The sequence below is a fragment of the Varroa jacobsoni genome, unplaced genomic scaffold, assembly GCF_002532875.2.
Source record: "Varroa jacobsoni isolate VJ856 unplaced genomic scaffold, vjacob_1.0 contig00072, whole genome shotgun sequence".
In the NCBI taxonomy this organism is placed as follows: Eukaryota; Metazoa; Arthropoda; class Arachnida; order Mesostigmata; family Varroidae; genus Varroa; species Varroa jacobsoni.
In genome coordinates, this window is record NW_019214406.1 from 149,719 (window position 1) to 216,250 (window position 66,532).

Below are 66,532 nucleotides of genomic sequence, written 5' to 3' on the forward strand. Positions count from 1 at the left end.
CAGCCATCTTCGGTCAAAAGCGTCTCTAGCGGCACCAAACACAGACAGTCAGTCTAAGCGAAAAATATCATTCAGGTCTTGGATACCTTCTCAAATTTGGTAAACCATTTTTGAGCAGTATTTTTAACTATAGCCTCATTATCGTATACAACCCAAATGTCCTGATCGTTTCGGCAGGGTTCTTCTCTCGATGAAATGCATAGTACAAAAGATATCAGAAGTTCATTGTTTTCATTTTAAATATCTTTCTTTGAGGAGTTCTTTCGAATTGAAATTACCCTCACAACGTGACGCAGAAGCGCCACGCTGATAGAGCAAGAAAAGTGTTTTCGGACGACATATCAGATGTAAAAAACTAGTGAAGGAAAATGATATATCTTTATTTTTTTTTTAGCGCAGAAACTTACCATATATTTTTTTGGCCTTCACAATGGACAAAATAGCGTAGGTTTCGAAAATACGCTCCTTTTAATTCAAAATTTCCATCTTTGGAGCCTAAACCTGACATTAAATTCCGTTCCCTATGCAATAAAATGACCGACTTATAAGGAAGAGAGGGCACTTTCGAGTGGTATATAGAAGTAAAAAGCGGAGACCTAAAAAAACAAATATGGAAAATAAACCTTAAAAACAAGCGCCCGTGACGTATTTTTCAATCTGAAACATGCATCCACCCTCTATCTATTTTCCGAAGCCTTTGGGTTTTAACTTGAAAACTTGAAATGCTCCGGATACGTAACAGCTGTAATGCTTGAAGTCAGCAAACGCGTCGACCGAATTTTTGAGAACTTCCAGTCAAACAGAATGCGATATCCATTATAAAGTATTCGCTAGATATGCACCATACTTCCATGAACGCGTCCCCCGGCTAGAACCCAAGATCTAAGTAAGACTAAGAGCATCTTCTGAGGAAAACTGCTTTTAGATGCCGATGCAAAATAAGCAAAACACCAAGTGCAAAAGTAAAATGGATTTTTTGCTCCGAAGATACAAGCTTTAAATTTAAAGAAAATAATTAATTGCTTTCCAAAATTACAGTCTTGGCTAGTGTCATGAGACGTGAGATGGTTATAACGCAAGCGGTAGCATAACCTATATATCATTATATATAATTTGGTATGGCTATTTTTGCAGTATGCGCTTTTCGAAAGTTGCAAATAATTGAACGACTCCGTCAAACATTATCTGAACGGATGGGATAATTACTCCATAGCACATTTTCAGCAAACATCTGCTAACAACAGCATTAACTCAGAATAAGCAAACTCGCAACTGGTTCCAATGCTTGAAAATATAAGCAATAAGCGATGAAGGTTATAAGACATTACAACTTACCCCCCCCCCCCCTCCCGTTGTAAGGATCACTCACGATATACACTACATGAAGCGATAGAAATAAGAGGGAAGGACCAAGAGCTAATGATGGTTGATATATACACATGAGCTTCCAATTAATCTGCTATAAATTCAAAAATACCTAGACAGTTAGCACCTTTGTAATTCCATAAATAAATGTTATATCTAAACAAGTCAGCGCAGAAGTAATTATTATTGCTGTTTTTGCCAAAAAACTAATAAACTAGAAAGATCGGCCTCCAGTACGACGCTATTATGAGTTAATCTCAGGTCGGAAGTTGTTCAGTATAACGTAAATCTTGTACATAGTTATCTTTTAAGGCAGTTATTTTAATCATTTTAGATAATCTCCTTAGTATGCAAATAAATATACCTAATATAAAAATTTCTATAAGATCAAACAATAAATATTGGCATATGATCTATAATGATCTATACTCTGTCTTCATAACACTAAACTTTGATAGAAAACAAGATTTTGTTTGTACTAATCTACAATAAAATAAAATGAAATACTGTTTCACAATAAATCTGGCTGTTCAATTTAAATTCAGTAGATAAATTTGTATGGTAATTTGTATGGTGTCATCAGCAATTATTCACTAGGCTTAAAAATTGCATGTTAAAAGCATGAAGTGTCCAATTTAATTTTTTAATAACTTTCGCATTGCCTCTTGTTCTTCAGTTCTTTTAATTTCGTGCCGAAATTCATCATTACCGAAGTAAACTTCTTCTCTCAACTTTGCCATTCTTTTTTACTTAATTTAGCCTATGCAAGGTGCAGGCTAGTTGCGGCTTACACGCAGCAAATGCGTTTAGATGCTTGAACAAATTTAGTGCGCAGCACTTGAAAAGTAATAAGAAAAAAAGGTCTTTGAATCCGTTATTTGCGGTTGTCGAGAAGGTAGTAATTGTTTTTACTACACGTTGTTGGCTAAGCATAATTTGATAAAAGATGCAATATCTATTTAGTTGATTTCATCTAGCGACACTATTAGATAGCGGATAGAAGCAGACAGAGGACGACCTTGAGTTCATCCTGATTTAGTCTGGCGTGGAGCATTTTTTACAGTTACGATGAATGTATTTTATGTACTCATTTCTTTAATGCTTCAATGTATCAATTCTTATTCCTTTGCGGCGAACCATTTAGCAGAACAGTTATTCTGCACACATTGTAATTATTTCATAGGGGCAGCTGGCGAACACCCATATAAAACGCATCGTTACTACGATAACTACATATATAAAGGTTGCTCTTTCAAATTCAGTCCTGATGTACATATCACAGTGAGAACCAATATATAGTATCTTTTGAATGACTATTATTGTAACTTCAAAGAAAACCAACTTTGGTCCTCTATTTACTCTACTTGCTTATAGATAAATAGCTAATGGATATATATTTGTATGCACGAAAGGTACGCGCAACTTGGTTTAAATGAGAGATCAATAAAAATTGAAGAAATACCCTAGCGCTTAAAATCGTATGCACCTGTTTTATGATACGTATTGAACTACCTAAAGCAGCGTACACACCGCAGCCTTCCCTCCATAATTATTTTAAAGTATTCCAGCAGGGATTCGACTACGGCTAGAGAGGTCACTGCCGTCATTGTTCTTAAACTACCAACCAATTGGCTTTCCCACTGTGTTATTTGCTTTATTTCGCACGAATGTGTGTACTCTTAAATATTGGCTACTTCTCCTTATATCTCAAGTATTACAAGACATTTTGTTAGGTATTTGTGCCCAAAGTATATAAACAGAATGTTAATACATGATTCTTCTGCAACATTTTCTGAACAAAGTGCATGGTGTTCAAAACAGTGTAAGTAAAATTCTTAAATGCTAAAGGGTATCGGTCGCCGCACTGATTTTATCATACTGACGTTTCTCTCTCGTTCTCTCTCCCTCTCTCTCTCATACAGACATACACACACAGATACACTTCCCCTCTCTCTCTCTCTTTCTGTCATATATAAATATATATATAACGTTTAAAAGAAAATTACTGCGCTTTTTCTACAGAGTACAAAACAGCCCATCTTTTATTCCCTCGAGAAGTTATTGTATTACATATTCCACGTCATTATCCATGATTTTCTCCCATTTTTATGCAGCCTCTAAAGTGGTTCCTATAGTATAATAAATAATAAATAAATCTCCTAAAGTAGCAGGATTTGTCACGAGGAGGAAAGTGGCCCGATGAATGAAAAGGCGAACATCTATCGTTATTAAATCCGAAAAATATGAAGTGTGCAACAAAATCTTTTATTCAAAGTCCAGAAGGGCAGTTTTGACAGCGTTTTCTATGTACGGTTTCGCGTTGTCATACAGAGGATCATTTAACCTCGTTTAGCGGATCCTTTCTGTTGAAAAGTTCGGTTCATTCGATGCAACTGGGTTAGATAAACGCGTCGATCAGCTGTCTAGTTCGTGCGAAGCAATTCTAAGTGGATCAGGCCTTTGCAGTCATACCAAACGCAAAGGTTAGCTTTTTGTTAAATGAAGATCTGAGGTGACCTAAGCCTTTAGCTTTTTTTCCGGATCCATCCTTTCCGACATTTGGTCCATGCCGACGTACAGACATTCCCGGTGACAATTCTGTGCGAAAATCAGTCATTGTTGCCGTGTAACATTCAAAAACGGGCGAGATCCGTCGAGATGCAGCTTTAAGTTGTTATTCTTTGTTGGATTTAGAGATTTCATAAAGTACCCAAGCTCAAGTTCCTGTATAGCCCGAAGGGATTTGAGGCAATTAACGACGTTCGTGTGGCTGCAGCTCATCTTTTTGGACAATTCCCTAGTTGACTGCCAGCCATTTTCCCTCAAACTCAGACGATGTCAAAGTGAACCTATTATAAGTTCCGAATACCGTTTTTAAGTTTGGCAAACTACTCTTGAGCAACCTGCATTTGACATTTGCATTTGAGCCATGACCACACCCACGCCATATATCCTGAGCTGTTTCAGCAGCGTTTTGGCCTCGACGAAATGTATAGCACAGAAAGTATGAAACATGCATTTTTTTCAATCTGAAACACTAATTTCTAAGTTATCTCAAAATAAAATTGCACACACAACACAATAGCGTAATAACTCATTGATAGAGCAGGGAAAACGTTTTCAACAGTCAACAACAGAAAAAAGAAAAGAATAAAAAACGCGGGAGTTTCACACTCTATATATACATATATATCTGAATATCTGTATTCTGAATATGTGTATTCAGACAAAACACCTATATCCGCGTCGAAACGGTTCTCACTATCAAGTTTCTAAAAAACTAAAGTATTTACGCTCAAAATTTTCTCTCTTAAAGACTCGGTGTTTAAATGTTATTCAGTTGGAAGGTCTGCCAGGTATAGCTGCAGCAGCTTAATATTTTTTGAATAACTCATAAGTCGGGCAACATTAGCAGATGAAATTTGGTAAATATTTACAGCAGGTTTTTAGCTATACTTAGAATGTGAACTCACTGGATATCACCAAAAAATAATAATCTGTCAGGCAAATATATGGTTTATTGTTAAAAGTCAACGATTAGCTACTATGTTTGTGTCTCGGGGGTAAGAATGCTGTTGAAATTCATCGCAAATGGGTGATTACACTGGGCAAGGAGGTCTGCAGGTGAAAAGCAGCTAGTTACTGGTACGGTCATGTTAAGAATAAAAAATTAAGTGTTGAAGGCCGAAGAGAAAGTGACTGTACTTAAAAACCTCAAACGAAAGAACAAGTAATTCTGATCACAACTTTTGAGTAAATAGTATGTATAATCCTTTCTCCGTCGTATTAATCTGACATTCCTCGAAACCTATATTAAATTGTGACGAAGGCACTGAATATAAAGAATAAAAACACGGGTTCCTCACGAACTGAGTTTAGTACAGGTCGAAACACCAATGGTGTAGTCCAATGATGATTCGCGCAACTGTTACTAGCAAAAAACTCATCTGAAGCGCACCGTTGCAATAGACGGGAAGGTTCTGTGATCATTTAAACTCGTTATTCATTCGAGGCCCCGTAATACAATCACCTCTTTCGCAGTTCTCAACCTATAAATTTGAACCAGTTCTCACATTATTGTTTTGCTTAAGGGCTTGTTGTCCAGTGTTTTCATTAACCTACGATGGATTGCAACACTGCCTTCGAAAAACGAAATCCACATCTTGCCGTAGACTTGACGTCGATATTTTGGGATACCAAGCAGTGTCTTATAATCTCTTTTAACGAGTGTACAACAGGCTTGTATATTTGTATATATATATATATATATATATAGATGACGTTATTCTAACATTATATGCGTTAGACAGTTAATGGGTCTTCATGTCTTATCTATTAAGGTAGCAAGAGATACACAAATTATTCAAATAGCAAGCGAATGTAATTGTGCGCCACATTTGCTAAACACCGCAGTAACATTTATGTATCGTTATAATTCTAATATAATGGCGTAGCATATATTTAAAATGCGATAGCTACAATAATGTATACTTCAACTATGTAAATGTTCTAGAAAGATGAAAAATTGTATTAGGTGCATACTCATATCCGCATTTCGTTGCTATATATGTACAGTTAATGGTGCTTACGCACTTCAACTTTCCTGGGACTTAAACTTATCTTGTATACATATACATCTCTATATGCATATATATACGAAGACACGATGAAGATATATATCTTCGTTTCAATCTCGATCCACATGATTTTTATTAATTAATTTTGTGTAACGCGGAAAGACTATGCACAGTTTCAACTTAATTGTCTAATGAAGCTTTCCATGATAAATTTATGCGACTATCGCTTTCTTAGTGTACTTAGCATACTGTCTACGCAAACATATCGTTAATCTGTTCGACTTTAGCCACTTAAACATTTTTACCACCCCGCTCCTAAGAAAAACTGTGAATATCAATAAATGATCATAGATATGCATATTTGCACTAGGAGCACGGATGATAACCTTTTTTTTATCAATGTTGCGTTTTCATGCAGTAAATTTAGACTGTATTTACAAACCCGTAAGTTTAACATATTATTATTAACTTTAATACTATAACTTTAACGACCGCAGTGTCGGTTTAGCTGAATTTTTTAAAAGCATTGACAGAAAACGCTTATATATACGCACATATATATATTCATCCACTGCGAATGAACAGCTAGTGCCACAACTGTCTCCGAAATTTCTGATATGCGAATAAATGGGCACACAAATCACCTTTCTATTTTTTTTCCGTGTGTTTATTTCTCACGCCCATTTTAATACAAGCTTGGCATCGAGAGCTTTCAGCGATTATCTCTATTAATATCTTCATGCACATTTTAATATGCATGTTAAGCCTGCCAGTCATATTAGGTGGGAAAGGGAGAACAAAGAAAAAAATGTACATGCAATAGGCAATGCGGAATAAAGTGCTTTTCCTTAGCTTTACAAATTTGTATATTTTCCTCTGCCCTGGATTCGAGCGTAATTAATTTTTGTTATTTATTGATTCTTTTGTTATGCCGGGATAACTATGGTTCATTAGTCACTAGTGATGATACAAGCACCTTAAAGGTTCAGGCACATTGTATTTAACAAGGAACAAACATTCCCTACAGAAAGAGGTGCAACATGCTTCCTCATATCAGCAGGTTTCAAAATCCTAAATTAATTAGATATACATGTCCACCTTTACCTCTGCTTAGCGTGGGATAAAATCGCATTTTGAACATCACAACAATGTCTATCTTAATAATAAGCCTATTTGACTACTGGCATTTATGTCCATGTCACGTTATGTAATAGAACGCCTTCTTCAGTTTCGACGCATCTTAACTCTCAACGATGGCTCTACGTAGCTTACGATCGCTGAGGTGCGGCGGGAGCTGCGGTTTCTACGCGACTCCGCATCGCTCGTCAGAATGACTTGGGCAGGACACAGTAGAACGGAACTGTTATCTGCAGAAATATTACACTCTTTCGAGTGTGAGTTTCCTTTTGTGGGCGAAGCGCTGCGTGTAGAGTGCCAACTTGTTTTCACGGCGACGTTTTCAGGATTATTATCCGCTGGTAACTGACAGCGAGATCGTTTAGCTACAGGGGATTCAACTAAAGCGTACGTAAAAAAACATTACAGCTTGTTACTCCATATTTTTTGTCTTACTAGATTAACTGATTTTTAGCCGTAGTTCAAATTATTTACTGTATTATGACTTGCACAAAATAGGTTATCTTAATAACATATTTATAGCATAGTTTTAAATTTCCGAGAAAGGAGATCCGAATGAATGGCGAATAAATGGAGTTCTTGTTCTACATTGAAGTACACATTAAGGCAACCAAAACCATGGCTGCGAACATAAGTCCGTGGTATATACTAAATAAGATCTTTTTATTTTATTTAGTAAAATTGGGGACTGATTATGGTTTTCACCTTTAAACAGACTGGGAATGCCATGTAAAGCGTACGAGAAAAACCAGCATGACGCGTGTAAAACCCTACTAATGTTATAAACTTCTCAAAAGTTTAAATATGTTCAATTTTGAAATATGGAGTTTTTTTTTTTAACTGCCACTGTGGTAATATTTTCTTTCTAAAAAATCAGGAAAAATCCGAATTGCAATAATGCGAAAGAAGTCTCTTAAATAATTTCTGAAAAACGAAAATAAACCTGACTTTTGAAACGTGCTAAAGTACAGCGTTTGAGGAGGCACTGCTATTAAACCAAGAGATTTCGTTCTTTGAATATCATACCTCCAATAGCACGTATTGTTATATCGAGTGAAATATATTTATATCAGACGTACTCAAGTACCTTTTCTTTTGCGTGATCCGAGGACAAAAGTTGTATTATCAACAACCGTCGACTCGCCGGTTTCCGCTATACAGGTTTGCAAATCCCCTGTGGCTTCATTATTCCCAACTGAAGCGTTGTTTATTTCGCCCATATAATCCTGGCTAGGTTCCTGTTGTTGCTTTCCAGTTTGTATTTTTGTATGATGTCCATCAGCATCATATTGGCGTGACACAACGTACGTTACCCGGGGATTTCGCTCTTAATGATCACAAACACAAGAACAAGAATTATTTTATGATAACCATGAATCTCTTACCTGAGTGACTTCACATATCTGCGTAAATTATAGCATGAGAGCGACAAGAGTTCTGATCTCTTTTATAAACATACAGAGTGCTCACAAGAAGTCACTCAGCCCTGTACTAGAAGAGTTATGCATGCCGACCTAGCACATGCAAAATGTTCAAACCTCGGCCATTCAGTTTCGTTCAAAGAAAACTGGTTTCTTGAAACCTTAATGGCGAATCGTAAAAACCTGCAAGAGTAGTACTGTTACTGTTCTCTTTGAACACTGTTTGGGGGTTTACATGTTTAAAAAACGATTCTATAACTTTGGATTTTTTTTGTTTTATAGTACACAAAGCTTCTGTACGTCATGTTGCATAGTAGTCTTCAAGCCTGGTTTTAGGAATACATAGTACCTGCCAAACGCTGCGCCTCACCAGTTTTTCGTGTGCATTGTGCTCCCACTTTCCGTTTAAGACTGGGGGTTGGTAAAGAAAAGAGTGTTTTATGGTGCTAAATTTCATTTGTTTCATTTCAGTATTGTTACCATCTGTTAAAAATTAAAGGTAAAAGCATGAATAGAGTACGAATGTTTAAATATTTTGAAGTACGATTCCCTTGTATTCGTGTAATTAAGAAAACAGCAGAAGGACGATTCCCGTGTATTCCTGTGATTAGGAAAAAAGCAACGGTACGATTCCCACGTATTCGTGTGGTTAAGAACACAGCCTACACAATGTATCGTGCTCGTCATGTAAGTGCTACAAGTAGGACCCTACAAATACTAAAAATACAAATACAAAAAAATAAACCGATAGAGTGAAATATTTTAATCTTTGCAAGAAGTTTGCTTCAATTTCTGCCCTGTTTATACTTAAACATGTACAGACTTTATATTTTTCATTCAATAAGACATCTCAAATCATTTTCATTAGGTATTCATTAATAACGTTATGTGAAGATGCTTTGTAGCGTTAGATAATGATTCAGCTTACAGGGTTGTTTAGGGATGGGACCTCAGAAAAATTTGTAGAAAAATACCCTGCTCATGTGGTCTCACATACTTAACAAACGTATAATGCTTCAAAGGCAATTGACTCAATTAGTACTAAAAAAAAAGTTGGTAGTCTTATATATACAGAAGACAAAATTATACATACCAATAGTTTTTTCTGCAAAAGTTTTTTTCATCTCTGATATGGTCGTATTCTCTGTTATTTTGGTCTGCGGAGATTTGGCACATGATGGCTGTCTAGATAGGCCAGAAATGGATGATGGGCTAAGTTCGTTACATGCAACGTGCTCCTTTATACGGCGCGAACGGTTAGTGACGTTCTTAGCTTCCTACGAATAAAAAATATGTGTTATAAGTACAAGAAGCGTAAAAGCCCCCAAAAAAAAACTTATAAAAATCAAAGTGCACTAAAATGGGATGGAGTTGAGCTGCTTTGGATAAAAAAAATGAATCTAAATAGTTTTAAAAAGCAGAAGACGCAGTCCTATATTTCGTCAATATTGGGTTTCAAACTATTTAGAATTAAAGGCAAATTAACGCAGTTCAAAAAACATAAATGTTTGCCATCAGCTTATTAATAGGCTATGGGAGTTAGTTCATGTAGGCCCTTTACTCATTTGTTGAGAGCTGGTCCGTTCTTTAAATATATTGAGCTCTCGGTTGAACTCCAACATAAATTTATCGAACCAGCTGGATGATAAAGCCAATTCTTTTGTATATGGCTTTACTTGGTTATCCATCTCCTTTCTACGTACGGTTAAAGTAAAGGGCATTTTATTTTGATAGCTGCGTTGCGAAAAGCAATGCTACACCCGACAGACTTCGAAGGGTCCTTATTTTATTCGTACATTCAGCACCATAACAGGTACCTTGTCAGTCTTCATCGTCCATTAGGTTGGTTTTATTGTATTTCTAAATATAGGTTTTTTTGTGCATTATACATCTGTGTACTTTGCACAGTGTTATGGTGTTATACCATAGACATTTATAAAAACAAACAAGCGGTAATAAACTAAATAGTCATTAATTTCCGATATATCAGTTTTGAACAATGAGAAATGATTGCAAATGTACACAGTGTCAGAATAATATAATAAACTATAGTGCTGACTGTTGCGTTTCAGATATATCCCTCAGACAATCGCTTTTGAGTGCTTAAAGGGCGCTCGGAACAAATAATTTTTTTTTTCACAAATCGGGCCAAATTATCAACATTAACGTTTTGCGTGAAGTACACTCTTCTAGTCTTCATTAGATTTCTCTTTTAACAATCTCGAACGAAAAAATTGCAGTGTGTTAGCTAAATCATATTGCCTAAGGTAATGCCATACAACAGACTCCATCGTTGAGACTGACAAGAAACTAACGTGTTTGGATTCTCCAAACCTACTGCATGCGAACTTAAGGTGCTTAAGCTGCACGTCAAAAACAAATTCGGTCGTGTTAAACCCTTGAAGAATACTGTGGAAGACAATTCTGGAAAATACAGCATGCTTACCATATAGTGTACAATACCGATGTAAATGCACTGTTAACAACACTGTCGGCGTTGGAAAACCGTTTGTGCAATAGTTTGTCAAAAAAGACCGATTGCTGAATTCTGCAACTCTAGTTCATGATAAAACGGCTATCATTGCGGTTTTGTAGCACATTAAAAAATTGATGCAACCTTGTGGGAACCTAATCATCGGAAGTTTTCAATGCTACTTTCTTTAGCTTTTTTACTTTATTTGGCTTATATACTTTATCGTGGGTGCACAAAAAGATCTCACTGGCGTTCATCCCGATCTATATCTTAGCTTGCATGATAAGCTACTGGAAATATGGTTTAAAAAGAAATAAAGAAACACAATGCTAGTTAATTTTCGTTCAAATACAAATTCCATATTATGTACTTCCTCGGACGTTTTACTCGATAAGGAAGAAACATGATCTAAGGCTGCTACTTTTTCTACGGTTTCTACTTTTCTATTGTTTTTAAAAACCCACTCGAATTAGCAGTAATTATAATGATTAATAACTACGTAGTATACAAAAGTTGATAAACTCAGTTATGCGAGCTACATATAACATACTTCGTTAATAGTTCGGTCGTTGCTGTCGGCGTTGTCGAAAATGGCCTTCGCACAGTCTGGTGCAATGCGATGCTTCCGACGACTCTTTGAGGCAGTGGCCCGAGAACCTTTGATTAAGGGCGAGTTTATTAATGCAATGGGAGGGAATTTCTCGTTGCTAAACTCTGAAACGTTCAGGTTTGTAGGTTCTGCTGGAGCCGATGGGGATGAATACACCACAGCTTCCATTTGTCTCTGCGTAGGATTTACTTTATTAATGTTACTGAATCGAACATTTTTAGTTAGGGCATTGGTCTGGCCCCCAAAGTTATTCTGTGCCTCATACGAAGCTCGCAATGCGCTTTTCCATGGGCTTAGGGAGGAAACTGTTGAGGTAACATGCTGATCTTTAGTCCTTGTTGGTGAGCGCTGCTGTACAGTGGCTTTCCGTTTTCTAGGCCTACGATCTACGTTTTGCTGTTGCAAGAAATCCATTTTATTATCGTCTACGCGCTCAAAAGGCGGCCGAAGTTCTATGATCGACAATCTTGGTGATGATGGTTTAACAACACCTCCATTTGACTGCAATTGAATAGCGAACGTGTAATAGAGATTTAAAGATATATTTGTTAAAACTGACAAACATGTACGTGCACCGTTTAGACAATGAATTAGCGGATTATTAAGAGATATATAGTAAATAGGAAATATTTTTTCACTCAATTAGTCTAATCTACTCAGCAATATTTTTTCGTTTAGGTATCATTTTTAAAAAATTAGTATTGTATGATGAATTTGCTAAATTTTGTCATTCTCATGTCATCCGAGTCTTTTATTGCACTGCGAAACATGCAGCATGAAAAGTACTATTTATTTCTGTATTATGTACTAGTTGTAATTTGGCAACTAGAATAATAATTAAAAACTTCCTTATAAGAGTACCTTATTATTGGAGTTTGCTGGTGTACTTGTAGGCAAACGGCCGTTTCGGGGCAGCACTAGTAGAGTAGTGGAGCTTTCAGAACTTCGCGGAATTGCGCTTTCAGCACTATTTACCGGAGAAATCATTGTTTGGGAGTTTGACTTACAAGGATCAGTTGTTAAGATCTTGTTGCCATATTCGGTAAATAAAGGAGGCTTTTTAGAAACGACCATAGTCGTAGCTAAAGGTGCAAGAAATGAACCGTCTTCGATATTTGAGGGCGAGTGCACAGATTGTAAAGCTTCGAGCCACGCAGCACCTACACCTGTGCACGTAGGTGACCTGCACACCAAATATGTTTATAAAGAAAACATTAATCTAAGACTTAAATATCATTAACAACAACAGAATTAGAAAAAAGTTGTTTCAAGTTAATTGTTGTTTTTTTGCTTTCAACTTGATTTGCCATAAACAGTTCTTTCTTACTGAGTTCTTTTCTTACTAAAGAAAAAAATCATTTAATATTTAATTTATTAGTGGCTAGCTTTCCTTTTTTGGTGCGAATCTCAGATTCTAGATCAAAATAATGTATTACAGTTAACCGAGTACTTAATTACAATTTTTTTACTACCGTGGTTACATTTTGTTATTGATAAAATAATCTGAGAAATTGCATCAAACACACATTGCGACATCAATCATAATAATTAACCTTTCTGCAGGTGGCAGACCTGCGCGTGCTTCTGCCCATATTTGAGCGACATTAATTGCTGTGGGTGAACGTTCCGCAGCAATTTCGTCTTGAAAAGCGGCTGTCGGGCCTGGGGATTCTGATAGGAAGCTCGTCGAATCTGCACATTGTGAAAAATCTTCGTCCGATTTTCCAGCAACCTGTTCTCAGAGAACAATTTGTTTTCATTGTATTTTTGGTAAAACAAAATCAGTTAATCCGCAGGGAAAATAAGTCCGTTGGTATAAGCATATGCAGACAACGTCTACAACACCACTAATATATTACTGATACTAGTTCACGAAAAGAATTATTCAATTAATAGAAAACGCGAAAATGTACCTCTATGCAAATCATGGTTTACACTAAAAAGTATTTTTCCTGATCAAGATGTTGGCCCTCCTCACGTACAATTAAAAACATCCATAAACATCCTAAGCACTCTTTCTCAATCCTGAGCCTGTAGATGTATGTCTATTAACAAATATCCAAATCACACATTACTTAATACGGATGAAAATATTATATACAAAGAAACACTTCGAAATTCTTCTTTAAACGTTCTTTTAGTCCTTTTTCTCAATGAATCCGCACATGCGTCCGAGGCACATGCAAACAAAAACTTAAATTATATTTTGTCATCAACATTGATATAAACCAAGTTACCGAACACATAACTCAATGTCATGGTAAAACCATTTGCAAGTAATATCAATTAGAAAATGGAAACTCTTACCGGAATAGTGTTGTTTATTACAGTTGTACTAGGCGGACTTTCACCAAGCAATGTCTTACTCCGCGCGTGTTTTGGGCCAGGAAAGATTTGGGTAGCAATAGATGTGTCTAAAGGAATAGATGTCTTGAAGAGAGGCCCTGAAATGGTTAAAGAATCTGGTCATTACTCTAATAATTACTTATCCGTTAGCGCTCCTGCTATTGGGTGTAGTAGATCATCGATAACCACAAGAGTATATTTGTATCAACAGTTTTCTGTATCAACAGATTTTGTTTAAAAATGTACTTAATTTTACGATGCCAACTATATGGTAAAACATTAAGAGATTCCTCGTCCTTATTGGTTACCATACATTGATTATTAGCATCTGCTTACCAGACTCATCTTCAAACGTTTCTTCTAGTCGAAGCTTTTCTTTGAGTACAATGGAGGACGCGGACTGTTTATGCCGACTTGACGTCTTCGCCGGTTTATCCTTTTCCGCCTAAAAACCCACAGTGTTATATTCGTTCATTAATGAATTCTTTTTAACTACAGTCCGTAAGTACAATAGCTTATACAATTTGGTAAAGCATTTTTAAATTTACGTTCTAGTTGGGAAAAAGCACAATCGAATTATCAATATCACATATATCCTACCCTGGCAAAACTTCTACGCGCACTTCTTCTTGAATTATCTAATAAGGGTGGCTCGGTCAACTGAAATGAATTTCTTCGACTTCCATCATGCGTGGTTGTAACACATCGGTTTGTACCTCTCGTAGTTACTTCTTTCATACTCTGTGTTTGCAAGTTCTTATGATTTGGTTCGCTTTCCATGTTTTGCGCGATGAACTTTGACGTTTCTTTCCCACAATTGATTGAGGCCTGTGGTGGGAGGGAGATCACTGACTCCTCAGCTTCGGTTTCGCTCTCAAAGCCGTTTATTCTAGAGTTCACTTCTTTTGTTGCAATGCTTAGGCTTGCTGTAGAACTATTTTCGTATTCCTCAATAATTGTGTCCATCTCTCCATTTTCATCAAACCGACGATGTTCTCTAGGTGGAGGCTCTTTTATAAGTGGGCTTCTCGTCGGCTCACTGTTAACAGTTCCCTGGAAAGGAATAATCCAAAGTAAAACCAAGTTGTGACCTTCACCATTGTAAAGACAATATATACATGAAAATATTAGAAATTATTTAGCAATTGATTGAAAAAATCTATTGATACCCACGATACCAGGAAATTCATTGACCAGATATATACCTTAGGTAAGCTGTGATAGCTTGCGGCGCAGTAGTGCAGAGATTAACGTAGTGTCAACAAGCGTTAAATTTTTGTTTTAGTCTAAATTGCGTTACGTCTGTTAATCAGATAGGAATTATAATATCTAATTAAAAGTTAAATAAAAATTAAAATATATATATATATGTATATATATATATATATATATTTTTTTTTTAAACTTTTAATTAGATAGAAAAGTTAAGCATTGCTTTACAAAATCTGATTTTTTTTTTATCAGCGGTGATTCGAAACCGAAAGAGTAAAAGCGACAGGTTTTATAGTTTTGTGTTAAGTTGGACTGGTGTGAATAATGCTGCGACAGGTGGCATACTTACTCAGTAACAAACTAGCAGTAAAGAATTTGAGTAGTGGCTCATAATTCGATAAAAATACGACAACCACGGTAAAAATGTTGATGCGGTAAAGTTTAGCTGCACGTCAAACAATTCATAAAAATATCAGTTATCGTACGTACCGTCACGCCAAAGTTAAAACTTTCTTCACCAAGTAAGAACGACCGAAGTCTGTCCGCATTTGAAAAGCAGTTAATCATTTCCTCCAGCTCCTGGAGTGTGTCGTAAGACTCTTCAAGACGTTTCTTCAGTACCTGCACACGAGGAACACCTAAAAAAACTCAATCGAAATACAGCATAAAGATATGTGTACGGATATATGACAAACCAAATATGAACAGGTGGCTACTTCTTTATCGGAATTTTCCATAAGAAGTGTAACAAAAAATTTGCTTCCATGTTCAGTTATATAAATGCTATATTTCCAATAAAATTCCATAAAACTTGGCAAATAACGCATCCAAACTTTCAAAATTATTCGTAAAAATGTATGTGTGATATACGGTAACGACACCTTTTCTCTCAAACGCGCAATTGTGTGACTTATTTCACAGTCGTAAGCTTGTGTAACAAAAGAAAATCTAGCACTCGTTTAAAAAGCACAGCTCCATTAATTTCTCAGGTTAAATAAAAATAATTAAACTCAGATAGTTTTTTTAGTAGAAAAATCGTCGATTGTCTTACGATTTAAGAAGTAACAAATGCGGAAACAAGGCTATTTAAACTCACTATTATTTAAAACGTTCTGTAGGTTCACAGCAACTCACAGTGTTAACTCTCAAAGCCTGATCAGGAAAGCTACGTTAGTTGTAAAGAATATGGTATAACTACAACACCCTGGCATATAAAAATTATACCAAAATCTGAAAGTCGACATGACCTTCATTCTATGCGCCTAAAAAGGTTTCGCTGGAAACGTTTGAAATTATGTAGTCACCTATTTAATAAGGTTGGTTCAGTTTGAGTGTATTTAAACGTTGACAAGCTCAACTGTCCACGGTTTTTGTCTTCAATTGAATAATCTACTTTCAGTGGGTTACTTCTGATCTTTAGAGAATTATAAATTAATAACTAAGATAAAATGCAGAAAAAAGAAAAAGGTGCAAATATACTCATCAAATAAATCGTTATCGTACAAAAGCAGCCAACGGTTTAAAAAGAAGTCACCACTATGACTAGACGAAAAATCCTGGATGTCTCAGGGGTATACGTCGCCATGGCCGACGCCGGCTTGTTTTTGGTCGCTTTTGTGGATGATGTTAGCTCCTATACTGGTGTTTGAACGTATCTGTGGCATTCATATACAGTTTTATGACCAACAGACCCGCTTTATTTAAGAACGAAAAACTGCTTTTGCCAATTTGTACAAGTTTCGGACCACTGAATTCCAGAACAACCTATTTTTTTATGATTAAAGATTTAAGATGATTAAAGAAAGAAAGACGCGGTAAACGATTACAACTTATATATTTGGCGACTCAGCGTACATTACGTTGCTCTTCGCCAACCCCCGCCTGCCACCTTGTAGGATAGTAATTATTACGGGATATAGATTACTGTCCCTACAGCAACTACTTGTAGACTTGTCAGTGATTTAAAGTCTTATTTTGCCTAGTCTATCGAAGTATAATGATATTAAAAAAATATCCCAGGGATTAATTGGGTTTAGGACGCTCGTATCCTCTCCATATAGATAGCCAATCGCTCACAATTGGTCAGTACCACCGAACACATACGCAGGATTTTTTAAAACAATATTTTCTCATATCCTTAATAAGTTGCTACAAATGTGGAGCAAAACGCGAGCATTATAGTTTCTTGGAGCTGAACTAACCAAAAAAACTCTAAAAAATCGTATTGATAACACACGAAATAGAATATTCGTCGTGGTTAGTATTAATAGGAGCTGTATGTACTATTTTTGTTGACTTGAGTAGAAAATTCTGAATTAGAAACACGTGTTCCTTTTACCGCTATACAATTTCAAAAATCTTGAGCAGTGTTATCCTGAACAAACAAATATCACATAACTCCAAGCAAACCCAAATGTCTGTCCAACGGTTATACGGTCAAAATAATAAAGCTAAACGTTTCTCTACAACATGTGTACGATCTTTCTATAAAAATATTGCAGGTAGCAACATCAATTTTATCATCAATCAAGCGCACGTTATATACAATTTTTGAAATATAATTCTTGCGTTAAAAATCTGTTCAATGATTTTTAATACTAAGGAAGAATAAAATAATTTGTAAACGTACTTTGGGCAAATTTTAAAGTGAATCTATCAAACATTATCTGAAACTCTCGATTGCATCGATCAGAAGTTCTCAACGTAGCGACTTCTTGGGTTAACTCAGCGTTCAAGATCCGGTACTTTTCTAGGCGAGCTGCCACCTTGCGGCACCTTCTTGCAACGCAAACATCGCCCCTCGTAGATTTCTGAAAAAAAATGTTAAAGGTCAAGTTAACTACCGTCACCAGCATGAGCTATAGACCATCAGACATACTTCCAATCTCATCAATTGTTTAAAAAAAACTAAGACCGGTTTTTGTTCTTACTGCTCTCCTTTTATGATTTGGGATTTATGCTAATACTTAATTATTATATACCGCTGCGAATTTCTCTTCTATTTCTTCGCCTGCCGTTTTCGCTTTATCTGTATCGCAAAATTTTTCACGCAAGTGTTGACAACTAACTTTTTCAAAATACGATGATTTCGATATCTTATGATATAGGAATAGTTTCTAAGAGAATACACGTAAAACTATGGGTAGACAAATTAAATGCATTTAAAAGTTTGAAAAACGGCTAAAAATGGGCCAAAGGTTAATCTTCGGAAAGACAAGTAAAATCTGTTAAAAAAAGAAAAAAACCTGACAAGTTACCAGCTGCACCAATATGTATTAGAAAAAGCATCTTAACTGTAAAAAGTCTTGTACTATCATAAAAATTAAACAAGTCCCGCGACTTGCATGCTTTAAGAATTTAATACCTACGTATAGGAACATGCATCTTTTTATTTCTAAACATATAAGTTTTAGGAAGCAAAAAAAACACCAAAAGTCTTCAAAGTAATGTCCAAGAAAAAATATCTATATATACATTGCCAGTGTTCATCACACCAGCTGGTGTGGAAATGCACTTACCGTTTGCTGTGGTGGTCTCCAGCTATGGCGACGTTTCTGTAACATTTTCGAAGGCTGACGGATTTCCCTACTGGGAGGTCGTTTTCCCATACTCAGTATCGCAAGGCTAGATCCGATTCACAACCTTTACAAAGCAATTGTCTTATATCCTAATATATAATTCATCAAGCAAACACATATATTTGTTACACAATTTTAGGCACCAAATTCATCGATAAATGCCACTTCTACTCTAGTTCTAACGGCTGCCCATAGAGAATGGCGGTTCCGACTAGCAGTGGATTCATAACCGCCATAAGGCAATCTATCGTCTGCTTCAAAAGACCAACGAGTTTTAGCTGTTTACAAATACGCCTGCTTATCCTGTCGAGATGCTTTTGATTTTCGACGTTAGGCGCAAATACGAAATCATGTAGTAGTAATGTTTTCTTTGAATGTCGACACTTCTCCAAGCATCAAATCCTATATTAATCATATATGCAAAATTTATTAATCGCATTTACCGCGTGTCTTTTCATCCGTTGGTTTTATCAATCTCCATCGATGCCACACTTAATCTGCCTAAATTACAGTTCGAGGACAAATCGATCGCTATGGCACACAGTTACCTCGTTATCTGATTTGGAGGGCTCTGACCTAAACTGCTTTCTCGGGGCATATAGAAACTGTAACTAGAACCAAAATCCAACGCGAATTTAAAGCGGGTATTAAATTGAGATAATGTGATTGAGCTAATAAGTACATGAAGGTAAGAGGTTAACGGGGAAACACCCAGTAAGAATGTTATCTGAGCTAAATTGAGTAACGGAGGGATAAGAATGAGAACTTAGTAAGGTATTGCTAAGTCTGGAAAAAGGGAGGGTGAAAGGAAATACAAAGCGCAACAATTTACGAAATGAAATAATACAAATAATCCTTAATATAAATAATAATACTTTGACCTCCAATGTCGTTGCTCGCATGGAGCCTCAATCTATGCATATATATGCATTCACAAGGACGGTGAAACGAAAAATATTCTAATGAAGAAATACTATTACTATTGAGGAAATTAAAATTGAACTGACTACCACAAAACGACGGTGGCCATCCAAACTCAATAATAGGATGCAGCCCTGCTGGATGTCTAGCTAATAACTAAAAAATGTTATATTACTGAACTGCATTACAGATATTTGTGTAGCGTGGACTGAATGAAAATGAAAAATTTAGAACAAGGATATATTTAAGTCAAATAGGTAAATCGTGAGTAGATTAATAGTTAGTGGCTGTTATGAAAAAGGACCAGGCTAAAAGCGTAGGCTTCCCTAGAGGCACATACGAATCCTAACCATAACTAAAAACTAAAACAATTTTAAGCGTGCTTTGTCAAGGTCAAGTTTCCTCGCGGAGTAGCACTCGCAAAACTTGTTTCAGTAGCGTATGTGAAATCGATCTTACCGCATCCGGTAAATTGGCTTCACTCGGATGTAATGAGCTTTCGAAGTTCGTCTCTATCTATGCAGCACTCCATTAACTATTTTTAAAACTGCTAGCGATACAGTCGATGACGATTTAAAGGTTCCTTATAGTAAACAAGCTAGCGAAAGATTTGATCTTGTATAGTGGTTTCTCCTAAGCAGAAAATTTCTATCAAGGAATAACTACTCTATTACACCTGTCGCGTAATTACTTCAATAGAATCCTTTGAGCGTGTAATATACAACCAGCCGGAGCTACATACGCGACGGTTCAAGCAACATATCGGAGTGTAGCAGCAGTACTGTGGGCTATAACCGTGGTTGTATTGATGGCACTCCGATACAATTAACCAACGGTGTTAGTAAAATACTTCGGGAGAACTTATACCTAATAAGTTGACTTGTTGGACTGGCCTGCATAAATATGACTAAGGTCGTCTTGTACCATCGATAATCTTACCCGGCATGTTCTAAGAACTAACAGTATAGAGCCTGGAGTTTCACGTTCGGAACCGCTATTGGGTGTTGCCTCAAGCAATTACCTATTTATGATTGGGATGATATCTATGGTTCAGTTTAATTCTTACTCTAAGGTCTTACTTCTACATGTACAGATCAATAACCTAAGCACTGTCAGGTAATATTTAAATAGTTACATATTATATTATTGCGTTTAATTGATTCATATAAACTACAAGGCAGTTAAGACAACAATATAGGTTTTTGCATTTTCAAGACGGGTGTATTTATAAAATTAATTACTGCATTTTTTACAACGATTATAAATGAACTGACACCTGCCCTTTGCAAGACCAGAAAGATGCTGCACTCGTGTTAAGCCCTAAATATATTTATAGATCATATTTTTAGCATCGGGGGTGCTCTGAAGTTCTAATTTGATAGGACATTTGAGAATGTAACTAAGAATTTCCTCAGTGTATCCGATAAGGAAGTAGACTTTACGGGGCAGAATTGTACGTTGAATGATTCCCCCAATGTAGATTGTATTGTAACGTCGTTTGATCAAAATTTCAGAAACAAATAATTGATGCCATGTTCCTGTTATAAACTTGCGGATGAACACGTCTTCTGTAGCTGTTTCAGAAGCACGCAACCCATCACGAAGTCCTGATGTGTTCCAAGAGTTCCACGCCTTCCTGCAGCATAAGTAAAACAACTTGTTTTGATATAAACTGTGAACATATATTAGGAAACGACTGTAAGCAAAGAAACGTATTTAATCAAACCATTTATCGGTAATTGTGATGCATGTATATTTATTGTATTCCCGTAATGGTTCAATAGTAACGTATTGGCCTATTAAATTTAGGGGTGCGTAACAGTCGAAAGCGGGCGTAGACACTCTTTGCTTCATGCTAAAGGCCAGTTGTCTGAGACAATGCTTAATGGCAGTAAAAACCATAAAGCTCGAAACATAAATTTATCTAAATAAAATAGGTATAAGTTTATTTGGTTTATCGGAACTGTCCAGCGACGTACTGCAGCACCTGAGGCATATTGCGCCACATACGCGTGTACATGCACAAGCAATGTTTATTTAGATAAGAATACTTAAGGGATCCAGGATGGCCCGTAAGCCGTAAAGAATATTTTTATAAATGCTATAATCTGAGAATTGTAAATCAGATAACTATTCTTTTTTAAACCTGGGAAGGGATAGCTTCCATATTCGGGGTCTCCTGATACCTAATAGGGCCTATAAATTTCATACGATAGCGCACCGGTAAGATTATGCTATGTTACTATTGCTTTTGGTGACAGTTAGGCTGTTGGAAGTTGGCGTGAATTAGAGAGGCAATATTTGAGCAGTTTATACTCCAAAAACGGGAGTAAAGAAATAGAGTTATGAAGTACGAAAATAAGCATTATGTCGTTCATGCTTCAGAATATTTTGTGTTGGATCTATGAAGATAAAAAGTTTATCACTTTCCTGTGTGCGATCTGATGCGGTGGATTCGCCTGTTCGTATGAGAGTGGCCTGCTTCGATTTTTTGTTACTTTGTACCGTCCCGCTTGAGCCTTACAAAGCGTCTGAGAGGTCGCAATACCTCGGCGTATAACCTGTGTGCACAACATTGTAACGGAATACTGGTCTGCACTTTCATGCGCGACTAATACTGTGGTTGTCCGAAAAATTAGCTTAAACATCGGATGTAGCAACTGAGCTAATCACAACAATAACACGGCGCTTTTGAGCCAGGCGCTAACATAGCTAAATAGCAGAACAGATTGCTTGGTCGGTCGATGTTGATTTGGTGCTGAGACAACTATCTGCTGTCAGCTGAGTGACGTGGAATCGAAGTGTTACTTTCTAGAGCATCTACGAAAACCAAGTTCGCGCAATACAAAATTTGCTCTAATATAAAGTAGCTGCTGTTCGGTTTTGAGTGGGTCAAGTTAGGGTCAAACATAGGGGTTCATTATATCCCAACAGAGTTTGGTAGGAAGTCGACTTTACGAAATGGTACTATTGTCGGCATCTGTGATTACGAAGTCCGGGAAGCCGCTTGCCTCTCGGCAATTTGTGGAAATGAGTCGATCGCGCATCGAAGGCTTACTTGCTGCATTTCCTCGACTATTAGGCAAAAGTGCAAGGCAACATACATTTGTAGAAACTGATTCAGTGCGCTACGTCTACCAACCATTGCTGGACAAACTTTTCATGGTCCTTATTACAACAAAGACCTCTAACATTTTAGAAGATCTTGAAATGCTTCGCCTCTTCGCGAAAGTTGTTGCAGAGTATTGCCACTCGTTAGAGGAGAATGATGTTATAATGTCATCTCTCCAATTAGTGTTGGCGTTTGATGAGTTGGTAGCAATGGGCTACCGTGAGAACGTTACCCTCGCTCAGATTCGAACGTTCGTTGAGATGGATTCACAGGAAGAAAAAGCTGCCATCGCTGCTCGTTTAAGCCAGGAGCGTGAAGCTAAGCAGAAAATGAAAGAAAAAGCGAAAGAATTGCAGAAACAGAGAGCGGAAGCAGCAAGGAAAGGCACCCTTGGATCGATGGGGCGCAGTAGTATGAGTGGAGGTCCTCATTCCGGCAGCTTCGGCTCTTCTTCATTTCAGACTACCTCAGATTCTGCTCCAAAACCCGCTTATCCTTCTAATACAGCTCGTCCGAAAGGCCTGAAATTGGGGTCTAAAGCTAAAGAGTGGGATCAGTTTGCAAATCAGCTTCAACAAGAGGGCGAGAGGGTACAATCATCAGTCAAGGCTTCACCTTCCAGTAAAGAACTAATAGAAACATGTCAACAAGTTAAGAAGGAGGCGGTACACTTAACCTGCGAGGAGAAGGTATTATCTAATCTAAATTTAATATAACATTATCAGTACATCGGTCCAATGTCGATTATTACCCAATTTTTGTTGGTTGATTGTTTTCAGATTGCTTGCCAGTTACTACGCGAAGGTGGCCTCCAATCGTTGGAAATTCATGGTATGCTCACGTTACGAATCTCAGATGAGAATTGCGCTCTTGTCCGTATTCAGATGGAGAACAAAGATCCGCGGCAGTTTCAGTTTAATCAGCATCCAAATATTGATAAGGACCTATTCCGCAATTCTGGTACGATTGGTCTAAAGGCTCAAGGCAAGTTTTTTCCTGTTAATGCTGATGTTGGAGTCCTCAAGTGGCGTCTGCAAAGTAATGACGAAAGCTTGGTTCCTCTCGCCATTAGCTTCTGGGTACGTACATGTAAAACAAGCATATACAGTATCTTTATGTAAGAAAGGCGGCTAGTAATTCATACTAACTGCTAGAATGTAATTCTGGTAGTCAATGTGATGTGAACATACCGGCTGTTTTTGAAAATAACAGGTAAACGACAATGGCAACGGAGGATGTGATTGTAATCTTGAGTACCAGCTTGAGCATCCTCACTTGGAACTTAAAGAGGTCGTTATAGAAATACCGTGTCATGGGAATCCGCCGGTCGTCCACGAGTGCGAAGGTATGTAGGTTTCCTAAATATCATTTCAAGATCTCTACTGTTTCGTCATACCTCGGAAGGCATTGACTCAACTGGAGAGTAAATGTGGAGTGGGGTATATTTATCATCTTTGTTGAGTTTAACATTTCTTCTGTTTCTGCCCTATCGGTATATATATATAAACGATATAAAAAGTTCCATCAATGAGCCAGCACTGTCTAACGTGTTATTTTTAAACAAATTACTTTTTGCTAATATAATATGTATATACCAGCAGATGATGCATAGCACATACAATACTGGCCATTCAGTACTTCTGTCTTTTTAAAAGATGGAAACTCGCGGAATCTATCGATAGAGGAGCTACGAATTTGAAACAGAGAGAAGCAACGACAACAACTCTTGAACTCGTTCGTGGTAAACATATATAAACGTGCTTTGAGCTGAGAATAGTTTTTATCCAAATATTAACGATTTTTCGAATACTTATGTTTGGGCTAAGCTTAAGTTCAGAAAACAAACGTACAATACTCTACAAAAACCGATTTTTAATATTAGTAGGGACAACTAGTAAAGAGAATAGTACACGATTCATCAGAAATCTGCACGATGTATGCACGGGTTCTGGTATATATATGAATAAATCAGTATAAATTTTCTAATAAAATCTCTTTCAATCGGAATATGTTTACTTTAGAAGTTAAAGCCATTTTAAATATATTTTACTACAAACCTAACAAAGTTTATATAATAGGCTCAAAGTAGGATCAATCTATCACATTCCCACTATGTGCGGCGAAGTATGCCCCATCGATTTTCTGTGGGGAAAAGATGTCCACCGCGGTTAAATTGTCGGTAATAAATGCTCATATCCCTTAAGTGGATACAGTACTTGGACTATTGATATATACCATACCTTTCTGTAACTAATGCAAATGATTTAAAATCACCATTGTTCGCAAAAAGTATTAGTTTTTTTTTAATGTGTAAGTTTGATCTCTTTTTTACAAAATGGGCATTCACAGAAAAAACAAATAAGAAATTATGGATTATTATTATTATCTGTGATATGCTAGGTATTAACTTCATGAAATCTTAATATTTTATTAAAGGATTTTAATGATTTTTCCGGATTGTAGATGCTTATCCTCCCACTAAATTCATGAATCTAAATTCACTCATACTAATGTACGTATGAACAAAAAATTATCTGGATTACTGATGTCAAATATGCCGGAAACTGATGCCGTAAATGCTAATGTCATCTAATTATATTTTAGGAGAGTACAACTTTGAGTCACGTCGGAATGCTTTGGAATGGCGTATACAACTAATTGACTCGAATTCAGCATCTGGCACGCTAGAATTTACGGCCAGCGGTCGACCTGATGATTTCTTCCCAGTTACAGTACAGTTTTCATCAAACACACTTTATTCGAAAATTCTTGTCGCTGGTGTGCAACACGCAGAAACGAAACAACCTATGCGTTACTCGATTGAACAAAGCTTCATAGCGGAATCTCACAAGTATCAAATGTCTTAAATAGACTCTAAAAGGGTCGTTGGGGGATCAAGTCTCCTTTGCATGCTGCTTTAGGCTTTGTCGAAATTCTGTGGGCTGATATTTGCAATATTCTTCTACTCATAATTGTTACCAAAATGAGTAACGAGGTTAACATAACTCTTGATCACTTTATATATAATGTGGATGCCAATGTAAGTCGTTTTAGGTCGACGGTAATGGTGACAACAATTTATGCTCTAAAAATTATGTGCATTCAACTGCCTGCTGATTTTTCCTCATTCGCAGGTGAAAACTTATTGGAACTATAGGTACACATCAAGTAAAGAATAAAAAATATAATTTCAGTGTTACTTATTGTTTTGTATGGAAGATCATTTATAGTTTGTACCTGTCATTTGCAAAAGAAAAGAGGGGGAAGGGGCGGGGCAAATGTAGTCTTTTTGAAATTATAGTTGGCTTATAATTGCTTAAGTAGAAATAAGTAAGCAAATAGTGTTTGTATACAAAAAGAGGCAAATATTATTCGTGCACATTAAACGTATTTGTCATTTTAGATAAAGGCTTCTCAGCACTGACTACTCAGTCGTACACATGCTTAAGATGACTACCTTTGCTATTTGAACATTCTTGTAATCTGCTCACAATGCTCAGGCATGAATCTTCCATTATTCCATATTATCCGATATAATCAATATATACTCCTAACAAGCGCACAAAACGAAAAAAGTTGTCGGACGTAGCAAAGGTAGTAGCAGCCGCAACAAAATCAGAAATAAGAGCACGACCTTCGCCAAGTGCAGAACCTGTAGCGGGCGTCTAAACGCGTTCATCAAATGAAAAATATGGTCATATATATATATATATATCGGTACATAATTTCTTGTTGGTATTCATCCCATCATATGTATTTACAATGCCTGCTTTTATATTGTCACGAAAGCTAGAAATCTGTGCAAAGGCTTTTGTTCCTCACAACAAAAACGAAAAAAAATTTGACAAGACGAAAATTAATGAGGTTTCAAGATTGCGGACTCAGTTTTATCGGCCTATTCATTTATGGACCAACTAGTCATTAAGAAACGTATGTAACGTTAAGACATCCGGCAGTAACCTTTCGTATTAAACGAAGAATATTATTAATAGTAGAAACCATCTTACTAATGCCAGTAAGATAAAGATGTCAAACGTCGCAAGATATGCTTTGAGGGTAATCGTTGTATTGAAGAAAATGGGTCTAAATACTTTCAAACGGACACAGATCGATTCAGTTTGACAAACACGTTACAACGTGCTTATTTTTTATTTGTGATAAGTGTGTATTCCTGTAACTGTAGTTGGCGTAACTTTGCCTTCTGTATGTATTATAATTAATTGACCTGGATTGCTTCATACTTGAATAAAAAAGTGTTTAAGGTTTGACGAAATCGAAATACGTAAAGACGAACCGTGTCAACAGGTTTATAATAGCGAGAAACTCTGTACAATATATAGATCGCTTAAGAACGTCGTATAATATTAGATACATCCTAATAGCCATAATTTCCATGTAAATGTTTATTAGAATACCTATTTCCATTTACACTTCAGTTGGAAGCTTACCTTTGCCGCTATTCGACATAGTACTTACATTTCTCTTTTTTCGTTTTGTTATATATATATATAATAGTTACTACATGAAAAAGTATATATTGTAACGCAATAACTGTTACAGTATGAATCTGTCAACAACTGTGTGTTTACGGCTGTCTAACCGCAAATTGAATAGCGGGGAACCACGTTGCTACCAGTCAACAACAAGCAGAGCCCGTGCGCTCTATGTTGGTGGTGACTGGATAGAGTCGATAAGATCGGCGTTCAACAAGAGCCGCGCGCATAAGCGAGTGGAAAAAATTAGTGTTTGCGTAGAGACCGAAGCGGGTCCGCCGATCAGATGATAATACCGAGAATACGACCGTATTTGATCCCTATAAAAGGAGCCAGGAGACGTTTGAATGGCTCAAATGCTGGGGCTGGGGTCCAAGCGCGTTACTGGTTGACGCCCGAAGAATCGCAAAATCACCTACTTTAGCTAATTTTATCACAGCAACTGAAGTCAATTTCTAGGCCAAATTCATTCGAGTAATTTAATATCATACACCAAAGGAGATGTATTTTTAGAACCGCACCCAACAAAGAGGGAATGACGTTTGCTGTTGTTGTTACAAGAAAGATTCTATCGATACGCGACGTCCGCAGGTAAGAATTATGTGTACTAAGACAAGGCAGCCTATAAATGGCAGCCTCCAGTTGCATAGGCATCGTGCAGGCAATACCGCTACATTTTCATAAATGGAAACTCAACGTATCGGCTTTGGTATATCAAAAATAGAAAATTAATGTCAGTTTATCTTTAGCAGAGGTATACTTTGTCGTGTTAGCACAACGGAATCAATCCAGTCTTGCCAAAATTGATTGTGTTTCCGACCTGTCATCGGGGACACGCGAGTATGAATAAATTCGTACGTATAATGTAATGCTATTTCTCGAACAGAGATGTGGGCTAGAGCAATTAATCTAAAAATTCGCCACCGAGAAAATATAAGCACCAACTCAACAAGGAGAGCAAAGAAGCCGCTAACACTACTAGTACTCCTATAACATGATCTAGGTTGGGATGACGAGAGACCTCGTTTTTGGGCCTGTTATTCCGGACTCCTGCAGGGCTGCCCTGGTCGCATCAAAATCTAAAAGTTGTACAACCCGTTACGAGCTCTGGGAAGATGTAATTCTGATTGAGATAGATGCTAAGGATGTCTGCACAGAACAACGTGGAGCTAAAATATGCTAAAAAAATACTGGCTGCGATGTCCTGCCGCTAGCGTGGCCCAGTTAAATGGAACAACTGTTTAATATACAATACCGGTGTATTATACTGTTAGAAGCAAATCTGGCGGATTTCGAATTTGAATAGCTTTTGAACCGCGAGACGAAATTCGGCAGGTAAGTACTCCGGTTTTCTAGGAACTGGGTAAGTTTGCTCCAGGAAAGGTGAGTTCGGAAGGGAAGACAAAGTATGTTAGAGGTCTCAAAAATCAACGCTTAGTGGTCAAGTTTTTGGTAAGCCATCGCGCTATGTATATACATCGAATATTGGTAAAGACGTTAAGCGAAGAGGCCTTGCGTGGAAGTACAGTATGTCAACAGTGCAAAGGTCTCAAGAACAGAAATTGGGAGTGTTGAAGGCCAGCAAGGAGGTGACTAGATGTCGAAACCCGGAAAGCAATGATAGCAATCGATGATGCTTTTCATAAAAGCAGCGTATGGAGTTTAAAAGCTTTATCAGCCAAAATTGGAATTTAATTTATAACATGTTACCGATTTATAACCAAAATTGATTCGAGGTCAGTTATATTTGCGTGTGGTGCAATTTGTGAGACCTTTATTGACAAAAAAACCCACCTGGCGTATTCAATTTCTACCGCTAGTTGGAAAAGGACATGAGGGCATGAGAATAGCGTCATCCTGAACAAAAATAGAATAGAGAGGCGACAGTGGGCTCAGACGTAAGGTAACGGTAGTATCTGGACGACACCATGGGTATTCACGTATTGGTCCTCAACTGTGGCAATGATTTCATAAACTTTTTTCTTTACTTGTCTACAACAACGAGAAGAATCCAAATAAAACTGTAAAACTAAAGTTTCTAAAGTTTCTGCGGAAATTTCAGTTATATTTAAAACGCTCCATTATAACTTTTACATCTACTGCATTTCGGCTTTCAAAGGATACCAACGCCGACCCTACGCAGCTCTTATCAGGGATATGTGACTCTGAAGTTACTTAGTTAAAAAGAAACGTCTATAATTTTTTGACACACAATATATAAGGAAAACTAGGACAATACGATAGACAGGATTTACATTGCGTACTCCATTTTCCGGCAAGGAAACATTGATTAAAAATTTTAATTCTCAAGCTTTCGACTTTTCTGACACACACAAGTTATTTTGTGTAATTGGTGTTACTGAATTTTTTTCTTTAACTAAATTTTAGAAGGCGGAACTATATGAAACAGCTTTTTTGCCCATTTTATCGAAGTTCCATGGAACGAAAGAGAGGCTAAATAACGATGGCAATTCCGCTGGGCCTTGAGCTACATTTCCGAAACAAGATAAAAATTACTTACATTACCATGTTTAGGGCTAACTGGGCTAATAGCATAAATCGTCATCACCTTTTATACCGTAGAGAGCATGTACATATTTCACTGAGACTGCACAATGTTGCTTACATATGCATAAAATTCCTAAATGTATCATATTTCAAACTGACCTAAACGCTGGGTGCTACGCACCATATGATAATTTAAAACAAGGTTTTCTGGTTCTTATCGCTATTGCTTGTGCAGAAGCGACCAAGGCCACCTTTCTCTCTGGGCTTTGTTAAGAGCACTCTCGTCGCTAACTTATTCGACTCAAAATTTCTAAATTGTGTGTACAGATAAAAAAAAAACTAATAGAGACAGAATGCAGCCTCAGACAACAACTACGGCTATTGTAGGTAAAGGTCTCTTTTCCATTAGGAAGATAGGTTGTGAACTGGGGATGAGCAAGACCACGTTGCAACGACAGCTCGGAGCTGTAAAAAAAAAAGCGGCAGCTGCTGATACCTCAAAAATCTTGCTTCAACATCCGTCTACTTGCGTCACGTGTTTACTGTATGTCGAAAAGCTATATTAGCAGCAAGCCTAGCCCAGTACAAAACGATCATGCAAGATTGTACTGCGCTTAAAATGAGTTCATTTGCATTCGGAACAGAATTCAAAATGTACCGTCGCGATGACATCGCTTCTTTAGCATGGCACGAATAGCTTTCTATGTATGTAAGATGCCCTTTGCTACACAATAATTTAACTAATGAAGCAGTCTAAGTTTTCTCAAGAACTTCATAATTTTATATAATCATACAATTAAAGTTTTTCAAATATCTATATTCTAGACGATACGTTCCTTCTCATGGTAAATAAAGTGAACTAGTCGGTGAAATGATATTGCAACAGCTTGAAATATTTGTTACTGTCTTTGAACTCACAAGTGAAAACACAATTCTAAGTATTAAGTATATCATAAGATGTGCTTCAAGAAACATATACTTATGGGTGTACCTATTAAAACTTAAGATCCTTCAAGCACGTCCAAATGGACTACAAGAGAAGTGTTTACAGACTGTCTTTATTCGCTGTTCCTTCAAGGCACATCCGCTAGCCACGGATAGGAACGAGATTCATATAGGCTTATACATGATTGAATTGGTTTTGAGAAACGTCGTTTACAACGTTGCAGTTTATCCAGACCAGAACTTTTTTACTACTTACGATAGAAAGATAATTATCTGTGACGTAGTTAACCATTATGGCGAAAAACAGTGCGCCGCTTTTTGAGCAAAAATCAATAATTACACAGCATCTTCGTGTTAGGCGAACTGTTGCCAAAGTTGAGAACTTCTTTTTTTTTTCGTCCAGAAGAGACTGTCTACGTTATTGCCAGTTTCGTGTGGTATTTAAAAAATCTGACGATGCTTTCCATGAGGCAAGCATGAAGACTCCTCTGAAAGTGTTTTTTTTTGAGAGTTTAGAACTGGAAAGCTTGAAAAGTCAATCAAACGATCAAAAACTAATTTGTGTTGTAGAAAGTAATGGCCGTTTCAGAGTGGAGAATATTAAATTACCAACTAAATCGTTTAAATGGTTCCTTTTTTGAGACCTTTTGCGGCTAGTAGTCCAGAAACTAGTAGGTAATGGGATTATTCGAGGGTTACAAAGTCACTTAACAACGGTAGGGCTTTGATTTGTATGGATGAAAGCATCACATACAATTAAACAAATAAAAATGTCTAGGTCAGATTTAAAGCTAAGAGCTAGCAGATTGTAAGATTTAGTAGTGTGTTACTTGCCAACCGCGTGCACTTATTATTAGCTTAAACGATTCATTTCTCTAGTTACTCAATTTGAATATAAATAGTTTATCCTCAAAGACTTGGCAATACGCGGTTGTCGAAAATCATTAGTCATTTGCAGCTTACGACAAAGAAAAAAGCAGTTAGGCCAGGAAGCTTACTACAATGATGGCATCAAAAAAAGGGAAATTGTCCATATATATGTCACAGCATAGAGGACTGAGAAAAATAATGAGCGAATAAGTGAGTTAAACAATAACTTTTCGATAATGAAGATTGAATGAAGATGATCATTTGTATAAAACTTCTTCTCGCGCTGAGATGTTGCTTTTTCAGTAATATGATATTTTTTTAATTAATTATTATGCTCATTCAAGCACTATATGCGTTTACTTTATTATTATAACTAATGTGCCCATAATTTAACTGCATAAACAGCTGATATTTGTGCGGCAGTCTTTTTTTATTGGTTTATTTGTGTCTGCTTGTTTCTTGCCGCTTTTTGCGCCTTCCGTTTGTCATTATCAACCAGTTTTAGTTCGCTGGCATTCATAGGTGGCATCTTGTTTGTGTTGAAGTACATTGCTTTTTGTGAATACCTGATGTGTAGGTGTTCCTTTAGGCTGGGTTATGGTGAAGCATCTGCTACAAAGAAATTCACTGGATTGTCATAGTCAGGACTCGGCAGTCTTTTTATATGTGATGATTACGGAATGAGTGTACTTGTGTTTTGTCTCTCAGCGCTGACTGTTGCTAGTCTTGTGGTATAGCGGTACAAGTTTGGGCCATGTTCGTTTCCAAACAGGGTGCCGTATCAGGTGCGCGACAATATGTGGGGTTGTGTGATGCTATGTTCCGCGTGTTTCTGTGTATTCCGTGTGATTTCCGATCTCTGTGTAGTTGAAATTATCACTTGTTAAGCCGTTGTTGTTTCCAACAGGCTTGTGGTTATGTCCGAGTTCACTCTGTCAATAGTCACCTCGGTTTAGTGGCCAATTGTGTCTCGGTTCTGTGAAATTAAGACTCTAGGACTCTTAAAAGGTATGTCATTTATAACATTCGAAAAAGGGATCATTATAAATCGCCTATTTCGTACAAACTTTGTCTCACTTTCTACGTGTATTTTATATGTCCCTTGTTTCAGCTGGTCAAGCAACATTTTGCTAGCTATATATACGAAAAATCGGTTGCGTTCGCACCTACTGGTCAGGCCGGAGTTATATTTTGCCTTTGTCGTAAGTCCACCTTACGTTTTCTAGCCGCCTTGTAACTATTTCGGTGATCGGGCTGTGATTTGCTGCATTAAGCTTGTCTTCACATATTGTGGCAGGATTATGCCCAAACATTTTTTTAACTAAGAAGGACCGTCAGATCGCCATTCTATGCGTAACTCGTCAAGTATTAAAAAAAACTGTTTAAACTCTCGAAGCGTGTACTTTAAGTCTGCGTGTATGTATCTAGCTGGAAAAAGGAAGGCTAATTTTTTTGGTAGTTCAAACTTTTGCCATGTTTCCCCATTTGATATCGTTCCAAAAAGTCACCGTAGCTATCTGCTGCAACCAAGTAGACCTTATATATGTTACTCCCTATACTTTTGACAAACATTGCATGGTTCGACTCGATTCTTCGAATCTTTTCTGATCGTAGGTTAATGAATAGTAATCTTGATTCGGCGCCACCTAGCATTATGATAGGCTGAGTATGATTTATGCGCCCGCTGCATAAAATCGTATCAGAGATTAAGTGGAACAGTTACTACTTTTTCCCTGTATACCAGACCATTATTTATTAGTTCATCGGGGCTTCGTCAAAGGGTTTTTAGCGTAACTTTTTTTATTGAACAGTCAATTTTGGTAGATAGCTTTGATTAACAAATCCATTACGTAACAGTGTAATACTTCCGAGTTAATAAGTCTATTATTTGATCCGAAACGCTGCTATTAGTGTCGATGTTTATTCGGTTTTATATGTAAACTCCAGACGCGCTCACTTATAAAGTTCAACAACAAAGAATGTCCACTTAATCAGATTGCAAAGTGAGTTGACTTTCTAGAATAAATTTCACTGCTATGTCGTATAGACGCATGCATTGGATACGTTTAAAAGGTGAATCTACAAGTTTTTCATATACGCTTTTTACTAATCTGCAATCCGTGTGCACTGTCGCTTTGTTCATGATATATGATTTGTATATGCATGTTATCAAGACGTCTAGACAGTTTTCTTTACTACTGCATAATTTCTATCAATCGTATTCTATCAACCGTTTTGTAGTAGTACATATTATAGCCCGAAGTTAATTGCGTTTCTACATAATTAGCTTCTCTTCATCTGCAGTGCTTATGTCGAACGATAGGCTGGGATTAAATGAAAAACCTTATTACTTTTTTTACATTTTTGGCATCGATTTCATTTCCTCAGGATCTGCTTTCAGTATCGTTTCGCTGATAACGTGACCAAATAATTTAACTTCTGCAATTCTAGGCGAAGCTTGTATTTGTTGTTATGGGGTGCTACATTATGTGCCCTTTCTAATAAAGTCTGTGGAGTTCAATAATGGTTTTCAACATGTTTTTCTTTTCGCACAAAAACATCATCCGCAACTAGAACTATTTTTTTGAGTTCATCCTAAGGCTGAACCTGACGTCTCTGGTATACGTACAGGGCCGAAGCTACTTCTTGGGAAACTCTATGATATTGGTATCGCCCTGTAAAAGTCTAGAAAGATGTATGGCTATGACACTCCGAAATTCAGCATCATTTTACAGAATCCATTCCTAGTGTCTAGTACTAACAACATTTTTGCTTCGGTGAGACGATGCGAGGTATCATTGCGCATGGGCGTTAGGTATTTAGGTCTTTGAATGATCTGATTAAATGCATTCGAGTATAAAAAGATTCGCAGTTTGCATCCAAGTTAATGAACGGCTATGAAGTTGAAATCCTTTTCACCAAATTAATTACTTTTTGAATGGATCCTTGGCACTTTAGATCATTGACACAATTCTCTATGACCTCCGTTAGTGTTACTGGCATGGTACGAAGACATTGTTGCACGGGTTTTGCTCCATCTATAACATGGATTTCTATTAGGTGTAGCAACTTGCTCAGGCCTTTGAAGATGTTTTTGCATTCATCTACCTCGAGTTAATCTTTGTCTTTCTCTATCAGTAAATGGGTTTCCAGATTTCGTTCGGCATAGTAATTAGATTCAAGACGAGACATGCGTGTCAATTACTTGAAATTTCACAATTCGTTTTGCCTCGGCAGTTTTGGTTTTAGGCGTTGCCTTTCAGTTGTCGTACATTTTTAGCGCGGCTGTTTTTATCATACAGTCCGTGTTTAATGGAATAGATTCAGATAAACTCAGTTGTTCCAAGTTTCAAGGTCGATTGCACAACACTAAGGAGAGATATTTTCCAACGGTTTTTTGCTTATAGAAGCGACATTACTTTGCTTCACACTGGTACTTTACAGGTTGATAAAGATATATGAAAATTTCTTCGAACCGTTAACAAATGATGTAATATAGTTGAGAGGATCAATGCTTTTTTGCTGCTGCAGCAGTTTCTTTACCATCTCGGTAGTAAACAAGTCTTGTTGCCACAGATTAGTGCTTTCTCGTAAAGATCTGGAATATATATTATTTTCTGTATGTCATAAAAGATTTTACGATTTTCTAGACGTTCTTTATAATATTGAGGTCTGCCGAATTAGCAAACCACAGCAACATCTAAGCATTATTAATAATGAATAGCCTAGGGATAGTCCAATACCAGTGACAAAGCACCCCAATGTGCATGAAAACGTAGTCACCGCCAGGAAACCACTCCTGTACCTTAGGGGAATCTTGTTCTTGATAGTGTCTGTATATTTTTGATGCTTTAATACTCCTTGGACAAAATGTACCATCGCAGAGTGTTTGACAGAAGTCATAGACCGCATCATAACTTTTGATGAATGTTTGATTTTTGGCATAACGCAGTTTTGTGCATAATGTGTGTTTCTAAAGGATTTCAAAATAAGATTAGACGTTTTGTGGTTTTCAATGGTTTATTTTTTGATTTGGTTTATCCAATAAAATCGGACTCGTTTTATTCGAACATTCAACTGAGGTTTTTTGGCAAGTCTCGTACCCTTGAATTTAGTTTCTTTAGTCGGCGGCGGATTTTCACTACAGCGACTCTAAAGTCTTTTAATCTGTTCTGAGAAACACCATACGAGAAGAACCATTTTTGTTCGTAAATAAACATAAGATCTCTTTTCCGCCTCATAATACCCTTCTTCCGGTTCGTATTACAGATTTTACGCGGCGCTAGCAAGAGACTTTCCTTTAGAATATTATTTCAGCAATTTCGCATTACGTACACTTATCATGACAGAGCAATTTGCTAATCAGTATCTTATGTTCCTCAGTGACATTTTTTCCTTTTCGCTTTTCTGCACCTTCTATACGGCAACACAAAACATCATCAGAGAACACCTAAACCAGTCAAGGTTACCTAAACAACCACCATTTAGTTGTTCAACGCTGACAACAGCCGCGTAAGATGATGAGATGCGGCGGCTGTATATGGTAGGAGATATTAGCACAAAATCTGAAAACTGGACTCGCTGAGATCCCATTACAGCGAGCAATCACGCGTGCGTTTGGTAAAATAGCTTTTGTTAGTTTTACATATCACATCGTTTGTCAGCCGTTTGAAAATATTTGCCGGTCTTTTTATCGACACGCAAGGCGTCGAAGTGAAATAGTTAATGCCGCTTTCATAGATTAAAAAAAAAGTTCAAAATATCTCGCGATACGCAGCTTTGAAACTTGAAACTATTTTATTGGGTTTATTTCAATCTATTTGATTGAACACGGACTGTATAAACAGTTCCTTCGACACATTAAGAGGAATGCGCCTTCTTATTCTGTAAAACGTAAGAAAGACAGGTCGCGATACGACTGGAGCATGGACATCTCTGAGGTTTATTGAGCCGACTGTTGTTATCCTGATCATCTATATATGCGTGTGCTGGCAAATAATTTGTCTCGAAACAATCATCTTTTAATAATTGCACTGCCAGCTGTGCCTGAATTATTCTAGTGGATGTATTAATTTAGGTCTGCATCCACAGTAGATATTGAACCTGCTTTGTTTATTATCTTTGTTGAATCGCTGACAACAGTAAAATAATTGCTAAAAATCAGCCTTTAAGTGTTGCCCTCTTCTACGTGGTATGCGTTGGGAGCAGTTTCACTCTAATTTTGATGCCGAAACCCTGGAACCCAGCATCTTGCAACGAGTTGCTGTCAAGAACCTATTGCGCATGCGCTGGTTGGTCGGCCTATTCTACTGTGATTAAAGTAGGATGACTTATTGGATTAACTGCTGGATTGTAATGGATGCGCTCGGCGTTTTATGCTATACTGAAGCTGTCGATGACATAGAAGCGGTCAAAAAACAATAAAATTATAATCAGTAGCTCAATGAAGCTTGAATCATACGGAGATCCAGACCGTAAATATTACGGAAGTGCACGTTGTCATCGAAAACGTGGACAAACGGACCGGTGTGGTTCATCTCATTGAAAACTAAAATTTTATTGGAAATAGTCGTCAAACTATCTAATTGTGGGCTACCCACAATGAAACGTTCAATCGAAACGTCAATCGAAATTCGGCTGAGTGCACTTTGGTTGCGTTTATCTACGACAGAACACATATTTTCAACTGAAAGTGAATGGCTATGGAATGCTACGCTGTAAGCTCTGACGTACGAATTGTGTGTATGTGTATCCTGCGAGATATGAAAAAACGAAAAGTCGGCGGGCTGAGAAGTCTGGCTAAAGGGGCGCCCAAACAGTCAACGAAAATATGAATAAATATTGAATGAAATGTGCTGCCAGGTTAAATGGAATAAAAAGAATGTAGTCGGGATGATATATTAAGCTTCCTAAATTTGAAAATGCTAATCAATCATTTCTTGGAGAAAACAAGTTTCGTCGGTTGAAACGATCGATTGGTCATTGAAAAAGACAAACTACCGTCGTTGAGCAGTGCCTATAACAAGGTATATTGTGGCAGGCAGTTGTTACTAAGCAATCTACGTGCTTCTCCTGAAATCATCACATGTTATCTGTGCTTATGGTTATATAGGTGAATATAAACAGACGCGTGCATAGGAGCATTAATGTGTGCAGATTTATGAATATCATTGCGACAGCTATCGAACCATGTCCTCTAGTTGCCAAGTTTGGTAATCCCGTTATCTTATCGGCTCGTTAACTGTGAAAGTTAATGTAAGTATATTTCACCAATACTGATATGCTCTTGCACGTAATGCACACAGGAGACACAATTGCAAAACTACTACTTCGAGACAGGCCACATTCATATAATCTTGTACCGAATCACATACTTTTGACCACATGCACAAAATCACATAGATTTTGATACAGATATCATGCGGCAAACATGTCTGCAAGAATGTCGTTTAGAAGGTTATGCCGACTTCACGGGAATACAGCATGATCTCACCAAACTTCCATCTATGAAGTGCTTTGCAGTCATAAGGCTTCCTCAAGGAATCATTGACGATTGCAGTTATGCGGTTTCTTGGTCACCAGAACTACTTCTCTAAGCAGTTTTTCTTTGGGCTCGACCGCGGGCTCGCTCCAAATTGTAGAACACCCATTAAATCACGATCGTCCGTGTACCTTATTAGAGACCTGAAATCATTACCTATTACATAAAAAACCACCATGAAGCTGAGAGATCTTCACAAGTACCAGCTGGGCGTTTTTTTTTTTACTTTTATACCATACACTGCTTCAGCGCTTTAAATTTATTCCGGGAAGATGGACCTAAAGTATTCTTGCCAATTGCTTAAACGAGTCAGCTATAACACGCAACCTCAGGGACTACCTGTAGTAAATAGTGTACATTTTAAATGTACGCAGATCTTTAGTTAGTTTGCTTTATATAGGCACAAATTCGCCACAGATGAAGGAAGTCCGTTATAGAATCCCGTTAATTTGAATTTACCTAAGAACATGGTGCCATTAACTGTTTCAACGACGAGGGTCAAATAAAATAATTTTTGCGTACCTAGCCATTTACATGATCATAACTTTTGCTCGGAGCCAGAAAGTACCAGGAAAGTACTCGCAGCTGCTTTTAAATAAAACTGCTTACCTGGATTGGCGATCGGCAGTTGATATAGCCATTATAAGCTGGCAGTCTTTTGTCATAGTGAATAAAGTTCAAATTAGCTTAATATCTAATAAATTCAGAGTTTTTTCGCGTTTTTCATCTTCAAGGAAAGGACTGTATTGAGGTTGTGTTTATAAGAAAATGCTTGGATGACATTCAAACTATTTGCTTTTATATAACCGAAATTTAATCGATCTAAATTATTGTTTTCCAGGGGCATACTAAAATTCACTGTAGAAGCCTCTTTTAACTGAAAGATTGGGTTGTTAATTGGGATTTAGCGGTTTGCGTATATAAGATCCGTAAACTTTAAAACAGTATATTTATTAAAAATCACGAGACTTTGTGAACTTTTAAGATCAGGCTTTATTTTAAAGTAAAATAAATGACAATGATTTCGTTAATTTTCGTTAATTTCGCACAGGCTTAGTTTTCGGGCCAATTAAAAATAACCATAGTTTGAAAATTAAAAGATTTAAATCAAGCCATAGACACAAAATTTGTACTTCTATATCAAGGAAACGGTATATTCCATTAAATTTGTTGTTATAGTAAGCCTTAAATTCTCAAGTCACTTCTACAAGTTAGACGGGGAAGTTGAACTAGAGATATAAACTGAATTGATGGTTAGATTAATAGCTACGTAAAAAATACGGCAGATGCGAGCGACTACTGATTGAGTATAGGACCGATATTATTTATGATACTGTAAATAAAATCTATATCGTCGCTTGACTAAGCCAGCAGGACATTGTCTGCTATTTCCATCGCCTGCGCATATTGAATGGCGGCATATAACCTACGCAGTCGTTCTAGTCGTTCATTATGAGAGATATGACGTACCGTCGTACGCCTTATCTCTCGTAACGCCCGTTTAGCGGACCGATTTCCCCTAACAGTGTCGAATTTCAACAACAACGTGCACTAGTATAAACTAGTTAGAAAATATTCAACAATTTTGAACCAAGCAGTTAGGGCTGAACATTGATTTGTACACGTACGTTATTGCCGGCAACAAAATGTATTGGAATTTCTCTTTCTATATTTATTGTTATAAAAATAATACTGTAATCGTGTTTCCATTAACTTAAATTAATACGCGCAACTTGCTGTTGAATTATCGATACAGCTTCATTTGAATGAATATGTAGCTAACTTTTAAGAAATTTACCTCAAGCGTTCGCTCCGATTGTTTTTACAAAGAGTGCCAAGAACGAATTCGTCAAAAAAAAAACGGTTGTTTTCTACGCTCACCGTATACGAGATTTCCTCAGGAGTACTTGAGTATTTTGCACTCACCGTTTTTTCCTTGACAAGAAATTAACCAATTATTATTTGACTACAGATGTTGTCAAATAAAGCAATTCAAAGTTCGCGCGCTGTGAGAGTAGCGCCGATGAGTCCACTGGGTCGCCTGTCGAAACAGTTGTTTCTTTTTTGTTTGTATTTCAGTTAAGGCTGCTAAACCGATGACATTACTAATAGCAGCCAGTCCTCTGGGAGCGTAAGTGCGTGATGATCATGTGAAGGATCGTAAGCTGTGAGTGGTTTCGATTTAAAGTTGCCTATATCCATCTTTTGAGTCGTTGTCTGCTTCTTGTTGCTCCGGGATACGGCACCGACAGACTGCCAATTGCAGTCCCGCAACAATACAGGAGAGAAGAGACGGACTGGTGTGTTGGGTTTTCTGGGTTGTACTGGTGAACCAAGCAAGCGGTGAAGTCGCCGGTCGTTCCGAGTTTTTTACGCGAAAGGCGTGTTGGGTTGAGAAATCAACAACAAAATTTGCAGTCTCTGTCACACTCCTATCGCTATCTCTTAGTTGCCTGACTGTTAAGTAGAGTCTTCCAAGAGTCTAAGCATTGGTCAATTTGCAAGGTGCCGAAGGATTTCTCGCGAAGGGAGTTTTCAAAGACCACCGCAGATTCGTGCGGGCACAATTTCTGGCTGGCCTCGTAAGTAACACCGTTATCAATTTGTGTGTTTTGTCGTGTAAGGTTTTACTCATAAGTTTCTTATTATTATTGTTAGCCTGACAGTAATCTAGTTGTAAGTCACATTGTCTAAGTGTTCATCGAGCATTATGTATAGATTACGAAGTATTTATATTGCCCCATCTAACTTTTCCGGCCTCTGCAATTACCTTATCTATGGGTGAAATTATGTGGTAACATAGGTGCTATTAGAGCGTTGGGGTCTGCAGTGACGGCTTCAGAAGGAACATAGAGAGTAAAGAAAGTACTTTTATTTTTTATGTTCCCTTGTGTGATTTCATTGTAGTTATCTAGGGTATATGGAAAAGGCATAACTGCAAGTGGTAGCCTTGTTTGTTTGGTCAAGCTGGCCCAAATAAAGCAGTACCAATAATAAGCCGAACAGCCACAGATTATCGGACTAACACCTTGAGCAGTAAAAAGTATGATGACAGACAGCAATAGAACTCAGCTTCAGCAGTAATTTTACTAGCGAATAGCATCCGATACGCAGTGCAACCGTTTCGGATTTTGTTCATGGACTATCGTCTGGAGTGCTACTCTAGTTTATAGTTGTTGAAGGTGTACTCTAAGGGAGAAGAACTGCAGATATTGATGGCAAAGATAAGAACATTAGCAAATGTAAGGATAATAGCGACAGTAGCAACAATCTGCCACTGTTTCATGTGACAGGCATGCGCCCGTCCGTGCGATTTGGTCTGTTTCGGTTGTTTGCTAATACGTCTATCTTTTTTCTGTACATCGAAGTCCCATCTAATAATCTCATACACTGACTGACAACGTTGTCGTCATTGACCATCGGTCGCCTTCTTATTGAATCACTTTAACTCTTTGGCACACTGACTGGCTGGCCAACTAACGGGAGAAATCAGTTCAGCTCAGAATAGTGTGGTACGGAGACGGTGGGCGTATTACGCGCCGACGTTGCCTTTTTTGCCATGTCTACTATCGTAGCTCATGTTGTATGTTTATGACACAGTTCGCAGTTTCTACGTAAAAATACCGTAGGAGTCTTAGCTACAGCACAAATTGCCGGCTTTGTAGCCAGTCCCGTTGTTGACGCTTCTTGGCGTTTGCTCCACTGCCCCGACTATTTCCTCGTTGTCGTTGTAGTTTCGGTCGCTGTCCTTTCCTTCAAGACTCATACGACACTTGCGTGTATCCAAAGGCAACGCTTTAGTTTAAAAAAATGGGACTAAAGTCCCGCCACTGGCATCATCTAGTACTTTTTGGACGATAGTACCGATTTTCTGTTAACGACCAATGATTCAAGTTGTAACACTTGGTTAGGGTGCCAGAGTGCATGCAGCAGCGCTTGTCAGATGCATGCATATGAAAATCGTGTAGAATGGCTTCTAAATACCGAATTTCTTTAAAGCGAAATTGATGTGTACTTGTAACATACCGTGCAGTGCCTAGATGTTTCTACCTCCTTAAGGTGCAGTGATTGGTTATCAAAGCCGGCTGCGTCGAAATCTGCGCTCCGACTGAGATATGGGAGCAGACGAGGAATCGGTTAGTTCTTGTTTGTTGGTCCTGTTTTATTCACACGCATTGCATATCAATGCTTTATAGGGTCGCCCTTAAAATTGCTAACGTGTCACAAAATTTTTCTTTACAGTCTTTGTGATCGATGAAGATGACTTGGTAACTGGATTTCGTGACTCAAATAAGCTCATCCTAACAGGATTATGGCGTATTTTGTTTATACTGTTTGCTTGTGGCTTTGGGCATCTACTAGATAAACAAAGAAGTTAATGACGACAATAACAATAAAAAATATTAATGAATCTTAAATATAATTCACTAATTTTTCAAACACGTCAAGCGTGATCCATATGAACTCCGTAAAACATTTCGGAGAAAATAAAAGCTAGACAGGTTTGAAATGTCTACTTCGTTGTATTCTAGTAGCCTCCATTTATACTTTTTATGACTGAGATTTCTGTATGTGCAATGAAAATTAAAAAAATAGGCTTCACTCAGATATGTAGTTTGTATTTGGCTTTCCGTTCTCACCACAAAGTCTGTTTGACTTCGTCCAAATTTATTTATATGTTAAAATCATATAAAATCAAATTTTATAATAATAATAATCCAGTTTAGAACATGATTTAGATGTGCACGTTCCTACATGACGTTTATATATGTCTAATTTTCAATGGTCGTGTTTGTAAGGTCTACATAAGGATTCTATTATATTTTCAAAATATAAAGATGTTGAATTTACATGGACGATTTAATAGTACATACATTATCAAATTAATTCGAATCAAACAAGAACATGAGCGAAAGCCTAATGAATGATGCAGCAGTAAAGTGGCCGCTCTGCACAAGCAGGACGAGCGCTGTACTGCAAACGCTTAGTTACTGTGTCCTTCCACAAGTTTCTGAGTTGCACGGTAACTATACTTATCTATTTTACACAATATTACTGTAAATGGTCACATAAAATAAAATCAATTTGTGATCAAGTACTGAACGCATTTATTTTCGACGGCCGAGTCCATAAAGAACGAAGTTGCCTTTTTTTAGTAAATGTACGTTTCTCGTGTACTCGTAATCAGTTCCTTTAATTTTACACGCCTTGTTATGGGAATTTTCGATTTACTAAAATCTGCCTTACTATACATATTTTCAGACTAAAGCTGTGTGCATCGCCGAGCAGTCAAGAACTGACTGTTGGTGCCCAATAATTTCGAGATATTCGCTTAATATAAACGGTGCTGTTGCAGTTTAGTGATGAGGCTTAAGTAAGCGCAGAAGAACGTTTTCTTACCATTTGTTGGGTCTGTTTTAAACAATGTAAGGGCTATAAATGAGTAATTCAGCATAAAGTATTTGTATCTTTTATCTACTTCAACAAGCATCACCTGGTGACTGAAATAGCAGACTAATCGGTATGCAATATATGTATATATTAAAGAGTGCCTTTATTTGCATTAACACGGCGAGTATGTTCAAGATGTGGACCTTGTGATCTGCCTCATTAGCTGCATTTTTTTAAGGAAAGAGATTTCCAATGGCAAATGATTATGAGGTGAATAGACACAGAATGAGAGATACTATGAAAAAGCATATTTAAATATCTACTTGAAGTCAAAATATTTATCCTAGCAAAACACTTCATTTTAGAAAAGCGGTTTAATTATATCGCTTGTGTATATAAAAACTTCAGGGATGTTTTTGTTATTGTTATTTTTTAAATATAATTATATGTGATTATATTTATGGGTTTGCGCAGATCATGACAGACACTCCGTTGTGCGTAAATGTTTACGCCACGTCATGCACCACAGAGAATCTATCGCGACATGACATGCTCGCATGGGTTAATGACTGCCTGAAGACACATTACACAAAGATTGAGGAGCTATGCTCAGGCGCTGCATACTGTCAGTTCATGGATATGCTCTTTGCGGGCTGTGTTCAACTTAAGAAAGTTAAGTTTAAGACGAACCTCGAGCACGAATATATTCAAAACTTCAAAATTCTTCAGGCTGCTTTTAAACGTGTCGGAGTGGATAAAAACATACCCGTTGACCGCCTTGTGAAAGGACGTTTTCAGGTAAGTTAACATGTGGTTATAAAAAGTTGTTTTCAAGCTCACCGGTTTCGGAATGCAGTAGTTTTTTGTAAATATTTGATATATTTTCCAAATAATTTGATGACAGGTTATTTATTTTAACATATATATATTTATATATATATTAAAAGTGTATTTCTGTTTTCAAAAGTTTTTAGTAAAGGAAAATTACAAGTCTTCAAATTATTTTCATGAATATCAAACTTGATTTGTCCTACACCACTTTTGTACAAGTTATACAAAATTGGCAATATTAAGGGTGGGTCACTATCGCTCTCATGTTATATAAATGCGCCATCCTACGTACAAGTATATATTGTATCTTAGCGAACGTCACTACCGAGTCACTTTTGTGTGCACTGCGATAACTTAAAAAAGTTATCGCATTTATCCACTTACACATACAACAATCTAAAGCCTTGCACCTAAGCTTTTCGTTTGGGATTCTTGTAAGAAAATATAAGGTTAGAGGCGCTCTGGAACTCTTACTTATTTACTTATCAAACCCTGGACGCTGTAATCGCGAGGTTTGGTTCAATTGATTCAAATATTACTTAAAATCGAAGCTTACACGAACGGCTAGTGATTGTGTAAATTCGCATAGTGGTGTGCTGGTCTATTCTCTTGTAGGGCTTCTTGGCTCGCCGCTGTAGTGTTCTTTTCAGAAGTCATATCCCCCTTCTTTCAAACTAAATGGCTGTGTAGCGGTGCCTCATGTATTCGTGCAAGTTGTTCATCAGGTCAAATCTTTTCAAATCATGCAGGGCCATATGTATTTAGCGCTCTTTTCCATGTTCAAATGGTCAGTTGCTCCACCTTTTTTTCTCCTTAATGCTTCTGTCTAGACAAATACCTTGTTGGCTAGTTGTTATTCTTGGTACCATTGTTCCGCTGTCTTACAGTCATACTGCATAAAGTCGTGAGCACCCACTTCTGTCTGTTTTCTGAGCCTCCGTTTAGTAATACGGCCTTGCGCCAGTTCCTTTCAGCTTCTTCCAGTTTTCGCCTGCTTGGAGACTATCAACTAGCCTCCTTTTACCCACAGTATATGTCAGGAAATGATTTACAACCATGAAGCGTCAATTTAACATGCACTGCAGAGCACAGACAACTATGTGTAAATATAGTCTTTCTACCGTTTCGTCACCTTTAGCGGCATAGATGATTCGACACCACAACATATTAGCTTTGTTTTTTTACAGTATCTTATGCTGGGAAGCTACCTTATATACAGTACTATTAAACGTAGAATTGATCGGTGTCACATCAGTGTTGGCACCAAACATTACATTTCGAACAGAACGGGAACTACTACATTTAGTTTTCGAATCAATTTTTTTTTATTTGGCAAGGTAAACTTTTTCGCAAGCCAGAACAGCTTAGTGGATTAAATCTGGTGATTAGGAAGCTTTAAACCTCCGTACGATGTTGATATGTTGATGATGTCTGAATAGGCAATAAACCATCATTGACTTACGCCATGATGCTTTAGGTATCTAACGCATGCATTGTTTTTTGCAGAATTCATTCTTGACTACCTTGCAAACTTTCTCGCTAGAGGCGTGCATTTGGTTGAAAACGGCATGGTGTTGTCAAAAAAAGATCAGCGGTCATACAGCCGATTTGTCGTATTAAGATTGGGCTCTGAAAGCCTTTGGCCGCTAAGCACATATATGTATCAAAAGTTGCTACAGAAACAGGATGCCTAATATAACTTTGAGCAGCCATAGTTTGGTGAATACGCCTTGAATATGCCATGAATATACACGAAGTGTCGTGGTTTAGAATCCTCATGTTTCATCTTAGAATGGAAAATATTATACCAAGAGGTATAGTGTACTAATTTAATGTTGATCTTATGCTTAGTGATTGTGTAAACGTCACCGAACGCAGAATAGTTCTGGAAACTACCATCATTCTCCCTTATTAATAGACTTTGCTTCTTTTATATGGTAAACCGCTGAAAACGTCTGTGATGAACTGACACCCAAGGAAATTAGCAATTTTTTAAATATTGGTCGGAAAAATATTATTTTTCCGACTTTTTACAGTTTGTGTTTGTTCCTTCGTCAAACTTTCGTAACCCTACTTAATGTAGCATGCTATTAACTCGACTCGGAAAGGTAGCTCATTAGACGAACGAAGTGGATAAAACGTGAAGGTGTAACTTTACCATATACAAGATGGCCGGACTAAATGACCCCTCTGCCTATGCTTCTAAAATTACATATATATATAAAAACAGTAAGTTCAACTAAATTTTATATGTGTTTTGGGGCTCTATTTCTGACACTCATGTTCATTCAGTGTAACCACCATTTACCACAGTTACAACTTTAATTTCAAACCAAAACTGTTTACCAGCCCATTTCCGATTTTTCTTGCAAATGTGCGAACGCCTTTATAATAACGTGAGCGGGCAGGTCGATGTTGTAATTTCGACACTTGTTAATCCTTGCTTAACAGCGCTTCATATGTAGCACTACTGCAAATCTAAATCTGGACTACGTGGTGATCATCTATGCCAGTTCTTAAACGTGCTTGTATTTTTGAGAGGCCAAGCGTGCTCTAATCTGTTAGTATGAGCCAGTGCACTATCTTACAGGAAAACGTGGTACCCTCAGAGACTTAAGCTATATACGGTTGCACAGGAGATTGCATAGCATGCACATAATACGTTTACCTTTCTGAAGAAGTATAGTAGCAAGTTTTATTCACTGGACACCACATTCGAAGAATGAGGATCGATTGGAAAATTGCGTTGACTAACTCGTAACATGAATGTTTGCCGGGAAATAGTTTTTATCCATGATAGGCACATTTTCTTGAACGCAAGTGGGCCGGAAGTCACTCTTAATTTTTGCATTTAGAACAACTATTTTCATGCCAATCGAAGGTGGTTTGCTACCATGTTTTTACGAAAATTGAGGAACATATGACACTGATCGATTTGATAGTTTAATTGGCTTCATCTAGAACAGAACTGAGTTTTTCTTCTCTATGCAAATTTTTAACTTGAAGCAGCCTATAAAGCCTAGGCTCGTATAGTGCATGAGTTTGATTTCAGAATCCGCGACGATCTATCGAGGTCAGCATTTGTTATGGTGAGTGCAAGCATTTTCCATTCGCATATTTATGTTGGCCTGCGTGACTAATGCGCACCTCTTCGAGTGCACTGCAATGCCAACCATCAACATGCGCCGTCGCTGGTTCAAAATATACCGCTAGCAAATGATTATTATGGTACATAATTACGATGGCGTTTCGTGGGTCTATTGGAGACACCCCACATAAATCTAGCAAAGTCCACCCCTTGGTTAGACCTTTTAGGGATAGCAAATCCTTGATTCGATACCAAAGAGCTGATTTGGAGGGTTTATTCGCACAGTAAGAATACCTGAAGGAGACAAAAAAAGTTATATATATATATATATATATATATTAGTGCGAGCAGTTGTGGAATGGTCGTGCAGTTAGCCAACGAGAAAGCTAGGTTCCGCTAAATAAAGCCCACATTATTTTGGTCGTAGCTATGGAATGGCTGGCGATATAGTTGAAATTGCAAAACGAATTACTTAAATTTTGGACTGAATGGGAGTCGCCCTTGTTGGGAGAAACGTCAAGCGATGATCCGAAGAATACGAGTGGCTCACGAGGTAACAGAAATGACCGGGCCAGAATGAAAGAGAGGCTTATCACACTTGGTTTGATTTGAAAATTAGTGGTGCAGGGGAGACGTTGAAAAGCCTGAGAAATTGTACAAGCGCTTTCACCCGGAGAAGCCAACTCGAGCGACTACAAGGCTAAACGCTTAGCCATTGTGAGCGTTTTTAGGTGGCATTGGACAAACGGCAAGATTCTGAAGCGAAGGTAATTTCTTATGCAGAGTTAGCCCGGGTGGTTTGAGACTATATGACGCAGAAATACTGAGTGAGTTCACGTGAAGTTCTCATTATGCGCGCCCTATCACCCTCGGCGACGGACATGGAGCTCAAACCAGTGGTTAGCCCACCAGGTCGATTACCACGGACCTTTATAACGATGCCAACCCCGCGCTATATGAAGTGGTGTGCTACCAATGGGCATTAGTAGACAACCTACCGTGAGAAAGTTAGAAACGAACACTTTATTATTCATACGAGCCATCCTTTACCGTTCCAGCACACAGAAACTATGATTTATGCTTCCCAAGCAGCCCAAGCTAGTGTCACCAGAATCTTCCAAATGTAGAAGCACCTGAGGGAATGTTATTTTCCGGACAGAGAAATTTGGGTTTTAGTACGCGCATAAGTGGGTATCTGTGACATGCAATAACTTTAAAAGGAGAACAGCCATATTAACTACGTGTACAACCATTGAAAACCGTGATGCTCAAGAGGACAAGAGACTGGCTGTGTGGGCCTGTTGGCGCGGACCCGTGTAAAACACTTTTGACGTCGTGAAAAGCCACCCACTAATTGGTCTGTAGACAGTGGAATTGTGCCCGACATGTGCCAGGAGAAACGGGGAAGGTCTGGAGGACACAAGAACAGCGCAGTTAATATTATTTCTGCCTACGGAAACGCAGGATGAGTGGCTGGGAAGTGCTGGTTACTGCCAGCCAAGGATAAAGCTAAGCCAGCGCACTTCAATATGTTTACCTCTATATGCAGCGCCAGTATATATTTTGGGGTGGAGCATTCGAATTCGAACAGACTTAGGCGGGGTGTTTGTCATAGTGACCACGTATTAATCCGCTATGCTTAATCCCAGAAGAAACTGAGTTATTCCTAGAGCAAAGTAGCAGATTTATCATGACGAATCATGTTCAGAAGAACCAATTTTGCACAGAAATTCCGTACAAGTGTAACCCAATGTAATGGGTAATAACAAAATGTAACAAGATTGTATTATTTTTGTATTTAGACAAAAACTGCCAAAAAACGCCAAAATCAAAACCAGGTTGACAGACACGAGCATCAGTACAGTATATATATGAACACGTTACATGCTATCTATTAATCTACTAATAACTAATGCTACTGATCGTTACTATTAATGATGTTTCGATTTTTTTTATTTTTTGACAACTTTTTGTCTAAATCTGTATCGTAGTCTAAGGCAAGGTTATAAACGACAAATTGAGCTACATTTTGATGTGAAAATCGGATCAGAATTTTTTATCCGAACTAGATCGTTTTTTACATGAAAGTCTGGGTATGGGGAGATCGTTTATCGTACCAACTGATAATTAATTTCCTTCTGCCGAACTACTACTAAATAAGCGTGAGTAAGCAATCTTGATTTAGTTCTAGTTCTAATACTTGTGTAACCACATTGTGGAAACTCCGTATCGTTGGCCCGGGTTAAGAGACCTCGTAAGAGACATTGACGTATGACTAATTATATAATGAACATATAATTGATCATAATTATGCATGACAGCCATAACGTAGATGGCCGCGAAGAGCCGAGGATTATCGAGGTGGTTCTGTGATCACGAGAAAACCTCAAGCTTAAAACCTTTTGTTGAGCAACATGTCATATTTTATGCTAGACTGTACACATGCTGCAAAATGGTAATCGATTGGGTACAGGGGATCTATAGAGAGAAGAGGTACTTACTAACTGAAAGCATCCGGCAAGCCCAAGAGCTCTATCTATCCCTCTTCCTAAAATTAAGTTCGGTCAAAAACGGCGGCGGCTACTCCAAGCACAGTTTTGCATTTTCCCTGTTTGGGAACAACGATGCGCCGACATACCATCAATTGCATTCGTGTACAAAATACTACTACTACTAGTACTAAAACTAAATACTACTACTAGTACTAAAACATAGCAAATGAAACACATTTTCTAGAGCTGGCTTTGCTGGTTCTTGTTGTTGAATCATGCCTAGTAGGTGTAAGGGTGCAACTTCTTAGTTTCGCTCCTCGTTTTCGTTGCCAGTTTGGGTGCTTGGCCTGTGAGTAATTAAAACAATGAAAGCCCATAGTGACAGTGTGATCCGCTCACACTGCAGCCTACAGGAAATTAAGGTAAAAAAAAACAGCTCTGGAACGGCTTGCGTTGCGCATGGAGAAACAACAGGTTTTAGTACTACACTCTATAGAGAAGAAAGACTCGATTGTTTGTTCGTACCTCTTTTATCAAGCTGTTTTTCTGTGTAACAACTTTGGTTCTGTTATGCGGAAGCCAACTTCACGTCGGTTGCAGTAAATGCTATGCAACCACTCAAACGGCGTTATTATTGCTGCAACGAAATTCGTATAGAAGTATGTAATTATAGCATGAATCAAAACACACGATGATACAATAAATTTATAGCCGGTGTATTTTATTAAAGAAATATGAATTTCCTGTAATCAAGATTTTTGTCTTTTCCAGCAATTTTCTTGTGAAGCCATTTTGTTGAGTTCCTGCCTCTATAAAAGGAGGCCAATAACAATTGGCCTAATTTAAAGAAAGCTGAAAAGCACATATGTATGTAAAGTAAAAGAAGGCTCGTAGGCCCGTAATGAATCTTATTACGTTCTTTCAGTTGCTTCCAATAACTTAATAAAAAACTACGTTTCGATTATTAGGCGTATCGCTTTAAGATAAGTAACGTCGACTTGTTCCAGTTTGTCGAGCCCTTCAAAGGTACCTCAAGCTGGTGGATTTGTTGCTATTTTTTCCTTGGTGCGATATCTAAAATGAAACCGCTAAAACTGATTAGGTAGTACATATATGCAGGGTTCGAGATTTTTTAATTAAGTATTCGAAATATGTATGTAAAAATGTAATTAAAAAAACGCAGTCCACTGATCGGATTACCTGGTTATAACTGCGGTAACGTGTCAGAATATTTCTTACTGAGACTTAATTTAAAAGGGCGCCTTAATATTTTAGCGCACAACAACAACCCATGTTTTGAAATAGCAGAGACAAAGATGGTATAATGGTGGTACCACTACGTAGGCCAAAAACATACAGTGCTACCTAAGAAGTACAGATTTTTCTGCCGCTAAACTAGGCTGTTGTGGTGGCATTTGCAGGACAATTTTGAGTTTGTTCAATGGTTCAAGAAGTTTTTTGATGCTAACTACAACGGAGAGCCATATGATGCTGTGGAAGCACGTGCAGGAGCTGCTATGGGTGGTGGCACAGCAGGTCCGACGGCACGTAGCAGCGGAATCGCTGCAGCCTCCAAAGGAACTCCGGTGACAAGAACTGCAGCGCCTGGCGCTGTTGCGCGAAGGCCGCCTGCAACGTCATTGGGATCCGCTGCAACAAAAGGTCAGGAAACCGTATACGCAATCTTTGTCTTAGATCAAGGCAACTACATTATCTAGGAATTTCTGGAGCTCATACAGTAATTCATTTTTGCTCAAAATGGGTTATTTATATAAATAACAGTTAGTTGTGATCAACTAAAGTCCTAATTTCTATTGTTTATACGATTTAGTATTTGTTGCATATGCGTTGATATATTAGAGTTAACGTGTACATAAATATCAGCGTTTGTGGGGTCCGCGGTCACGTTATTTGCAAATTTTATAATAGTTAAAGAAAAATGAGTGAAATTCTTACCTGATATTATTTGCTGAATTGCGTTAAAGGAACCTTCTGTTTAAAACCTGTGTGACTCATCAGGCAATGTCTAAAGGTAATTGAGGGGCAAATTAGAGTTTTCAACGTCAAGTTAACGAAGTAATGCTAAATTGAAAAACAGTTGGTAAAGACTGAAAATCGAACGTTTCATGAAGGCAGAGATCGGCAGCCAAGCGGCCATTTTTCTCTAAATGTAATGTAGCGGCAATAAAACTGCCAAAGAAAAGCCTTTTACGTTGATGTGGCGTTCTGAAAACAATCTTAATGGTAACTAATTAACAAAATTAAAAAAAGCACTTCTCAATCTTTAGGCCTAATATCCAGTATAAAATATCTACAGCAATTCTAGAAAAAAACGTCAGTTCCGTTAACGGAAAATATTAGTTGTTTGAATATGGGTCACAAATGTTTTTTGAAGCTCTCTACTGGCGTCCATGTTTTAATATCGTGACTTTTTGCAGGCTTTGTAACCAGAGATTATACATATGAGGTGATACCTTTTTATTCATTGGTTTTGAAATCGTACATCAGGAAGGATGCTAAAACTTGTTAGTGTTCGAAGGCAGTTCCTTCGAAATGTGCTGTTTATAGCACTTTATCTCTGCAGATACCAGCCGGCTCATAATATTGCGTTCAAAACTCGGAACGTGCCTCGGCGAAAAGAAATACCATAGTCAAGATAGCTTAGTCGATATCATGTCTCATCGTAACTCAACGCACCAGTAGTAGTCAGAGTGCTTAAATGTATAATTTAATAAGGTGATTTAAGACGTAGAGATCACAACCACGTTTGCCTTTTATAACATAAATATGAAATAATGCCGTCCATTTTTCGAAGCAGCAGCGACACCTGCAATCCGATCAGCAGCAGCAGGAAGTGGCGGCACTGGCGGAAGTGGCATCGGTGGTACTGGAGTATCATCGGCAAAAGTGCAGGCTCTGGAGGCCCAAGTAGCTGAATTAACAGAACAAGTGAGCGGTTTGGAAAGAGAGCGGGATTTCTACTATAATAAACTCAGAGATATTGAACTACTCTGCCAGGAGTACGAAGCTAAAGAGGACAAAGCGCCGGCACTCGAGCAAATCCTAGAAATTCTATATGCTACTGAGGTATGTGAATGTATAAGTTCCTTGTAGTACCGGAAAAAAATCATTTCTGTACAAGATTGATACGGGAAATATGAAGGGGGTAAAATATAGTGAAACTTTTGTAACAATCCTTACCGTAAATAGGAGTGTTTAAGCCTGTTTAACTTTTATCAGGAATAAGGCTCAAAATAGGCTACATGAGCATCGAGTTTTTTTTTTCTGTACAAGTCGCCAACGCCGTAAATGCATTGTGCACACTTCATTTATCCATCCAGGTATTGTAAAACTACAATTTTGTTTTAGACTCCTTATACAAAAATAACTACCCACTATAACCGCTGTTCTTTAGATTTTGATTTCTAGTTGTATAGCAGAAATTCAATTTAGGAAAGTAAGAAGAGAAAAAGAAAAATACATGTAACCTATTTGCCTTGGTTAGTCTGCCTAAGTCTCGATTCTAGTGGCAACTATAAGGGTATTTTTTTTATTTATAAATAGCTGTTAGTTCTCTTCCGACTCTGATTACCTGTACTTTATGAGAATTTTCCCAGTTTGTTACTGGTTGTTCTTTTTCTTTTCAGTTCTCAATATATCTAAAAGGCATGTACGACCGTGTTTTCTTTCCTATTTGTGCATGAAATACAGGTACCAATGGTGGTTATTCCGATCTCTTTTTGGTAAGCTCCGAAAAATACGTGGCGACTAAGCAACCTATAAGATATTGAGATTGAATAATACCTCTCTGTATCTTCTATTTAATTGCTTAGCAACCTCCAAGGGATTCTTTAGTGACAAGGAACGTTGCGTCATATGATATAGTTCTAAAGTTCTTGTGACGCTTAGCAGTGTCTTCGTGCCCTTCTTGGTCTACTGTTTATTTTCTTTCTCATTCTTCTTAGTTCTACTTCACCTAGATAGTCCTGTTAAAAATCGCCGCCATCCGCTAAATACCACAGAATGTGTCCCAATACTCACCCTTGAAGTATTCCAGTACCTATTAGATAGGTTTCATCGTAATATGCGACATTTTTGGTTAGGTAGGTGCACGCTGAAAGTTAGTTTATGAGACGGACTTTCTTTCCTATAAGCCTATTATTACGCTCAACATAGTATTTGTTTTGGATATCGAAGACCACCATAGTGCCAACATTTTTCTTTTAGTGCAGTTTGTGTATTTCCCCTTTTGCTACTACTTTCCTGATTTTTTTCAATATTAAAGATTCCTTTTATAAGCTTGAATTAATTTTCTATTCAATTAATTTACACCGAGTATCCTTTGTCATGATGCTTTTAATTTGTTGATAGAACTAAAACAACAAATGGATCTACACCCGAAGAACTAGCTTTGACTCTGCTTGATTTGTGGAGCAAGATTAGTTTTTCTGGTCTTTCACGGCCCAGAATAGCTTTCCTTTCTTCCTTTTTCCCTTCTTTCTTCCACATGTCGTTTATTAATGTTTTGAATAATGTAATTTGGTTTCAGGAATTGTTTGAGAATTAGTACTTAAGAGTTGTTTGCTTTGAGTAAGAGTGCTTATGTTTGGGAAAAGTGTGGACATAGCGTTTTCCGCAAAGTGTTTATGGAGGCTGCTTCTGTCCATTGCTAACATACCTGGTCTCACGAGTCATTGTCTAATTTTTCCAGAAGAGAAATCCAGTAGCGCCTTTAACTGTTTTTTAGCTTTCTTTTCCCCAGCTCTTTTCTGTTCGGATGGGAAGGTTTATTCTTCGTATTTATCCTCCGTACTTTGATGCACTCGCATATGGTTTTGTCTCGACTTAGCGAAAGCTCATATGATATCTATTATAAGCTCTGGAGGGAGTACAAGAATGAATGCATGCTGATGATTCTGCTCGTCAACTTAGTCAAAAAACTGACAACACCCACCGCGGGAAAAAGCTACTCCGATTTTGTTGCTTAAGAACAGATTGGCTCCAGAATTAGCAAAGAGATCATTGGCTTTAGAGTAGCTCATATATATTCCGCATCATACATCAAACAACCTATATGTAGTTCTACATATAATGGGGTACATTCTACATATTTAACCTAGAAGCTTTGCCACCGATGAGGAGCGTACTTTAGCCGAGTAGGCACAAACGTCCCCACTATATTCCCCTTCTCCTTCGGCGTTCTAAGCATGAACATACTGCAACAATAAATTAGAAAGAGGGCTATGTTGTCGTAAAGAATTTGCATTAGTGCAAAAGGTGAAACGCATGCAGATGAACGGACTTCATTTACTTTTAACGAAAGGCTCATTCATAGGCGTTTAGGTCGATATTAAAGAACACTGAAGAAAAATTCGATCAATATTTAGGATTGCTTGATAATCGTCGAAGTAGCTTTATTTGCCAGAATTCGACTTTCGGTAAAACTAAGAATTTATATTAGTCTTGCGAGTGAACAAGGTCTGGGTCCTGCAATTACAAGAGAGAAATAGACCGGGAAGGTGGCAGGACGAGAACCCTGCATGGTTGAAACAAACAACCTGTTTCAACGTGATAACGAACTTGTCTGTACACAAAGTCACCTTTATAAGAAACTAGATTAAGAAAATCGAATCGGGGAACTACGATATTAAGTAAGCATTGTTCCTCTCTAAGCACGACCCCATGGCGATATGAAATCCGCCGTACAAACTCTCGAAGGTGAAATTTCTCTCAGGAAATAAAGATCATGAGGAATTAGCCAGGTTGCGAAGGAGCACACGATATTTATGTATATACACATACCAGTAATTTTCATAGGTATTTCCTTTCCGTACCATTCTAAGTTCTTTCAACAACTTTGTATTCGGGTGTGAGTGTTGTTTCTAGGATAGTCAGTGCCTCAGCCAGTTTCCTGGGCATCTTCCCGCACACCATGCGATGGGGTGATAATAAAATTGCAAAATGCGGGTTGGCTGGAGAGTAGGTGTACCAGTTGTGTATGGAGACAGAATAAGCCTAGCTATTTTTTTTTTCGTGTACTCACAACCGTAAGAAGCATCTGTTGCACTAGAATATCTACTATTAATTACATGTTTTATTTGGAATATTTTTTCGTACGCTATTTCAAAGAGTCTGATTTTTATAGTTTTCGCTATATAAACCATGATGTCTGAGAGGGAACAAGCTCTTGATATGTTTGTGAAATATATAATTCGAAGCACAATTTTAGAATGCACTTGCAAAAATAAAGTTCTATCGATTTGCAACGAGGACCCCCATTTCAGTAATCGCTCTGAATACTCGTCTTGTAAAACAGTGGAAATTATTAAAACAAATGTATTTTCCGTATTTTGCATTTTAGGAAGGTTTTTCAGCACCCGAAGATTATCCAGATGAAGCTACACAGGGCAATGGCGAAGAAGAGGAATACTAGATATTCATCTATAGCAGCCTACGGGGGCAAAATGCTGATGACACACCGATGTTGATTAGCTGTTAATATTGTCATTTAAGTAAGGCATATTTACGTAAAAACATCTGCTAACTATAACCACTGCAAACAGTCGTTTCGCTGCGACTTTCAAACGCCGTTGCCGGTGTCTACCGTTTTCCATCGTAAACTCTGCGTACTATAAAATGACGTACTACTTGAGCTATGTTTCCATAGCAGGATAAACTGAATCTGTTAGTAAACAACTTAGAATAATCCAGTACATTATTGTCATGTGTTCATGATTCTTTTTCTAACTAACAAGTAAATAAGGTCCTACTGAATACCTACGGACCAATTTAATCGTTGCTAACAGTGAAACCGCCAATCCGTTTCGTTGTCCTATTCGCCCTATTAAGCGCTCTCAGCTTACGCCTAGACCGCTATAAATAAATACCCTGTTGCCTTACACATTACAGAATATTACTAGCAAACCAAAAAAACATCTCTAGTAGACGTTCATTATGAAGAAAATAAAGTGAAAGGAGCAACGGTATTGCAAGAAACTCCGACGGCGCGCAAGTTGGTTACGAATCGTTGTATGCTTTTGATGAAAACTTAACGCTTTAACCTTTCATATTTAAAAGAAAATTAACGTACAGCTCTATATCCTTTTGAGCAACGCTACCTAATAGAATTCTTTTAGCATAAAGGCATGTCGTATTGGCTATATTTGCGAAGATTTGTGTAATGTATCTTTAACTAATTACACTGATCATTCATCAAACTGCCAATATTTGGCCTGATCACTCATTCTGTACAATGCCCTATAGGCAAATGTCGTAAAATCAATGCTCGGCAAAGGTCGTTTTGTCTTCAAGTTTTCGATACTCTACGATCCACGAAATGTAGTTATAATAGCAAAACAATTCATTATTCAAAAAACAGCATACAATAACATTGCACCAAACTGCAAGTTAGTAATAAAACAAAACAGTGATCGAGGACGAAGAAATGACCCGATGTCAAACGATATTAACAAACAAAATGATACCTCTATGACGTCAGCTCGCTGACGCTTTGAGTGCTTTCGTATGAAGTACTAGCACCAGAAATGAGAATTATAAAAGTTAATGGCTAGGATGTAGAGAATGATGTATGTGAAAAAAAATCAAGGGAAAAACCTGACTGGCCTGACTGAGTATGATTCGTTATCACCTATATCAGCATCGTCTTTTATATCGATGAAATTTCAACGAGACGCTTAACGGAGGAAGGCGAAGGATACAAAAACCAAATTACGTATGACGATGGTAGAAATATTTGGAAAACAACTCGGAGGATTGCTAAAAACACTTAATAAAATATTTATTATATTACTAGAGAAAGCGTTTTTGTATAATGAATTATGTCCACCTTCAAACTCGTATATAAAAAATATATGGAAACAGGTGAGAAAGCCGTAGAATTAAAAAAATATATAATATTCTTACATTATTAGCACGTATATTAATTGAATTTGGAGAGCTCTACTGTAATAACGGGCTACTGTTTAGCCGACACCAGGAGTATGCTGGAGAGCTTGTGTGGTCTGCAGCGGTTGTTCAGAACGTAAGTCACCCTATATGGTTCCGGAAAAATAATGCCTTCAAAATTTTGATACTTAACTCAAATGCGAGCAAAGTGTGGGAAATGACTAATTTTAGGCCCCATTCTATACCAGTAGGCGTCAAAATAAAAATGAGACTAAATCAACTAACTCTGTTCGGCTTTTAAGTGCAAACTAAATTTAGAATTTGCTAATGGACGTCGGAGTATGGATTGTTGCTTCAATTGCTAAAAATTATAGAGGAGGAAAGTTAAAAGAGGTAAGTAGCACTCGTGGAAATATGCACTAGACTTCAAAAGCTTGACTTTAAGCTTGACATACGGAGTTATCCACAACAAGAGAAATACGAAACTATCACTTTAGAAATGTTTCAAGGTTTCAATGCTTGTCAGGTCAAATGTTTGCAAGGATTATGAGGCAATCAAAAATGTATGTAAGCAATACATTCGACTATAATGTTTAGTTGGATTTATACAACAAGATCCACAAAGAAGTTCGATCAACTAATCTTGACCCATAATAAGTTCATCCGTCTCTAAGCAATGCCGACAGCAAAATGGCCGGAGTAAAACGTACGTCGAAACAACGTGTTTCAAAATACATCGAATGCTCACCGTTCATCAATAAGCCAAGTACATAGCTCTAAGGGGCAAATTAGCTGGTGGCTTATACTATGCAGGAAAGGACTGACTCATTTTTTCTTAAATTCGTAATTATTTCTTTATTTCTAAACATTGAACTATTGAATTTAGAAGAATCACAATATTTTCAGTATTCTGTGAATTCCATGAATAGATATTAGATATAATAAAACATAAGCATTACCATTTTTATACTGTATCTCAGATGTATCTCAGACTGGTAACAGACCCATTTACCTCTGTAATCTACCTCTGTAGTTTACCTCTGTAAGTAACATTTTTACTACTAAATGAAATTAAAAGTAGCTTAAAAAACCTAGGTCGGTACTCCTTTCGCGGATATTTTTCGGAATCGCTCACACGCAAATAGAATAGGCACTCTTTTTTATATTATATATATAGATATGTACGTGTTGCAAAGATATTTTCTATTTGCGCGTCTGCTTCAATGCCATATTAACTGGTATGAGCGGGCACAACTATAAGAAGTGAAAGACTATAGTGAGTCAAAGTACTTTTTTTACACTATGAATTGCATATTGGTACTCCTTGGATTATTTTGGCGCAGTCTATCCAAAAAAACTCGATATTTTCTTCGCCTTTTTACGAGTGCGAAGTAATCTGCGGTCATTCTTGATAACGATCTCAGTTTTGTAGCATTCGTAGGTAAAGGTATATTGTAACTTCTATTTTATGAGAGTCCAGTTTACGTCCGACTACAGTAATAAGAAAGGCAGAATAAGTGAATAGCATTCAGATAAATTTATTTTTCTGCAATTGCAAGATTTTTAATTCCTTCAAACAGCGTAACGATGATTTTCGAAATTTGATGCAGGCCCGTCAAGAAATCTGCATATAACCATATCGCATTTTTTTTCATTTAGCTCTGTTTGTACTATCTCCATCGAAGGCGCGTATTCAATATGCGAAACTTCCTCACCAACTCCAGCTTTGCAATTTATTTTACAGTACGAAAACACACAGCGAAATACAGTATTTCGCTCGCTAATTTTGGGATGACATGAAAAGCAACTGATTGGACTTTTGCAAACATTCTACGCGCATCTGCTTCAAGTCCTAAAAAAGTGTTTGTCTAAATATAATTTCATGGATCACTGGAGAAAACTAATTATATATTGTACTCAACAACGTCTCACGTCGTTGTTGCACACCTTTACACGTCGGTATTATGAAATTTGAATTAGACGGAAAAGTTTCCTAACTAGTTTCTATATACTGCAACTGGTAGGACCCCTAATCTTTGCTCATAGTAACACCAGACCGGGTATCTCTGAACAACTCTTCACAAAGACGCGTTATGAATCTTACTGTCAGACTTTGATTTAGTATCTATTTTGTTTGATGCCGCTTCTTAAACGTGGGCAATATCTTCAGACTACTTGAAATCGTCTTGATCGTATTTTTTGAGAGTGAATATCTATTTATCACGCTAATAGACCGGCTTTTAGATGGCTTCAATTTGGTCTCTGTAAAACAACATTCTTATATATGTCTGTATCTCATATCATTGATAGTTTTCGAATGGACAGTAGATTTTCCAATTTAACCTTTATATTTTTGTTGAACCCCAACTTTAATGTTGCCCTACTTATCTAATCTATATACAAAAACTTTGAGTTTTTAAAAGCTTGGCTCATCTGTGAAAAAGTGTGTTTCTGTTGGATAAATTGGTTTACATGTGCGTGTTATCTTTCAAGGTGTTTATTCATCTGGATCCGTCAAGACTACTTTCCTTATAACTTAATGTTCCGATTGCACTAGGCATTAGATCCAATAAAACACTTGATGCGCTCCTGCTTTATGATCGATACCTCCCGATTGAGACGATTGATCTTAGAAGTATATTCATAAAATCTACGCAGATTTGAGGTTAACATTTTAATCATTCTTATGAGGTGCTTTAAAAAATATATTGGTCTGTGAGCCGATAGGCAAACAATGTCTTTAAATACTACCTGATAATGCAGTGATAACGCGTTTGCTTACTAGATTTAGAAACACGATAGGTGATCTAGGTTTCCAGCATACACAGGAGCAGTAAATCCGCAATGTGTCACAATATACTTTAAAACGAAAATATATTTAGAACGCTGTTTTCGTAGGATAAAAGGCAAGAGAATAATAAGAAAGTGGAAACTAAGCAGACCCAAGAGGACGTTATAGATATAAATTACAAAAATATGAACGAGGAAAACTCTAGAAGAAGCAGTACAACGAAGTCAGTAAAGATGGGGGAGCCACGGAAATGCTGGGATAGCTAGAGAAGCTATTGAACCTGAGTTCTTAAATTTCTGGTTAGAAAATTGGATCTTAAGGACAAAATAATGGCAATATCAACTACAACTAAAACGTTCTCGAACAACGCTAGTTTTATATGTTAAGACTACTAGGTTTCTCCGAGAGACCTTTAAATAAACAACCTTCTTATTTACCCGAATTTTGTGAAGTAGTAACCCCTGTTTGCTTTAAATGAATAGCGATATTGAAAGTCAGGTTTCTTTCGTCGAGTTACAGATAAATAACGAATGAACATGGCAGGTGGGCTTATAAAAAATCTCAATTCTATGATTAAAGCGGAATCATATAATTCTATTTTCTATTATTATTCCAAGGAGCTCTCTGGGTGAGCTACTAGATATTGTGTGAAAAGTTCTTGCTATACGATTATAACAATGGGTAACACTTCAAAAGGGGAACCACTATGCATCATCATTACCAATAAAAATGACTGAACAAGTTAGGTCGCCTTGAGGGTTATGACACAATAGTCAACTGGAATCAGAGTAATCCTTGTTATCCAAATAAGCATAACTGAATCCAATGTCGGGGTAGGCAATAAGAGAAATACTGAGCATTCTGACCAGTTGTATCATTGATGTAAAGTCTCAGAAAAGACGCTTGAAAGAGGTAAAGGATTAAAACAAGAAGAACTGAACTGTGGAACAAGGGAAATAACAATACATTTTTTTAAAAAATTCAGAGTGTTTAAGCAGGAAACACGAACTTACTTTAAGATACACCACAGGAAAAATGAAACAGGAAATCTCAGAGCAGTCTACACTTCTCCATGTTTATCGAACCAAATAAGAGAAAATTTATAATAATAAGGATCCCATTGAACGTAAAGCTAAGCTTAGGCACTTCCGATCCCCACGAACTGGTTTTTTTTTACAAAGCCGTTGGGGGCTCCAGCAAAAGGTGCTAAAGTCGCACTTCTACGATTATTAATGATTATTATCCGTAGGATACCAAATTAAATCACAAAACAGGATGTAACGGCGGCGGTAAACGAATAATATGGAACCAATAGAAGGTTTCCGGTAAGGGACGGTACAGACACAGCATTGCGCTATTTATTGTTAACGATTGGTACGCATCCGAAACGGTGCTAAATGCAGCATTCCGGTTAAAATATGATTCTTATGCCTAATTTCGGAATTCCTTACTATTCTTTGCTGTTTTTAATGCCAAACATTAAAACATAGTGCGAATGACCGAAAGAACGAACAGATTAACAGAAAAAATGAGAACTATGCGGATCCCTGGGCCTTGTTGTGACGGAACGCGAAAACCTAAGGAAACACTATGCTTATGTATAAAAGCACAGCGTCAGCTTCACCGCGTGCCTAACACACCGGCAAGAACTTAGAGATCTTAGAACAAAAAGACACAGCGGCAGAGGGTCCAAAATTTCTCAAAGTCAAGCAGTCATCGTCAATCAGCTATGCGTGAATGAAGATAGGCAGATAGACAAAAACGAGTTGCAAACATGATTTATCGTAATCATAAGCAGAAAGCAATATTCCTTCTCTTTACCCGTAACAAAACGGAAAACCGGCGATCAAATTTATTGATGCTTAGCAATATAAATGATCAAATGAAGTAAATGATTAAGTATCTGGGTGGTATACGGCATTACAGAGAAGATAGTGACTATAAAAAGAAATAAGCGTGCGCGTTTATAGCGAACTGTACAAAAAATAGCCAGAAAAAACAGCGCAATATAATTTAAAAAATAATGAACCAGTTAAATACGGCGCTATATTGATGCATTGATACACTGGCACACGCAATTCACTTCTGCCAACCTGTAATGCTATCAAATTAAGGTCCGGATTGGTTCAGAATGAACTATAAAAGACGAATTAAGATTACTTGGCTATGTTCTTGCACTAAAATAATTTACCTATGTGGTAATTAGTATGTAAAAGTGCCACTCAAACTTCCTTTAAATAAACGACCTCTTGATTCAAAATCGGCCATTGGTACACTTTGTTCGGTGTATTGGCAGTCAAGCTTTTCAAACAATATTTAACGGTAGTACCGTACCTAAACCCGTAACATTCATTTGAATGACACTAATAAGCAGGATATATAACAACTAAATGGCGTAGCAGAGTAGCAGGTGCACCTCAAGACCGTCTGGGATTACCGACACTTAATTGTTGGAAAAAGCTTCTTTTCAAACTAGCCTGAAATGTTTTTCTTAAAACCTCCGGAAGTATCTAATATGTACCGTGCTTCCAGACAAGATTTGAGAAGTAAAAACTTAAATTACGTTCGTCATAATGAGGTCACAAGTGCTAGGTTATGTGCTAAGATAAACGTATAGTAGAAGGTAGATGTTCATCGCTAGCACACCTTTTACGTTTTTCGATAAATTTTCTTCCATTAAAATATAATGTCTCCATTTCTGTAAAAACAGTTGTTCTACACTGGCTTGCTTTGCGGCAACGTCCCATAATTTTTTGACTATGTAAGCCATACGACTGATAAGTATAGAAAAGCATTTCAACTACAACAATCCCTCCTGGCCCGGGCTACAACGTTAAAAACGTATGTTTATCTTTCAGTAATATAACTTTTCCCGACTTTCAATTGTCAGTTTTAATGCTGGCCTCCGAACCACTATTTACCATTGCTTCGGGCATCAATGACCCGTGATACTGCAGTGACCTCTAGGGCCATAATATCGTAACCCAATCAAAAACTTTACAGAAGTCGCGTTAATTGCGATAAGGTACCAATCATAGCACGTCTAGACCAGCTGTGTGTCACCAATGAATGAATCATAAAAACAAAAAAGTTTACTGTCATTCAATAATACAAAACCTCATTTACTTGGCAGAGTCAACTTTTCGTTCTCGGATAGAGTAAGCTTCCAGTTAGTACTGTTCCTTTATTTTATATAGCAGACGCTATGCACATGATTATGTATTTCAACTACGTATTACGTCGAACACATTTTCTATGCGAGAGTACTTACCTTTTAAATGTTTTTCATATATATGCAATGTTTAATTCTATTTGGTATCAGGTCGAGTCCTTGGACTTAAAGTAGATAACCGGGTGCTAGTTGATGGTGTGGAGATAGGAACAAAACACTGAGGATTAATTTTTCTAGACAGAGTGCTAGGACGTGTAAAACTTTACTTGTTTTAGTTTGTTATTTGAAAAGATGGCGTTATAGCTCCCATTACCAGCGGAAATAAGGGTTTTATTTTTAATCAACCGGAGCTTTTTTGAAACTGCTCAGCCCTGAGGTACAGCGGCAGTACACAGTACATCAAATTGTTTAGGTAGATGCTGCCGAAACCAAAGGAAGATTGAAGATGTGACAGAACAGCTTTATTATTTGTAAAAAAGTACTAAAAACAAATAACACAACATTACACATATTACAGACGATTATTTGTAATACTATTGTTGACCTCAATGTGCAAATATGTTATTAATGGGCTTAATTCGAACAATTTCAACTGTACCTATGACTGTTGTGTTACGTGATGTACTACATTTATTTTGACTAACTGATACTATGTATGTAGGCAGTCTCATGGTTGTACTCCGCTTCTACACCTTAAGACAATAGACTCCAAAGAAGCTCAGTAGCTCTTACTAACATTACGTTCTCAAGCAGGTTCTCCAATTCGGTTGAAAATAAAAGTTTTCTGTAAGGAGTGTGAGGTACAAACATAGATTTGGTTAATGTGCTTTACACGTGTGTCGTCGATCGTCGAGCAAGGCTGGTTCAGTTCCCATTACGGACCCTGTTTCGCTCTACTGTTGTCACGGGAGGTTGACATGTTGTTTGTTTGATGCACATTCGTTCTGTAGGTTCGGTGTTCATACCTCCTCCTCCTTGTTTTCTCCCACTTTTATTTATAACACTATAGACATCTTCTTACTTTTACCCCTTTCATTGAAAAAGTGATTTAAGAAATTATCTCCGTGTTACATGTACAAGCGTGGTGAGCTAACCTATATGAAAAGGCATAGTCGATGACGTGGATTGCGACAATTACTCATGATTAAACTGAGCTGAATGAACTATTAGATTATAAAATAAAACAGTCGGTTATCTTGCTGCTATGTATAAGCTATTTCAGTGTTTATTAGTCAACTCAATGAGCAATGAATATTAAGGGTCTCCGAGGATCTATATTGGATTCATTATTAAAGTACAATATTTTTTCGATATAAGCGCGGCCAAACATAAACGTAGATTAAGTTTCATGTGAACGGGTTCTTATAGAAAATACATTTTTCTGTTTCGAAATATAGAATCTTAAAAGACAAAAACACTAAGACTTGATACAATTCTAGTTTTTTCGGCAGCATGTAGCAATTTTATTTGTCAATCAGAGAGACTCCGAAGTCCTCCTAAAACTGCGGTAATGGGATGGATATCCATTGAGTAGATTTTAAATTAAGTTCTTGTTTTAAAGATAGCATGGCATAGAAATCGTCATGTCGTCTGTAATATATCAACGCAAAGCGCAGTCTATAGCTCCTTGTAGAACAATATTGTCCTTTATGGTGAGAATTAACGTCTATATTTTTATTTGTATACGTTCTGTACGGCATTCTGTCAGCACACAAATTCATTTTAAAATTCTGACTAAATGTAAGATACATTAACGGACTCAGACACGGCACGTGTGCAACACTGAAAGCACAGAACGTACGCTCGGAAGGAGTAATTAGTTTTTGACTACGAGTGGTCACTAGATAAATAGGTTCAATACCAAGCTAGTACACGGGAACCGAACTAGAGGCCAATACTTTACTCAACAATGTCTTATGATGTGCTCGATAGAAGGCGCGAGGGAAGTCAAACACAAGCATTGTATATGACGAATAACGTGTAATGCAAGTTAAAACCTAGTCATGAAAAATCTTAATGCACCAGTTTGCACAAAAAGTTCGATAACGGCTAAAACCTATCTTGTTAACGACTACCTTTTGGATAGAAAGGCAAACAGTTGAAAGACACTGAACAACTGTTTTATAACTTTCAGGTTAACTACATTAGCCCTAGTATACAGAAATGATAATTGATTTCCTAAATGTTTGCGAAGGAGTTATCCTTGAAAGATCGAGTAAAGTTCAACAATAAGCGCTTAGTTAACATCGGTCAGTTTCAAGAAGATTACCGGCGGAACTTAGGCTGTATTATATACCTATTTATCTGACGTAATTTTTGATGAGCAGCATCCTGCCAGAGACTGGTGTCGTTTAGAGTTCATATGGGCCGGTGCTTGAAACAGTCGTGGCCATTATTTGAGTGGATGTGAACTTTATCGAAACAGCCACGCGAGACATCCACTTTTTTAGCATTATCAGCATGTATATGGTCTGCAGAGTTTTATTTATCTACGTAAAGTAACCCTTAGCATCATGTCTCTAATGATGACTTTCCAATGCAATGTATTCTTGCGAATGTCTGTGCTAGGCTTCGGCAACATGTCAGTATACTTCGGCTATTGACCAATTGAGCTTCAAAATATAATGATGTAATCGCGAAAATAACATGGTGTATATATAAAATGAAATTAATATACTAAATAGGAGACAGCAAATATTTGAAAGTTCCTTAGTCGTATTAGTCCATGGAAGGAGCCTATGCGGATCTATCGT

The 66,532-nt window shown here is 37.4% G+C and overlaps 4 protein-coding genes across 6 annotated transcripts; 2 read left to right on the forward strand and 2 right to left on the reverse strand.

Annotated features, from left to right (window-relative positions):
• Positions 1 to 4,865: 4,865 nt before the first annotated feature.
• On the reverse strand, positions 4,866 to 18,936 carry LOC111270740 (uncharacterized). The gene is made up of 12 exons (XM_022851126.2): positions 18,660 to 18,936; positions 17,771 to 17,951; positions 15,631 to 15,779; positions 14,530 to 14,982; positions 14,266 to 14,374; positions 13,891 to 14,027; positions 13,137 to 13,315; positions 12,445 to 12,766; positions 11,524 to 12,084; positions 9,594 to 9,777; positions 8,167 to 8,406; positions 4,866 to 7,459 (listed from the first exon to the last, which is right to left on the reverse strand). The coding sequence occupies exons 1-12, from the start codon at positions 18,747 to 18,749 to the stop codon at positions 7,167 to 7,169; spliced, it is 2,898 nt and encodes a 965-aa protein (XP_022706861.1). The 5' UTR covers positions 18,750 to 18,936; the 3' UTR covers positions 4,866 to 7,166.
• Positions 18,937 to 20,835: 1,899 nt separating this feature from the next.
• Positions 20,836 to 22,279, reverse strand: mRpS24 (mitochondrial ribosomal protein S24). Its single transcript, XM_022851125.2, has 2 exons — positions 22,067 to 22,279; positions 20,836 to 21,272 (listed from the first exon to the last, which is right to left on the reverse strand). The coding sequence occupies exons 1-2, from the start codon at positions 22,214 to 22,216 to the stop codon at positions 20,961 to 20,963; spliced, it is 462 nt and encodes a 153-aa protein (XP_022706860.1). The 5' UTR covers positions 22,217 to 22,279; the 3' UTR covers positions 20,836 to 20,960.
• Positions 22,280 to 22,407: 128 nt separating this feature from the next.
• Positions 22,408 to 25,951, forward strand: deltaCOP (coatomer subunit delta). Its single transcript, XM_022851124.2, has 4 exons — positions 22,408 to 23,441; positions 23,532 to 23,831; positions 23,965 to 24,097; positions 25,357 to 25,951. Exons 1-4 carry the CDS (start codon positions 22,602 to 22,604, stop codon positions 25,617 to 25,619), a joined length of 1,536 nt encoding a protein of 511 aa, XP_022706859.1. The 5' UTR covers positions 22,408 to 22,601; the 3' UTR covers positions 25,620 to 25,951.
• A 6,449-nt stretch (positions 25,952 to 32,400) lies between these two features.
• On the forward strand, positions 32,401 to 57,729 carry LOC111270736 (microtubule-associated protein RP/EB family member 1). Of its 3 annotated transcripts, none has more exons than XM_022851121.2 (5): positions 32,401 to 32,576; positions 43,975 to 44,298; positions 51,333 to 51,573; positions 52,730 to 52,998; positions 56,273 to 57,729. In XM_022851121.2, the coding sequence occupies exons 2-5, from the start codon at positions 43,978 to 43,980 to the stop codon at positions 56,342 to 56,344; spliced, it is 903 nt and encodes a 300-aa protein (XP_022706856.1). In that variant the 5' UTR covers positions 32,401 to 32,576; positions 43,975 to 43,977; the 3' UTR covers positions 56,345 to 57,729. The 3 variants fall into 3 exon arrangements, with proteins under 3 accessions (XP_022706856.1, XP_022706855.1, XP_022706854.1); XM_022851120.2 differs by lacking the exon at positions 32,401 to 32,576 and adding an exon at positions 40,207 to 40,691; XM_022851119.2 differs by lacking the exon at positions 32,401 to 32,576 and adding an exon at positions 41,861 to 42,245.
• Positions 57,730 to 66,532: the final 8,803 nt, after the last annotated feature.

Bases quoted from the DNA above. Each gene is read 5' to 3' on its own strand.
- deltaCOP (XM_022851124.2), top strand. From the start codon at position 22,602: ATGGTACTATTGTCGGCATCTGTGATTACGAAGTCCGGGAAGCCGCTT. The intron at 23,832-23,964 runs GTACGTACATGT...TGAAAATAACAG, and splicing joins CTCTCGCCATTAGCTTCTGG to GTAAACGACAATGGCAACGG. The intron at 24,098-25,356 runs GTATGTAGGTTT...ATTATATTTTAG, and splicing joins GGTCGTCCACGAGTGCGAAG to GAGAGTACAACTTTGAGTCA.
- mRpS24 (XM_022851125.2), bottom strand. From the start codon at position 22,216: ATGTTGTGCACACAGGTTATACGCCGAGGTATTGCGACCTCTCAGACG. The intron at 21,273-22,066 runs GTGATAAACTTT...TGCTGCAGGAAG, and splicing joins ATCAGATCGCACACAGGAAA to GCGTGGAACTCTTGGAACAC.
- LOC111270736 (XM_022851119.2), top strand. From the start codon at position 42,225: ATGGGAGCAGACGAGGAATCG. The intron at 42,246-43,974 runs GTTAGTTCTTGT...GGGTTTGCGCAG, and splicing joins TGGGAGCAGACGAGGAATCG to ATCATGACAGACACTCCGTT. The intron at 44,299-51,332 runs GTAAGTTAACAT...TGGCATTTGCAG, and splicing joins TTGTGAAAGGACGTTTTCAG to GACAATTTTGAGTTTGTTCA.
- LOC111270740 (XM_022851126.2), bottom strand. From the start codon at position 18,749: ATGGGAAAACGACCTCCCAGTAGGGAAATCCGTCAGCCTTCGAAAATG. The intron at 14,028-14,265 runs GTAAGCAGATGC...TAACCATTTCAG, and splicing joins AACGTTTGAAGATGAGTCTG to GGCCTCTCTTCAAGACATCT. The intron at 9,778-11,523 runs GTATGTTATATG...TTTTATTCGTAG, and splicing joins ACGACCGAACTATTAACGAA to GAAGCTAAGAACGTCACTAA.